The sequence below is a fragment of the Miscanthus floridulus genome, chromosome 6 (assembly GCF_019320115.1).
Source record: "Miscanthus floridulus cultivar M001 chromosome 6, ASM1932011v1, whole genome shotgun sequence".
Classification (NCBI taxonomy): Eukaryota; Viridiplantae; Streptophyta; class Magnoliopsida; order Poales; family Poaceae; genus Miscanthus; species Miscanthus floridulus.
Genome location: NC_089585.1, coordinates 128,333,636 through 128,405,724, shown reverse-complemented (window position 1 = coordinate 128,405,724; position 72,089 = coordinate 128,333,636). Strand labels below are relative to the sequence as shown.

The 72,089-nt window shown below is 46.9% G+C and overlaps 1 protein-coding gene, 1 long non-coding RNA gene and 1 pseudogene across 2 annotated transcripts; 2 read left to right on the top strand and 1 right to left on the bottom strand.

Moving 5' to 3' along the window:
* Positions 1-41,555: 41,555 nt before the first annotated feature.
* On the top strand, positions 41,556-44,230 carry LOC136459563 (uncharacterized). Its single transcript, XR_010760226.1, has 3 exons — positions 41,556-42,080; positions 42,172-42,275; positions 43,286-44,230. It is a non-coding gene; the product is annotated as an uncharacterized lncRNA (long non-coding RNA).
* Positions 44,231-45,621: 1,391 nt separating this feature from the next.
* Positions 45,622-48,963, bottom strand: LOC136459562 (zinc finger BED domain-containing protein RICESLEEPER 2-like). The gene is made up of 2 exons (XM_066459402.1): positions 48,274-48,963; positions 45,622-48,124 (listed from the first exon to the last, which is right to left on the bottom strand). The coding sequence occupies exon 2, from the start codon at positions 48,045-48,047 to the stop codon at positions 45,837-45,839; it is 2,211 nt and encodes a 736-aa protein (XP_066315499.1). The 5' UTR covers positions 48,048-48,124; positions 48,274-48,963; the 3' UTR covers positions 45,622-45,836.
* A 632-nt stretch (positions 48,964-49,595) lies between these two features.
* Positions 49,596-54,590, top strand: LOC136461208 (uncharacterized; annotated as a pseudogene).
* Positions 54,591-72,089: the final 17,499 nt, after the last annotated feature.

Below are 72,089 nucleotides of genomic sequence, written 5' to 3'. Positions count from 1 at the left end.
TCATCCTTCGATGAAAAGAAGGAATCATAGTAGAATCCAGTACATTCCTAATTACAACCAAGGCATGGTCAGAAACTATCTCTTCGTCATCTTAACTAGCTATCCGCAAGCTCGTACTTCATAGTAGGGCATCCTGAACTCCATTCTTCTATATTTATATATTGGTTAAATGGGGACCAAACCTTAATGAGAAAAGAGCCTATACCGACAAGAGGAATAAACCCCCTTTTCCCTCGGTAGACTTTTGTGTGAATAAAGTAGGATTCCCCCGGATGTTCAACAAAAGTAGCTTGATCGATAGGTGCGCCAACTCCCATCCTTTTTCTGTTCCAGCAAGGAAAAGCAAATGGACGAGGATTGTTCCTTCTTTCCAAAACCTGCATCATGTTTGCTTTATCTCATTGCTTCTTCTGCTAATCCTTACTTTCCTACTATCTAATCTGATTGAACTGAATCTGAATCCTAAAAGGCAAGACCCAAACCACCGGTCGATCAATAGTTCTTCTTTCACTTCCTTCTCTTGATACATGTTTTCTTGCTTTTCTTACCACTGTTTTAGTGAACCGCATCTCTAAGCACTAGGAGTCGTGAACCGCGCACAAGGTCCTTCTTAAACTAGAAATAAATGAAATAATTGTTAAGGGTCACCTTGGCAATGTTATTACTAGTAGCTGAGATGGTGAGTTAGAAGCTAAAGGCAGTAGAGCTTATTCGTATTATCAGCTAGAAACTTGTTATCAGATCTATACGGGACACAATCCTATGGTGAAAGCCGCCATCAACATTCACGTAGGGAGTCCCAAAAAGGGAGGGGAAAATGAGATGATTGCTTCACCCAGTAAACTATGCTTGCTCTGATGACCTGGCCTTTCTCCCATTAAAAGGTGGGTACCTTTACCTAAATCCTTCTCCCGTGCATGCTATTCTCCTGTTCCCCGAAGGGTGGTATCAATACGGCAACCCAAAAGCTTGTTATCAAAGTGGTCTCTTCTCAAAAGCTTATCTGCCAGATGAAAACAAGTTCGTAGTTACAGGGGGCAGTAGGTTGGATAAGGGTGCCGGTGAAGAAATCAAGAGAATATGCTTTGGAGTATTCATTAAAAGAAGTCTTCCTATAAGATAATCATTTTTCCTTTGTTTTGACATTCTTGATGTATTTTCCACTATATGGACATCATTCTATCTTTGTATCGGTAGCCTCTTCAAAGTATTGCTTTAAAGTTCCTCGTGAAGACAGAGAACCAACTGACTACTATAACTCCCCATCTCATCCCTGCTACTGATCCGTGGTACCATTTCTCTATGGAGAAGTGTTGATTGATTGATGATCTGAAATAAAAAAGAATGCAGAGAATAGGATCCACGGCTATGAGAGAAAGCAAACTATACTAGCTTCCTGTTGCCGATTAGTTGAAGAGAAAGTAATAAATAGTCTTAGGAATTATAGAGCAGTAGACAACATTCTAGACCTCCACGATAGAGGAGTAGCCAGACATATATATATAGACATCAAGGATAGAGCTAGAGACTCAGATCTAGATCCGGGATAAGAGAAGTAGGTCAAAGAAGAGTGATGGGACTCACCCGAAAGGTTATGCAGCTGGCGTAGGAGGCCAAGCATTCAGCCAGACGTCCTAGGAGCCCTGTTTGCCTTTACTAGAGTCTTGAGTTTATCTTTCTAGCTAAGTTTCAAAAGAAAAGGTGTACAACCCCTGCACTAAAGGGCATTTGTCATCATTGGTCTTCGTTTGGGCAAGTCTAATCACACAAGATCAAAAGAAGTGATTCGGGAGTATCAACTAAGTTCATTTAAATGGCTAGGAAAGAAATCAACTAATTGGTAGCCCGCTTGGTACTAAGAGGTTCCTTGCCCTTCTTCCATTTGGGAAAGTGATATTTTTTTTATTTGCTGGTAGGGAAGTATGTTTGTAGGTAAAAGTTGGAATTAGAATCGGGGAACTCGGTAAAGTAGCTTTCATAGCTTTCACATATTTGTGAGCCCTATGGGTAGATATAAGAAGGTACCCGACATCATCCACCTTACGTTGAGATAGAAGAGAAAGAATCCCTCGCTAGCAAGCTTCTTCTACTACCTAATGATTGATTTGGATTTCCTTCCCCACAGAATCCAAGATGGTTGACTACTAGGCTCACAACTCTATGCAAAGGTAGGCTCGACGAAGAAAGCGCAGGGTTACTTTCTTGCCTAAGGAAGTAGTTAGAAGTACTTTCTTATTAATCTGCTTGATGTACATAAATCAATGGTTAAGGCGCGCAGTGGTAAGGTTCCCATTGAATCAAGAATTCGGCAATTGAGGAGCTCGATTAGTCATACTCACCACCACCAGCTCTTGGCCTATCGCCCGATCTCAGAACAAGTCAGCAGGGAGAGGGAGTTTATCTAAGCGAGAATGGGGTCGGGGCCAATGCTTCGTTTTGGCTTGATCTATTTCACAACAAGTGAAGTGGGAGATTGACGTTTACAGACTACTATCGGCTCGGGAAAAAAGGAAAGAAGTATCTAACTAGAGTTCGCTCCTTTAGTAAGGAATAGGGAAATTACCACTAGATGGCAGATAGAGAAAGCATAATCATATTGTAGACAAAGCATAGTCATGTGATATTATAGACTTTCTAGTCAATCTTACGCAAGAATCGAATCCATTTCTTTCGTATATGAACTACAATTTGCCTAGGAAGCTGACCTAAAGGTCTCTTTCTCGGAACCAGCTCTTAGGTCTTCTTCGCCTTATTGATTAGAGCGAGGCTTAGGGCGAAGGGCTAATGGAAGACCGACCCTTACATTCCAATCTTGAAATGAAAATCAAAGAATTTCATGTGTGTGCGCGTGAGAGCCTTTTGTTTCAACTTTATTTCATGTGAGTGGAGACAATGGCTCTTCTTTGCTTTGGTTACGTGATTAGGAAAAGTGATCCACTTAGAGATGAATGTGATGTTCTTTCACTTGGCCCAAGAGCAGGCACCCCACATATATGCTAATCCTTGGTATCTGTAGTATTCTGAGTTGAATTCAATATTCAAGTCGTTTTCATTGTTTGTTTTTAGTTTTGTCGTGGTGAAAGAGGGCTACTTAGGAAGCAAGGTAACTCTATCACCTTCTGTCTGTCTTTTCTTGAACATTTGACTTTGAATCCTAGCTTTTATAAGGCTCATGATTCGGTCCCGCTACCGCTCTACCACTGTGCTAGACTCCCATCCATACCGCCTGGTCTTAATTTTGAAGATTGGATTTCCAATCAACGAGTAAGTAGCTCCATTTGGGCTAGGTCAGACCTGGCTGAAACATATATGTCTAGTTCTTTTTCCTAAAGATAACCTATTACACAATGATGGATCTTCTCGAACTAGACTGACTCATCACTCATCTATCCAAAGCTTGAAATAGTGCCGCTTACCTGTTTCAGCTAGCATAGGACCAAGTAATCCCCATACCTAGACCCCTCTTCTCCTTTACATTTAATTAGTCTATAAGTGCATTATTTGTGCCCGAGAGAACTACTGGTAACTACTTGAACTATGGAGCCAGCGTATGGTCTGAATCAATGAGAGTGTGATACTTAAAATAAAATCATAATTATAGGGAGGCTGCTATATCTTTAATCTATACAAGGTCTTTTCTTTTAGATGAATAAGTTACTTTACTCCTCGAAGAACATTACTTTGCTGGATGCTAAATAAAGAGATTGAAATAACCTTACTAAGCTTTAAGTAAGCACCCTTACCCGCACAGGATTCATATGGAAGATCATATAAAAGAAGTATAACGTTGCTGTAGGAATTCTAAAAAAGAAAGAAAGATGAATTTGGATCCTTTGAGTCTTACTGTATATCCCCCGATTTAGAACTTCCTATCAAAAGATATGACTAAATAGTTGAAAAAGCTTATTGAATCTTCCTAAAATGCTCAATCCAAAAGGACTATTTTGTTGTTTGTGCCACTCTTTAAAGCTAGTGAAATCGGCTCATAAGCGCCCGGTGAAGTGTCCAAGAAAGGCATGCATGGCTCTTCCTATTCTTCACAGGCGGTGGGATATCTCGCAACCCAACTACCTTGGCAACTAGCTCTATTCGCTTTCCTCAGGTGATCGAATTCTATTCAATAATTTGAATTCTAAAGAAGCTGTCAAGTATGGCTAAATCCTCATCTCCATAGTTGAATAATAAACCTAGCCCAACCCTTATCTTGGGCTTGACACGTAGACTATAAAGAGATTCAGTACAGCAAACCTGACACCCATTGTTGGGTTCATAAACCCAAGATCCCTCATGAACCGGCTTCCCAACAAAGGCTCGGCCCAGCAGACAACGTTGCGAACGACGAACAACTCATGGGCCAGCCCAAATACCTAAACGACAGGCTAGAAGGGCGATCCAATCTTTGACCGGAAGGCCTAGCCAAGGAGGAACGGCGCCCGCTTCCGACTTCGGTCCGCCTCTCCGACCGGAAGGCCTCGCTAAGGAGGAACAGCGCTCGCTTTTGACCCTAGCCCGCCTCCGGATGGCCTCTCCGACCGGAAGGCCTGGCCAAACACCACTTCTGACTCCAACCCACGTCTCCAACCGGGGATGCGTCGAACCCCTGCTTACAGCTCCTCTCCGACTAGCGCAATCAAAGCTGACTGGGACCAACCGATCGGGGACGCCCGCTCGGTGAGGACCAGGAAACGTACGAAGCAAGTAAGATAGGGCACTCAAGTCAACCACAAGATTGAGGATCATACCCTGTACACCTATAGGACAGTACCGATAGGACATGTTAGAAGAGTGCCCTACAACCTTCCAAGCATGTTAGAACAGTGTTGTGGGCGCCGACATTTGTCCTACAGTGTTGTGGGCACCCGCAACAATTGCCATACCGGACGAGCACAGTAAAACCCCTTGCATGCCTCTAGGCATCAACAGTATGGCAGGCACCGATGTCTGCCATACTAGAAGAAGACGACGCGACCTCCCACATGCATATGACATTAACAGTGTTATGGGCGTCTACAATCATCTTATACCCAATGACCTAGGCAACAAGACTTAACGTATGTACACTCTCTCCCTCTCACTTGTAAGGCCATCCCCTTCATCTATAAAAGGGGATGCGCTCTCTCCAACAGATAGATCAATCGGTTCACAATAACTCGAACAACACACACAATAGGAGAACCACTAGGTTCAAACCTCGAGCACACGCTCAAACACTTAGCACATAGTGGAGCTCCCGTCACTCTTGACCCTTCAGACCGGAGTCCGACTAGACCTCTTGTACCTCCAATCTTTCTCCCTTCCATTTGTAACCCTACAGCAAACTTCGAGCACCTAGGCTCAGGAATAAAGTTACCAACCAACTCAAACTAGACGTAGGGCACATTGCCTGAACCAGTATAAACCCTGTGTCATTGAGTGCTTGGCCACCTTCGATTACAACGTACAGCAAAACTATAAATATTTACGTGTTGGTCACTTTCTGCACTGACAGTTGGCGCCGTCTATGGGGAAGACGTTGTACGTTCACACTTTTGGTCATCGGATGGCCCACTTTTCCACCACCTTCGCCATGGCGGGCTCAAGCGATATGACTTGCTTCAGCACACTAGAGTTTCCCGCACTCCCACCTGTTGGGATGTGGGTTCCACCTGTCGTCAAGCCATCCTAGGCCTTCCTCTTCGAAAGCCTGGACTTCATCGCCGACCGGCTCGGCGTACTACACCTCCATGAGGAGGCACTTGTTCTGGTGCCCGTTGGAGGGGCGCCCTCCATCGGCTTCGAGACACATGATGACTTCAATGACGAGGTGCCTATGCTTCAATCCAAGCAAACGCTCTGCTCAAACCCCGTTGTGTGTAATATATATGCTGTTATTTACTCGCTATTTATTATCTTCCGCCGATTATTCGGAGGGACCGTATTGTCCACACCGCAAACACCATACAACCGGTTCCCCTGCGGCCTCACATCCCTCGTGGACACGTACGCTTGGGGGCTCCAAAGGACACTGGCGCCGCCCCCTCACATCTAAATTCTTGGGAATGGTGAGCTATGCTCCCACCACTTTCCATGAACTCCTAGATGATGAGGTTGAGAGCGATGGCTCCAGCATCGGCGATGTGGCACCCAGCCACCGTCCGTCCTAAGAGTGAGCTATGGTGGATGCTCTAGGATAGATGCCGATGGTAGCAGAGTCTTTGTAGACTCACACCCCTCTAGACCCATGTGCGGGGGCCCTCGCGCTCACACAAGAGCACACCGAGGGGCTATGACAACGGTGGCAGAACCAGCCACCGCCTGCACCAGCGTGCTTGGTGCAGCACGTTGCACCCCATGCGTGTGACCTGGTGAGCAGCGCCCGGGGTCACGCCCACCAGGTCTAGTGCGACATCATGAACGAGGGGAACAACCCCCTATAGTTCGCTTGGGCTAGCCGAAACATCACCGCTGCGGCATTGCTTCTGTGCGGCGTTCCTCAGCCCATCGACCCCTAGGAGCACATTGTCTACCAAAATCTCCGGGCCCTGGTGGAAGCCGCCACCGTTCAACAAGCAGAAAGCTCTGCATCGTGACTCCGACTCGTGCCCTCTCTCCCCACTAGGGGAGTGGGGACGCACCAGATGGATCACTCCATCCGCTCACCTGCTCCACACCAACCACTAGTACACGAATGGCTCGGTCCGCACCAAGATGCTCATAGTGTCATCAGCAACCGACATCAGACCCAGTATGATGATGACGTCCTTCGCGCAGCAGCGAGGGCAAGTGACATGGGCCTCAGCTAGACCATCGAGAGGAGCGGTGAAACGCACCCCAGGCATGGTCGCCGGCCAAACGACCGAAGTCCCAGCCTAGATGGCCCAAGACCACGGGCCTTTGGCCGGTGTATCCAAAGAGCGTCATTCCCACAGCGCTTCCGACCGCCCACCAACATCGCCAAGTACACCAGGGAGATGAACCCCGGTATTTGGCTTGAAGATTTCTAGCTTGCCTACCGAGCCAGAGGGGTGGATGATGACCATTTCACGATTTAGTATCTCCCCATCTGTGTGGGGGGACATGTTTGAATGTGGCTTGAATTCCTCCCACATGATAACATCCACGACTGGGCGGACCTCAAGAGGGTTTTCATCAGAAATTTCCAGGGGACATATGTCTGCCCAGGTAACTCCTAGGACCTCAAGAGCTGCCAACAGGAGCCCAGCGAGTCCCTACAGGATTACATCCATAGGTTCTCCCAACGATGCAACTCCCTTCCTAATGTCGTCAACATGGATGTCATCAGCGCATTCCTCTCTGGGACAACCTACGAGTCCCTGGTCCACAAGCTTGGCTGCCTGAAGCCCTGTACTACCCATGACCTGCTCGACGTCGCCACTAACCATGCCTCTAGTGAGGAGGTGGTTGGAGCAGTCTTCAACGGAGGCTAGGACAAAGGCAAGGTCAAGCGCAAGAACCAAGACAAGGGCCCTCCACGTAGAGGGGCAAGAATAACAAAAAGGATCGACACCGATAGGCCGACACCATGTTGATCGCCGCAGCTAATCATGCGGGCAAGCAGACCTAGCAGGGCCTACCTGACCACTTCAACAAACTCATGGATAGCTTGTGCACCAACCATGCCTACCCCGTCAAGCACCTCTACAAGGACTGTGAGCTCCTCAAACGTTTCCTGCGATAGGCCAGCAGGCTGAAAGAAGGAGACGACAAAGAGGCGGTAGCCAAGAAAGGAGGCGCGGTGGGCAAAGATGGGGATGACTTCCTCGACCCTGAGGAATGCATCATGATCTTCGATGGATCCGACGCCATCTGCTCCAAGCGCCAGCACAAGGTACGCTATAGGGAGGCATGCACCGCCGAGACGGCCATCCCCTCGTTCCTTAGCTAGTCGGAATCTCCGATCACCTTCAATTAGAGGGACCATCCCTCCCACGTCACAAGATCAGGATGCTACCCGCTTGTCATCGACCCCATCATCCACAAGAAGCGCCTCACCAAGGTGCTGATGGACGGAGGCAGTGGCCTCAACATCCTCTATGTCGACACCCTCGACGCCATGTGCATCCCTCGGTTGGAACTCTGCCCAGCGGGCTCTCTCTTCCATGGGGTGATCCTAGGAGCGCAGGCATACCCGCTCAGGCAGATCAACCTACCCATCACATTTGGCAACTGAGCCAACTTCCGCTTGGAGGTCCTCACCTTCGAAGTGGTGGACTTCCCAGGGTCCTACCATGCCATCTTGGGGTGGCCATTTTACGTCAAATTCATGGCAATCCCCAACTACACCTACCTCAAGCTGAAGATGCCAGGACTGAATGACATCATCACCATGGGTAGCGCCTTCTCGCACGCCTTCATGTGCGACCACAAGCATTTTGAGCTCGCCACCGCGCTCATCAACTCGTCTGAGCTCCTGCAGCTCGGGGAGTCATCGACCCAAGCAGTCCTGGACTACAATAAACCAACCTCCTCGACGGCCTTCTGCCCACTTGAGGAAACCAAGGCAGTAGGGATCCACCCCACTGACCCAACCAAGATGGTGTGGATCAGGACATAGCTCCTAGCCAAATAGGAATGTGAGCTCGTCGACTTCCTGCGCGCTAATCACGATGTCTTCGCATGGAAGCCATCTGACAAGCTAGGCATACCGTGGGACGTCTCCAAGCATGCATTGCGCCTCATCCTGGGCTCAAAGCCTGCTAAGCAACACCTGCGTCGCTTCGATGATGAGAGGCACAGGGCCATAGGCGAAGAGATCGCCAAACTCCTAGCAGCTAGATTTATCAGAGAGGTATTCCACTTCGACTAGCTTGCCAATCCTGTTCTTGTTAAAAAGAAGATCAAGAAATGGAGAATGTGCGTTGATTATACTGGCCTCAATAAAGCATGTCCAAAGGATCACTTTCCTTTGTCGCACATAGACCAGATAGTTGACTCCACCTCGGGTTGTGAGATCCTCTTCTTTCTAGATGCCTACTCGGGCTATCACCAGATCACGATAAAAGAGTCCGATTAGCTCGCAACCTCGTTCATCACCTCGTATGGTTTATACTGCTATGTAACCATGCCTTTTGGCCTGAAGAACGCTGGTACCACCTACCAAAGGTGCATGTAGCAATGCTTCGCCAACCAAATCGACCCGCTTGATCAGCCTAATCAAGCCAAGCGGCTGAAACCAACAATCGCTGTCTATGTTGATGACATAGTGGTCAAAACAGCTCAAGCTTGTGACCTGATCGCAAACTTAGCCGCAATGTTCGTGAACCTTCAAAGGTTCAAAATCAGATTGAATCTCGAGAAATGTGTTTTTGTTCTTCCTAAGGGGAAGCTGCTTGGATACATCGTGTCCGAGCGCAGCATCGAGGCCAACCCTGAAAAGATCATGGTCATCTCCAACATGGGCCCTATATGCAACGTCAAGGGCATACAAAGGCTCACCAGCTGTCTAGCTGCCCTGAGCCGATTCATCTCCCGGCTCAGCGAACGGGGGATGCCACTCTACAAGCTCCTCAAAAAGACGGACGCCTTTGTCTAGACCAAGGAAGCTCAGCAGGCTCTAGAGAGCCTCAAAGCATCACTGACGTCGGCCCCAATCCTCATCGCTCCCAAACAGGGAGAACCCCTCCTCCTCTATATCGCGGCAAGCAACCATGTGGTGAGCGTTGCCCTGGTCATCGAAAGGGAGGAGTCAGGACACCACCTTAAGGTCCAGCTGCCCATACACTTCATCTAGGAGGTACTCACTGACCCTATGGTCTGGTACCCCTAGGTGCAGAAACTCCTATACGCCATGCTGATGGAGACCCAGAAGCCCCTGCACTACTTCATCGATTATGAAGTCATGGTCATCACTTCATACCCACTCGGGGACATCATCCGCAACCACAAAGCCACGGGACGGATCTCCAAGTGGGCACACAAACTCTTAGGCCACGACATCAGGTATATCCCTCGTACCACTATTAAATCTTAGGCTCTCGTGGATTTTGTCGCCGAATGGACGGAGGTGCAGCTACCGACCCCGGACATCATCCACGATTACTGGACAATGTACTTCGATGGGTCTATAATGGCTCCCCGCTCGGGGGCTGGAGTGGTTTTGATCTCCCTGGATGGGAGTAGGCTCCTCTACGCCATCCGCCTCCATTTCTCAGCCTCAAATAATGTCATGAAATACGAGGCCCTCATCAACGGGTTGCGTATCGCCATCGAGCTTGGCGCTACGTGACTCTACGTCCGCGGTGACTCAGAGTTGGTCGTTGACCAAGTCATGAAGGAGTCCTACAAAAGCCCCCTCATGGTAGCATACTGCCAGGAGGTGCACAAGCTCAAGGACAAATTCTAGAGGATCGAGCTGCATCACATCCCCCGAAAGGACAACAATGCCACCGATTTTCTTGCAAAATTGGCCGCCAGGCGGGATCCATCTCCGAGTGAGATCTTCATCAACGATCTCCACGAGTCGTTCGCCCACATCTAGGATGGTTCGATCCAGACACACCATGACACCAAGCCAGCGCCCGAGGGCTTCGACCCCGACGCCAAGCCGGTGCTCAGGGGCTCTGACCCTAGTGCCTCCATGACGACGTCACCCGCTAACGTCGCCGTATTGGTGCTCGATCAAATCGACTGGCGAGCGCCGCTACTTGCCTACCTCCTAAAGGAGGTTCTCTCGCCCAAAAGGACTAAAGCCCGATGGATCGCTCGATGCACCAAGACCTTTGCCGCACTTAGTGATGACCTCTACAAACAGAGTCCATCGGGGGTGCTCATGAAGTGCATCCCTACCAACTAGGGGAAGCAGCTCCTCCTCGAGGTCCATGCCAGGATCTGTGGACATCACGCGGCCCTAAGGTCGCTGGTCAGAAAAGCCTTTCACCAAGGTTTTTACTAGCCCTCCGCACTACGAGATGAAGAGGAGGTCGTCCGCAAGTGTGAGGGATGCCAATTCTATGCTCGGCAAACTCATTTGTCGGCACATGAGCTTCAAACCATTCCCATCACCAAGCCATTCATGGTCTGGGGCCTCGACATGGTAGGACCCCACAAAAAGGGCCTGGGTGGCTTCATTCACCTACTCATAGCGGTTGACAAGTTCACAAAATGGATAGAGGCCAAGCCCATCACCAACATCCGCTCAGAAGAGGCGGTCAAATTCTTTGTCGACATCATCTACCGGTTCAGTGTTCGTAACTACATCATCACTGACCATGGGACTAACTTCACCGAGAAGAAGTTCCTAGACTTCAGTGATGGATACGGCATCAGGATCGACTGGGCCTCGGTCGGACATCCACGTACTAACGGTCAGGTCAAATGTGCCAATGGCAAGGTCCTCCAAGGACTTCAGCCATGCATCTTTGACTGACTCAACAAGTACGCCGTGCGATGGGTTGCAGAGGTCCCAACGATCCTCTAGAGCCTAAGAACTACCCCGAACTGATCCATAGGGTTCACACCCTTCTTCCTAGCCTACAGAGCTGAAGCAGTGCTGCCCTCTGACCTCGACCATGGCACCCCAAGAGTGAAGGCTTTCAACCACGACCGAGCCACGGAGGCTCAGCAAGATGTAGTTGACCTACTCGAGGAGGCCCACGAGACGACCATCATCCGCTCCACTCGCTACCAGCAAACTCTCCGTAGGTACCACAAAAGGAAGATCAGGGGGAGGATCATCGAAGTCGGTGATCTCATACTCTAGAGGACCCAATCAATGAAGGAGAAACACAAACTCCCTCCACCATGGGAAGGACCCTATACGGTGACCGAGGTGATCCGATCGGGCGCCTACCGACTGAAGGACGACAACGACAACGTTCTTACCAACACTTGGAACATTGAACAACTATGTCATTTTTCCCCTAAATTCGATCTTACCGCTTTTATTCAACACTTGCTCCTGTAAAGCACCCCAGCCTGAACACTTTTAGCACGGGTCGCTCGGGGGCTCCATGAGGGTATAATACTAAATACTACCTCTCTTTTTACTATCACATGGTAAAAACTTTTTGCCCGAACAAAAGTGCATTCCATTCCTTTGATTACCCTATGTGACTTTGTTTTTTACTCCTGACCGAGCGCACCCCACCACGACCTACGGTTACGAGCAGCCGAGCCTCGCGGGCCATGCCCAGGTTCATAAAAGTTGCAGCCTACGGAATGAACGGGCAGGTGTGAAAAAAGAAAGGATAAAAACAAAGCTATGCTAGGATAAAAAAACAAGGAATGGATAATGATTCTAGCATAAAACAGAACTGATGTATTTATTGATACAAAAATTGTTCACACTGGGGCTCCCTCATAAACTTAATGATTACATTTGCTGACTACTTCTACTCCAAATACTATTGTGGCCGCTCGGTGGCATCGGCTGATGACAAAGGAGAGGCCATGACACATGCCGCCAGACATAACCACCACCGCAAGGGCCCAACCCGGTTTCGCTCCCTCGACTTCGACGAGCGCAATGGGTACCTCAAGGGCCCCTCCCGGTTCCGCTCCCTCGACTTCGACGAGCACAATAGGTACCTCAAGGGCATCGCACCCATAGATGCTCAGTAGAAGAGCATGAAGCTCTTAACCTTCTCATGTAGTTGAGGTAGCTCCTGGGTAGGGACACTGCCCGCCGAGGTATGGCCGTCGTAGGTGGAAGATGTCTCATCAAACTTTATGAACTGGACAACCTGAGCAGCTGCAAGGGCAAAACCTTGCACCGGTGCAGTCCTGAGCATCTTCCTCTTTGACAAGGCTCACCCAGAGAAGACTCACTGGAAAGAGTCCATGTGCATCTCCATCCCGACAAAAGCCTCGCAGACGGTGATGAAGCCAGCGACGTGCAGTACCCTCCAGTGCACCACCTCCTTCGATGAAAGCAGCCCCTTCTTAGCAAAGGCGGCCAGCACCACCTCATCTATGCTGGATGGCCTCTAGCTCGTCAGAAATCATGAACAGGTCTATGAGTTCTCCTTTCCCTCTCCCTTCCCCTATTTAAGAAGGAGATGTAATAGTTGAAGAAGGGCAAAGGATTGGTGCAAAAAACCCTCTCCCTTCCCCCATTCAATGCGGATGGCAAACGACGGGACGTGCCCAGATCGATGAGATGCACCCTGACCGATGGGACGCACCCTGCCCGATGGAACAACGCCTGGTTAGACGGGACGTGGCCTAGGTATGGCCCACCACTACCACACGACCAGGCATGAGAAACAAAGCACCACCACACGTAGGTAGCCCTCCGCCTTCCCTGGCGGGACTTGGAAAGGCCCAACTATGGGATCTCCGCCCAGGAAAGACCATCGAGCTTCCTGAGTCAATCAGATAGCTCAAGAAAATGCCGAGAGATAGGTAAGGAGCAAAGGGACGCCCCATGTGGGCCATGCCAACTTCGTCACGAACGACGATCGTGAATCCCGGTCGGACATTTCCGATTGGAGCTCCTCAAACCCCATCACTCGAGTCATCAAAGTAACATTACCAACCCCCACTATTTCTTTATATAATCATTCATTCATCTATACACGCATTCATTCATTGCATACATCCGAGGCATTGCATATGCTGTTAAAATGCATCACAATGCTCCGTGTTGCATTACAAAGCGGCAGTTGCCTTATTCAACATGAGCAACGACCGATCAGGGTTTGAAGGCCGGCCCACGAAGGGCTCAAGGACGCCTCGCATCAAATAGATCCAGGGGAGAAAATGCAGATGAGCCTCGAGTGGCCCTCGCCCAGTCTGCCCCGAAGCAGACAAGGTCATCTCAACCTTCTCGTTCGATTCTAACCTCTGCCAAACCCACAGAATCTCCATCGAGGGGAGGCCAATGGGCCACCTAAATCGGTCTTCGGAACGACCCAGGCATCTGCCGGGTTGTAGGTTAAGGAGCAGTGGAATGTCACATGAGGGCTATGACGACCCCATCATGAATGATGGACACAGATTTCACTTGATCATACCCGTTAGCGAGCTCACCGAGCACGTCACTCGAGCCATCGAGGCAAGCAATGTTAGCTTAGCCCCTCCAGTTGTGAGAAACCATGGACAGGGTAACGCACAAAACTCAACCAACCCCTACCAAAGCCCAACAGGGCTCAGGGGCTCAAGACACCTAAAACTGCCTTGGCTACGCACGATGGGACCATGAGTCCGCCTCGCCTGATCCATCATTTGTGCCCAACGTTAGGATCCACGAGCTCCATCTCGCCCAATCCCTAAAGTGCCTCGGCTGCGCATGATGGGTCTGCGAGTCTATCTTGCCCGATCCCTCAGCTACATCGGACGTTAGGATCTGCGAGCTTCATCTCGCCCGATCCCTAAACTGCTTTGGCTATGCACAACGAGTCCGCGAGTCCGCCTCGCCTGATCCATCGGTTGCGCCCGACGTCAGGATCCATGAGCTCTGTCTCGCTTGATCCCTAAACTGCCTCGGCTGTGCACGATGGGTCCATGAGTCTGTCTCGTCTGATCCCTTGGCTACGTCCGACGCCAGGATCCGTGAGCTCTATCTCGCCTGATACCCAAACTGCCTCGGCTACGCACGATAGGTCCATGAGTCTGCCTCGACCGATCCCTCGGCTGCGCCCAACGCTAGGATCCGCGAGCTTCATCTCACCCGATCCCTAAACAACTGCCTCAGCTACGCAAGATGGGTCCACGAGTCTACCTCACCTGATCCATCGGTTGTGCCCAACGTCAGGATCTGTGAGCTCTGTCTCGCCTGATCCCTCTATTGCGCCCGACATAAGGATCCGCAAGCTCTGTCTCGCTCGATCCCTAAAACTGCATCGGCTATGCACGACGGGTTCACGAGTCCGCCTCGCCCGATCCCTCGGCTGTGCCTGACACAAGGATCCGCGAGCTCCGTCTCACCCGATCCCTTAAAAAACCACGTTGGCTGCGCATGACACCTTGGTTAACGACTCTGTCTCGACTAAAATACATGCACACACGCATGCTGACAAAAACCCCTCAGGCGATCCTGCTCGAATCGCCTGGGGGCTCAGGGGCTACACCCACAGTTGCACTCACGCGCATCCGCTGATGAAACAAAACTTCCCCTGCTAGCAACACGAAAAATCCCCCAGACGATTCTACCCAAATCGTCTAGGGGCTCAGGGGCTACACCCGCGGGTGCGCTCGTGCGCACCCGCCGTTAAGACAAAATCCTCCAGACGATTCTACCTGAATCACCCAGGGGCTCAGGGGCTCCTGTCGGGTTCATAAACCCAGGGTCCCTCATGAACCAGCTTCCCAACAAAGGCTCGGCCCAGCAGACGATGTTGCGAACGACGCGCAACTCATGGGCCGGCCCAAATATCTAAATGATAGGCCAGAAGGGCGATCCAATCTCCAACCGAAAGGCCTGGCCAAGGAGGAACGACGCCCACTTCCAACTCCAGCCCGCCTCTCCGATCGGAAGGCCTTGCTAAGGAGGAACAGCGCTCGCTTCCAACCCCGGCCCACCTCCGGACGGCCTCTCTGACCAGAAGGCCTGGCCAAACACCACTTCTGACTCCAACCCGCGTCTTCGATCGGGGATGCGTCGAACCCCTGCTTATAGCTCCTCTCCGACTGGCGCAATCAGAGCTGATTGGGACCAACTGACCCAGGACGCCCGCTCAGTGAGGACCAGGAAACGTACGAAGCAAGTAAGGTAGGGCACTCAAGTCAACCGCAAGACTGAGGACCATACCCTATACACCTACAGGACAGTATCGATAGGACATGTCAGAAGAGTGCCCTGCAACCTTCCGGGCATGTCAGAACAGTGTTGTGGGCGCCAATATTTGCCTACAGTGTTGTGGGCGCCCACAACAACTGCCATACCGGACGAGCACGGTAAAACCCCTTGCATGCCTCTAGACATCAACAGTATGGCAGACACCGATGTCTGCCATACCAGAAGAAAACGACATGACCTCCCACATGCATCTGACATTAACAGTGTTATGGGCACCTACAATCATCTTATACCCGACGGCGCGGGCAACGAGACTTAGCATACGTACACTCTCTCCGTATCACTTGTAAGGCCATCCCCTTCATCTATAAAAGGGGATGCGCTCTCTCCCAATAGATAGATCAATCGGTTTACAACAACTCAAACAACACACACAACAGGAGAACCACTAGGTTCAAACCTCGAGCACAAGCTCAAACACTTAGCACATAGCAGAGCTCCCGTCACTCTCGACCCTTCAGTCCGGAGTCCAACCGGACCTCTTGTACCCTCCATCTTTCTCCCTTCTGTTTGTAACCCCACAACAAACTTTGAGCACCTAGGCTCAGGAATAAAGTCACCGACCGACTCAAACTGGACGTAGGGCATGTTGCCTGAACCAGTATAAACCCTATGTCATTGAGTGCTAGGCCACCTCCGATCACAACGTACAGCAAAACTACAAATATTTACGTGTTGGTCACTTTCTGCACCGACACTCATATTTATTAATATAATGGGGACCCATTAATAAGAGAAAGATAATAGAGAGTCATCTGCCAATAGGCAGAATAGATTCCACACTCACTTCAAATTCTGGGTGGGTAAAGGGAAACGTGATCTCTATTCTGAGAGGGAGCGCCGTCGAGCATAGACTCGGCAACAACCAATACATCCAATACCACAGTAGGCCCACGCACTAAAGCTTAAATGTACTGTATGTGCCATCATAAACCATTTCAGTCGTAGTACCTAACCTACCAGGCACTTGTTTGCCACCAAGATAACCTAATTAACGTGAAACCAACTGTATTTTCGCTGTAGTACCTACCAGGCTTGTAACCAAGCTAAGTGAAATTGAAACACATTTTCGCTGTACTACCGCTCGTGTAACCGACGTAATTGGTCTTAAACACCTATAAGGAACTCGTGTACAACCATAACATTTATATATTTCACGGGTGTACCACTGTAACCAATTTCACTCGTGTACTACCGTAAAGCAACACGCTATTATACTAATACCATTCTATTTTGAATCCCTTCTATTATACAATAAAAGTCAAGTCTTACCTATGGTGGTATAGTTCTTCCCTGTTGTGGTAAATTATAGTGTGGTTCTATGAAATGCTAGTGTTTTAGCTTCTAGGTTTCATACTTGAACTTATGTTTATACTATCTGGTTGATAAGAGCTTTTCTTGTGTCGTTTAGCAAAACAAGAATGGAACCTCATCCAGATAAATTAACCCTTTAGTAATGGGTGAAAAGTAGAGGGAAAAATGATCTACCTCAGGTAATACTATCTGTGGAAACCGGTTGTGATTGAGGTAGTGTAGTCATTGTTTGGTGGCAATCGCCTACTGGAGAAGTCATTCGAAATGAGAGTTGTAGCAGCGGTGCGATTGGGCTCGGTGTCACTGATACCCTATGGGATGCATGCATATATTATCCTTAATTTTGTTACTAATGAGCTAGTTTGTCAAGATAGAGGACAAAGAAGTAGCTCTTTTGAAGGAAGCTGGCAACCCACAGGTAAATGCTTTTCATTTTAGTCATATCCCATAGCAAATCAAGGTTCGGAGTCAAGGTTCGGAGTCAGATGATTGTGAGAGAATGAATGCCTATGCGTCCGGTGCCATGGAATCTGCTGCAAAGTCAGTCTGACTAGGATAGGATTTGTTGACCTGAGACTGGCCTTTTTTTCTAGGGATTACACAAAGTCAGAAAAGGGATTGTGCTTTCACAATGCATCAATAAGAAGGAATAGCTGGTTCATGGTAAAGAACTCAGGCTATTGGGATCGACCCTAAACCAAACGAATTTGAAGCATTTCTTTGAACAACACCAAATCATTTAACCTATGATGAAGAGTAGTTTCAAATAGAAGTCAAGTAAACAGATTCAAGTTAGCCCAGTGTAGATCCTTGGAAACTAGTTCAAATCGAACTCAAAAGCAAAACTAAGCAATCCAACTTCCATTGATGCAGCTTCCCTGAAACTAGCTACCATTGTATCGATTCTAGCTACCATTGTTGCGGTTGGTGCTATTTCTTCTCTTGGAGGATGTGCTATTAAGATTAGGGTGTCAGCGAAGGAACTGTTGGGCTGCGAGTGAGAGCTACTTCAATAGGTCGAGGGGTCGGTAGGTAGTCATTTTTCCTGTAGTACCTGTACCCTTTTTAAGCCAGACATCTTCCCGCATCTGAACCAGTAGCATAAGCCCTAGCATGATAAGATCTTATTAGAGCTACTATGATATTCTCATATCAAATTATCATTATAGAAAGTGCTTTCTAATTGACCGTTATTAGAAGCACATGTGCTAGAATAGCAATTTACAGTAGCTAGTCTAGTAAACTCATAGTACGCGGAACAACTTTCTTATCAAACTTCCCCCTAAATCGTTAGCTATAGGCGAAAGAGTCTGTTGTCTGAGCTAAAGGCAATCAAGGAAGCCGAGTAGGGAAGAGCTGAGGAAACAGAGATAATCAAGTAATTAAGATTGTACTTTCTTTCGCCTCTAATCTGATTTTGAATAGTAGATTCCAGTATCCGACCAGCTATTCTGAATGAATCAGATCTGTTTCTTTCTGATGACGTTGTTGAACAAATTGTGGATCAGGTACTGCGCATCTAGATGAAATGTTACTTTCTATTTATTTCCTTCAGCTTATTTGGTCCACATATGCCTAGATTGTAATGCGGTGTGTGCCACATTTGTTTGCACTTACACGCCTTCACATCTAACTTGTGTCTGGGACACCAAAAGTGCCTAGCAGCTTTCAGTTCATTTCCTTCACAAAAAGTTGTCGCAAGTTTCATGTCGAAATCACTTCTTGTGGCGCAAGAATCGTTCACACTATAATTAACCTCTTTCTTAGGGAAGTAATTCAGATGGCATGGAATAAGCTCTTTGATCTTGATGCAAGTGAAGAAGAATGCTTGAGATTCCAAGTAAGGGCATTCTCTCCATTATAGAGCTAGGCTAGATAGGACTCAGTTTAGATTGACATAATAAGGGTTTGAGATTGACTTAGTCAATTTAGTGAAATGAATAGGCGGATCGAACTCAAAGCAAGGTGTAAAGCGGTAAGGCATTATGCTGTGGTTAATCTTCAGATATAGAGTAGGTACCGAACCGGAGTCGGAGTGAACTGTGGTATTCCATTCAGTCAGCTTGGCTTCGAAGATGTTAACCTTGAGGAAGTACAGGAATGCAAGCAAGCAAGGCAAGGAACTCGGTTACGCCTGGAAATTCTCTTTACTTTCCACGAAAAGATCCACTTCAAAAGTTTATGGAGTAGAAGAACTCACCTCATATCGGTACACCTGAATAACCATATCTGTGAAACCCGGTCCATCTGTATACATCGATATTTTCACTGTATACTCATTTCCTTTATGTTTCATTTTCCTCTCTAAAATAGCTTCAGATTGCACTAGTTATTCTCCATCTTTCCCCACAATCGGCATGTCAGATAGGACTTGTACACCTTCCCCCACCCTTTTCTTCAATTGCGAAACATTAAAGACTAGGTGTACCAGCTTTTAAGCTATCTTACTAATCCTTTATGATGACCTCCTCAATCTTACTTACTTCTAAACTAGTGTGCAACTCGTGGACGAAAGAAATAGTTTTTCACATATAATAAATTATTTGAGCTAATTCCTGAAACCGGAGCCACGTGCAGAGAGTCGGAGAGAGAGACGGAGACGTCGCAGCCGCACGCGCCCGAGGCCGTAGCCGTTGCGAGGCGAGGAACGCGCCAGGATCTGGCGCTGGGTGTCAGGGCGTACGCGCGTTCACGGGGCGGGGCCTCGGCGTACTCGCCGCGGTTTTGCTTCCTGCGGCACAGAGCGCCTGAGCTCAAGGCTAACCGTTTAAGCTTGGTTGCGAAAACTGCGTCAGTTTCCGCCAAATCGGATGATTTTAGCAGCGGCTGTTATAAAAGCAGAGAAAAACTGAGCTCCCGCGACCGCGAGAAGCGCAAAAGGGCGCAAGTTTGTTACGGAAAGGGCTGAGATTTTCTGTTCCGGTCGGGTCTTTTTCCTAGTGACGTGATGCCCTCTCCTTCCTGCCTCCTCGCGCTCATCACGAGAGGACAATTCCAAGTGACGTTCGCCAAGCCGATTCAAAACACACCACGGAAAGAAACGGCGCCCGGCTGTCAAGGCTGGATTCACGGGGAGGGAGGGAGCCAACGGGCCCTGCGCTTTTCACATGACCATGATGATGAACGGGAGCGCAAAGGCAAGACTTTCCCCGGCGCCAAAGCCATGCCAACACATTGATTGGGCGCTCGATCGATCGAGTTAGGCCGCCAGGGCCGGCTAGTGTACATACCTAGCTCGCTCGCGCAAGTTCGCCATGGGGTGGGAACGGCCGGAGCGGAAGGTGGCCTGGGTATTGTTACATCCAGACCATCAGAGCACGAGTGCAGCACTGGGTCAGTGCTAACGACAATGACGAGGAGCAGTATTGGACAGTGACGCATATAGGTTGCCTGTGTATCATTGACATGCATCATTGCACCAAATGCACGGGGCTTTTGCTAATGCTCGACTGGCAAATAGTATATCCTCATGCGTGCCTCTAGCCCGGGGGGGGGGGGGGGGGGGGGGGGGGGGGGGGGGGGAGAGAGAGAGAGGACAAGAGTGTTCTAGTTACTGTGCGGTGTGCGCCACATTGTAGGTGGCGGTTGGCACAGCGCTTTATTAACGCTCTGAGCTGAGACGGGTGGTTGCGGGAGCTTACATAACGGAAAAGCGACGGAGCTGAAAGAAAGTGAGCGAGCGATGGCAGGACTTCATGGAGCATGTAGTAGCTAGCTAGTATAGCCACTAGCGTCTTTCTTATCACAACCATTATTTTATAACCGATCCAACCACAACTCAAAGGATGGATATCATGGCAGATTAAAAAGGGCTTCTTCCAGTTAGAGCAAGGCTAATAATACAGCCGGCTTGCTGGCCGAAAGGTTTCTTGCAGCCTTCTCTCAGCCCACTCATATAGTAGTTAGCTCTTTACAGTTAATACATGACCCACTTGTTTCTCTCACAGACTTTCTTGGTTCCTGTGTCCAAGCCGGCTGTAAGCTTACAGCCCGCTTCTTCTCTCTCTCCTCCTCTCTCTCCTCCACCTCAGCATTTAGTCGGCTTACAGCCTGCTATTATACTTGCTCTTACCAACTCCGAGCTTTCGGCTCGGGCTCAGATAGTTACCGCAAGGGGAACGAGCCGTAGCTCGGTCGGTCGGTCTTCCAGCTGCGGAAGCCACCGGTCATGCGTTCGAGCGCTGCTCGGCGCATGATTTTCATCGGGGTTTTTCTCCAATTTCTTCAGGTGCCTCTCTCGTAGATATGTTACAATGGTCAAGTGACGTGCCCGCCACGCTCGAAGTCTGCTGATCTTCGAGTATCTCTCAGCTGCGTTCGTTGTCTAGTATAACTGTAGGTCTATTTGTATACCGTGTGTGTGTGAGGTGTGCTTATGTGTGGTGATGTGTGTCTGTATCCGAACAGATACTACCGTCCTACTTAGATAAGAGGAAAAAAAATAGTTACCGCAAGAAACATTTGATAAGTGATAACCATCCAGTACAGCTCCAGTTCCACGCCATTCATCATATGCTGATGCTGTGATGCATGCATCCCGCGGGATCTTTTTTGCCTGGCTGGCGATCGATGCAGTACTACTGCTTGTTTACTCCTGCTAAATTTTAGGTTCACACGCATCCCCATTTGGGCCTCGTTCGCTTTGCAAAAAAAGTGAACCTGATAAATAGTACCACTTTCATTTTATTTGGCAAATATTGTCCAATCATGGACCAACTAGGCTCAAAAGATTCATCTCGTGATTTTCAACTAAACTGTGTAATTAGTTATTTTTTTACCTACATTTAATATTCTATACAAACGACTAAAAATTGATGTGATGAAGAAAGAGTAAAAAAACTTAAAATTTAGATGGCATCTAAACACGGCCTTCTGCTCGTGCTCACCGACCATCGTGCCTCTTACGACAACCCGTGTAGGACTAGCAGTGGTACTAGCGTGTACTGGCTCACAGCATCTCTGGTCTTGTTTAGTTTCACCCTAATTTTTAAAAAGTTGCTACAGTACCTATCACATCGAATGTTTGCGGGTCGTGTATGGAGCATTAAATGTAGATGAAAAGAAAAACTAATTGCACAGTTCGGTGGGAAATTGCGAGACGAACGTTTTGAGCCTAATTAATCCATGTTTAAACACTATTTGCCAAATAAAAACGAACGTGCTACAATAGCTCCAAAATCCAAAATCCTCCAACTAAACAAGGCCTCTCCCTTCGTTTTTCTCTGCCGCTGCCCCACATGGGAGCGAAGAACCCTGTTCTTCTCCCACTAGGCACTGGCAGATGGCTGGCCGCCACCACCACCGTCTTCCATCTCGTGGCTCCTGAGGGCTGAGGGGCGGGGGCCTCGGTCATTCTTGGCATCTCACAGGTTGCCCACTCCCGGCCTTGTTTAGATCGGGATTAGGAATCAGTATTTTGCACTATAGTATTTTTATTTGTATTTGATAATTATTGTCTAATTATGACCTAACTAGACTCAAAAGATTCGTCTCGTAATTTACAATCAAACTATATAATTAATTATTTTTTTATCTACATTTAATACTTTATATATGTGTTCAAAGATTTGATGTGATGGAGAGAGAATGAAAAAACTTCGCGATCTACACAAGGCCCCGTTTCTTTAATGGCGCGCCACGAGTTAAGCGTCTCTCTGACTCGCCGCAAGTGCGACGGCTGGTAACTCGCTGCCCCCACGTCGCACTTGGACCTCATTTACGCCCGTGCCGCCGCTGGTAGTTGGCTGTCTGCCCACGCCGGAGGCCGGACTCGCAGCCATCCCACGCTGAAATTTTAATGTGCTCACCGTGCTCCCGCGCGCCTCGCTCTCATCCCACCACCGCAATGCGATGACCGAGCACAGGAATACGTACAGGATACGCTCGCGTCCTCCTCTGTCTCGCGGTCGCTACACGAGAACGACGCCGCATCTTTCCAGGATACGATCGGGCTTGGATGAGCTCACGTAGCGAGAGGACGAGGTGGATGTGAAAGAGAAACCAAATTTGGGCGCCCGCGGAAGAGAAACAAGGGCGTGACGCGGACACCGTCACACCGGCGCTCGACGAATACGAACAAAGCGCGGCGGACGGCAGCGCCGCAGCGGTGGAGGAGCCGGGGCGGGCCTCATGAGACAAAGGCACCCCGGTCCTCTCCCCCGCAGGGATAGGGGAGGAGGAGCCAGTCACAGCTCACCGGACCAGACCGACACATGGAAGCGTGTGGCCACCCCCGGGCAGTGAAAACAATGGATCTCTTGAAAGCGAAGTGGTGCGATGCTGTCCTTGTCGAGTCTTTTGGTCCAACCCAGATTTCATCCGGGCTGGTGAGAAGTTCTTCATGTGATGCGCATGTTACCCCCCTCTTTTTCTTTATTGTGTGTATTTCATTATGTATTCCATTCGTCAGATGTACTGTACCTTTACAGGGTATAGCTACTGCTACCAGTTCCGTACAGGTATGCAGGTACAGTCGATGCAAGTGACAAAGAATACACCAGCAGGTTTTAAGATTATTTGTTTTCAAGAACATGCGCCGGGGCACAAGCTTTTCATTAAGAGGACATTAGTGAGGTACGCTATCTGTTCCAAATTATAATTCGTTTTGACATCCATTTTATCATGTACCTAGATCTAGATATAATAGTATGTCTAAATATATAGCAAAATTGATGAACCAAAATAATAAAAGTGACTTATAATTTAAAACGGAGGAAGTATATGTTTTATTTGAAGGAGTACGGTTCCTTTACTGTGCCAAAGAAGACTTTAAATGGTTTTGGCTTATATTACTACAATTTTATGACAAGCCGAACCCAGTGAAGCAAAAATAAATAAAAAAAGGTAGCTCCACCGGTTTCTGTAATCCATTTGAGGGGGAGAAATAAAATGAGTTTACATGAACAATGCTATGAATAATAATGTCCTAGGTACGTGAAGCTGAGACTGCCTTGCCGTGCCTAAGAGAATCTTATCAAGACGTGACAAATGGTACCACCGTGTGCCCGGTTTTGCTTATCCCCTTTGGCCATGCACGTGGGGATGTAGCCCATTGCCATCACCTTGTTGGCCTTTTACCATTTTGAAATGGATAGATTGCTTCACGCTAAGAGTTTTCCTTCCATGCCAAAATGTTGAAAATGTTGAAAATAACATCAAGGAAACCCATCTCATCCTTTTTGGTGAGAACAAAAATACTTCATTTTAATTCGGTCAAAATTGAGGAGTATTTCTTGGTGATCGTAGCAAACACTATTGCATGATTACCGAGTTATTTTTAGTACATATTACAAGTATTTACATTAGAACTATGTCTTTGATCTTTTTCCCCCCTTTTTAGTCGACGAAAATCTTTCTACTTAGTATAGAAATTCAATGTCCTGCGTTTCTAGGAATGTGCGCGAAATTATCAGTTATTTTCAGAAAGATTATGACTCTTTTTCAAACAATGAAAGATGATGACTTCAGCACGGAAGAATCAAATATATATATAGGAACATGAAAAATAATCAAACTTATAGCATGGTTACAATGTCTTTTCAGAATCCCTATCACACTTTGTAGTAGGAGTAATAGTGTAATCCAAACGTGATACTTCACCAGGAGGACCATCAATTTTGTAGTCTAACAAACTTTTTGTCGTAACAAAGGCATGTATAACGTCAAGTTACACGATTTTAGGTTTACGGATTAACTTTTTTTCTTTCATTCAGTTCAAAATATAAAGGATGTCTCATATATGTGAACATCTTATCACTCTATGAAGACATTGACAAATGAAGACCACATCTGCTCGGCTTTGCTTATTTTATTTGTCCATAATGTAGTAGCTATCAGCGTGTTTGCGGTTGCCATATTGAACGGATTGCGTCCTGCAGCAGGAGATTGCCTTAAAGTGCCAAAATGATGAACAAAATCCAAATAATGTATCCTTTCTTTTTGAGGGGACAAGGTAACCGAATTATTGATTGGACCAAAGTAGTCGAGGAGTATTTGAAGTGCTTCCTTTTTTTAGCTTTCTTTATTATTCAAAAGAAAAAAAATTATATGAGCATCTCCAAGAGTCTTTCTAAAATTTACTCTCTAAAGCATCGTTTGAAGAATCATTTGAGTAAAAATCGCTTTTTATATCTTTTTACACTCCAACAACTTTTCTATATCTTGTGAGCATTCTGGAGAATCATCCTCGCTCTCTATATTTGGCTAGCGAGAAATCATAATAGAGGTTGTCTATATATGGAGATCCGATTAAAGAGGCTGTTGGAGAGTACTTTTTCATCAAAATCTCTATTCCTAAGAATATAAAGAGTCTCTTAGAGTTGCTCTAAGCTCAAGCAATAATTTGCTCGACAGATGCTGGAAAACTAAAACGTCGGACAGAAGAATATTTAGATCTTTTCTCTAGCTGTGCAAGCTCATGTGCCACACTATTACACTCGCTTTGTGTGGATGTCTTTCGACTTAGGAAGACGAGTCCCCTCCTTAGTTCTCTCGTCCGAGCTTTCCTGGTCAGTATCGAGCTAGTGCAAAAATGACTGCAAACATTCTATTGTAAGACACTAGAACTGTAGCTCATCCGACAATGGTCAGTGTTCACTCATGGCGTCACGAACCAACCAAGCACGAGGGCAGCTAACAAGCGTATACATAGGGGCATGGCCAACGCAGGCGTATAGTAGTAGTGGTTTCGTTCAAAAGTAAGTAGGTTCAAATAGTAATTGAAAACTTTAAGCTACTATCCATCCAATCCAAGCATATTTTTATTGTCGCTGCAATTCTCTCTCCTCAATCTCTCACCCCATTTTTTCGAGCGCTTCCTGGTTCTAGTAATGACCAATATCAAACCTTTTTGCACGCTAATAAAATATTCTTCAGTCCACATGTTTCTCAACTACAAACATTTCTGCTTATTGATACTGCCTTTATATAATACTCCATCCATTTATTATTATAAGATGTATTAGTATATAGTAAAGTCTTTGGAAGCATAACTTGACCATCAATTATTGCTGCAACATATAATCATTTGCTACAAAATCAATTGGCATATAAGAGATATTCTCTGCGGCCTCCGTTCACACACACAGGCCGGTTCTTATTACTTTTTTTTATTAATTAATAAGCATGTACGGAGTACATATAGTTTGAATAACTGATAACCAAAATTTATGAAGCTCGAATATTAACACCCCCTATATTTTGAAACGCAAGGGGTAGTCATCCTTCTATCCTAGTTGTGTTTGAAGTGGCATTTTCTTCTCTTTTTGAGATGACTGTTGACTGGCATCTCAAGTACTGAAATTCAGTGCCCAAGGATGATTAAAGACGCGTACGAAATGTTCTTTTTTCGCAAAGGTGGCTTTGCACAAAATGTTATGTTCTGTTATTATTCTTTCTTTTGGCGCATTGTATGGCTTCAAAATAGAACGATCGAATATATAGCACTGTTTTCGACATCTCTTCAGACCCCCACCACACTGTAGTTGCACAATTCTGATACTCCACCCAGTAGCTCCAACGTGCAGCTTTGTGTTATCATCTAAGAATGCTTTGCAATATTATTTGTCTCCTATTTTTCTATAGAGAAATATCACCCCGGAACAAAAACACGAATAAAATTGTGCTAGTCTATTCATTCAGACTATCAGAGAATATGGCGACGATTTTCATGTCATACTGACGCTGACTGATATCTATCATCGGCCCCTAATAAAAGTGAAGAAAATGCTGTTTTTTTAGGATTATCATCTCTGCCCCAACTGCCACCAAACTGAATTAAATTCAACCGCAGTTTATGATCTGTCGGTCAGCTTTCTTCGTTTCCGGCAGCATGCGTGATGTAGGAATCTAAGATGGTTTGTTGAACTGTCAGACTTCTGAAAGCAAGAGATCTACGACCGCCAGGGCCAAAATGGCTCTCAAATATGACATTTTTTTCCTGGCGAGTTTCTGCCAAACTGAAACAACCAGCCACACACCTCGAACGCTTCACCAAACGTTCATAGCTATAAACCCGGTGACGCACTGTGAGGGAAATCGAACGCCTGCCGAGGGCTTTTATTTCCCACTGATATGTAGAGCGTACGCCGTTTGGTGCTGAGTCGATGTGCACGAAATGGCAAAAAATTCAATCCGTTTTGGCTTGGCGTCGCTGTATCATGGCTATATCATGCGCTAGCGGCCAAGCCTGTCCAGCCGGCAAACAGGAGCTTAGCTAGGGACGAAATTCATCTGTGATCTGCCGATATCATGCGGATTGCGGTGTTGCATTGTTTGGATGCATTTTTTCCACTTCTAAACTCTATCCATGCTAGCATAGCTGATAGCTCGCTGTTAATGTGTGGCTAGTACCAAGCTACGGAATTGGAACGTAGCACAGCTGGGGTCTGGGGAATTGAATGAAGGCCATGCGAGGAGGGAGCCATGCAAGACAAGGCAGACAGGGCCGTGTGTCCTGCCTGAAAGCAAAGCCGCAACAAACTCGATTCCTCCACGCCGAATAATAATCGTTGCGCGTCGCCATTGACGATATGGAACCTTCTGTGCTCCGTTGCACCATCCGATCAGAACTTTATCTTCTCTTTTTATTTTTATTGTTTTTTCATTCAGGGTCGGCGCCATAAGCATGCGGCCGTACGTGCTGATTTCAGCATGGACGAAAGCGATCTGCCCTAGAGGGAGACGAGACGATGGCGACAGCTGCGAGTATCACATCGGTACGTTATGTTTGATAGTAATAATAAAATAAATTATATAAGTCCTCAGTAATCCGTGAGACGAATTTATTCAGCCTAATTAATCCGTCATCAGCACATGTTTACTAGAGTACCACATTGTCAAATCATAAACTAATTAGGCTTAAAAATTTTATCTCGCAAATTAGTCGTAATCTATACAATTAGTTATTTTTTAAAGTCTATATTAAATATTCTATGCATATGTCCAAACATCCGATGTGATAGAAAATAAACCTCAGGGAGGAACTAAACGGCCTCAATTGGAGAACAAGATCCAACAGATCTATCTATTATTATACAGTAATATATGCAATTGTCATGTTCGTTTAGCTGATAAGCCTATAGCTGAAAGTATTGTTGACTGATTTACTGTGAAAAGAAAATATATTATTTATTAACTAAAAAAATACGGCTTATAAGTCAAACGAACGAGGGCGATGCATCATGTGGCAGTTTTTTTCGACCCGCGTCGTTCACCAACCCTGGTGATCTACTAGTAATATGCCACTTAGCGTATTAGTTTATTTTTCCTTAGACAAATATTAGCGGATAGCGGTACTGGCAGTAGACGTTCACGTCACATTTGGCACTCTGATTGGCTGCTTATCGTCGGAAGCTAGCCGGCCTAAAGTTTGGCCGTCCTTCAAGTACGACACTGGACCAGCTAACCTGGAATATATCTTGTTTTGGAGTGGGGAGACTTGTTTGGGGCCAGTTTGGATGTCAACATTTTTGGCAAAACGCTACTGTAGCGTTTTCGTTGTTATTTGACAATTAGTGTCTAATCATAGTCTAATTAGGCTTAAAAGATTCGTCTCGTGGATTTCGTCTAAACTGTGTAATTAGTTTTATTTTTTATTTATATTTAATGATTCATGCATGTGTCTAAAGATTCGATGTGACGGGGAATCTTGAAAAATTTGACGTTTTGGGTGCAGCTAAACAGGCCCTTGGTCATTGGTGTATAACCTTTGATTAATCCGCCGCTGATGTGGCATGCATGCATTATGCCGTCGTGAGGCGAGATCACCATAGCAAGAGACACGATCGAGCACGTTTGGCAGCCACTGGACTACATCTATCTACAGGTGGACAATGGGATCACTTCCGTTAGGAATGTGCTTATACTTTGTTGATATGCGTCAGTGCATATGGATCGATATCATCCATGCCCCCCCCCCCCCCCCCCCCCCCCCCCCCCCCACCCCCCCCACCCACCCACCCACCCACACACACACACACACACCCTAAATCCTAAATCCCGTTCAAATTAAATGCACCAATTAATCATCGAGAGTTTGGGAACATGTCATGAGCATATGGCGGCAGCTTGTGTTGTACAACTGGTTTGCTATGAACGAAGCAGGGGTCAACTGGCACCAAACAATAGAAGCTGAAACAGTAGGTGCATTGACTTGGACGAAATGTGTCAAACACGTGTCTGTTTTGCTGAATGCATGATAAAGCGGTTGGTTTGGTGGGCAATTTGACTTGATGTATTTTCGTGGGTGTCAGGTCAGGCAAAACTGTGACTACTTAACGAACACAAACACACACAACGCAGTGATGGAATGAATTAGGCGCGTATATGTGTTGATGAAAGGCTTTGAAGTCTAAATTGTGTCTACTCCAATTAGGCCGCGTTAGGCCGGAACTAACCCGGACAGCAAGGCGAAGAGAAAATATGTGGCGACGCGAGTTGACTGATGACCGTACCCCCTGCATACTGCATACATATCACAATTCACACGTTACTGATCCATGGCGTTAGCGTGCGTAGTCACCAACCAAGAGTACTTGTTTTCGAAGACCTCAGAGGAGGCTCCTGAGTCCTGATGTGTTTCGTTTACCCAAAACAAGAACAGGAGATCGACGCGTGCAGGAGAGTTTTGAAGATGCGAAAGAGACGTGTCAGGCCACATTGCCAGGGAATCGATCGATCGGTGACAAAATTCTTGGCCTAATTTGGCCTCGCTCTGTCGTCGTCGTCGACTCGTCGTTGTCTAGTCGTCACTAATTGTGAAGTGGGGTTACGTTGCGCTCATCCGGAGACGGCAGACGGGGGCAAGACGAGCCCCACGGGCCATGGGGCACGGCTCCATCCAAATCGCTGGCCCTGTAGGCGTGTAGCCATTGCCACGTTCTTCTCTGGATGCCTATCCATTCTGACTCTGGCTAGCTAGTGTGAAGTGTGTGGTCCGTTGGCGTCGGGTTAAAACTCGTTTTCGAGGTGGCGTGCACCGACGTAGGTGCTCCAGCTTGCAGTCCCCACTGGATCACACCGGGGACCCGGCTAGCAGTAGCAGGTGACCCACACGGCTATAAGCAGGAGAAGAACGTGACGTGACCATACACATACATACCCCTTACCGTGGCCCCTCCTGGGCAATCAGGGACATATCTGTGTCCAGTTTTGGCTGATAAACCATGGCAGAAAGAACTCTTACCTAATTTGTTATAAAAAAATATTATTTGTTAGGTGATAAAGTATGGCTTATAAATCGAGTAAACCGTATCTAGCATCCCGTAGGCCTGGCCTGGCCACCGACGCACGGAGCTCTCCAGTCCCAGCCCCCGCGCAACCCGCATCCGGGTCGAGGTGGAATCAGCCAGTACGGTACGGAGCCGACGACGTCAACGCAATTCAAAATATTCCCCGGCTCCCGTGTGCGGTCTGCCGCCGGCTGGCCGCCCGCCCGCCGCCCGGAGGTTCCGCTTGCTTCCGCTGCCCGCCGCCGTCTGGGCGTGCCAGGCTGCCAGCGCCCCGCGCGGACGGACCCGGACCCATGCCGCGCACGGAGATCTGCGGGGGAAGCGCGCCCCAAACGACGCGCTCCCCGTGCGTCCGCGTGCCTTCGCGGAAGGGCTGCTGGTGCTGGAGTGAGCCGCACGGGGCCGCGAAACGCGATTCACACTGACACATGGAGTCCGCCGGTCCCGACCCGAGAGTCTTAGCACGCAAGCAAGTTGGTAAACACTACAGGTGGTGCCGTGCCGTCACATGGTGTCGGAGTCACGCACCGGTGGCGCTGTCACCAGGAGTCCGCGCCAGCAGTCAAGACTACCGGCAGGGGTCAGGGGAGAAGGCTTAGGGCCTTCTTAGATTCCAAAAAATTTTACGCAGTATCCGTCACATCGAATCTTGTGGTACATGCATGGAGTACTAAATGTAGACGAAAAAAACTAATTACACAGTTGGGTAAGAAATCGCGAGACGAAACTTTTGAACCTAATTAGTCCATAATTAGACACTAATTACCAAATACAAACGAAAGTGCTACAGTAGCCAAAATCCAAAAAAAAATGGATCTAAACGGGGCCTTACACGGCTTCTGCAGAATTTTGCCAGGATTCTTCTTTCTCAAAAAACGCAGGAGATCTCCATCTCATTGCATTAAGAAGAGAATTTTGCCAGGATCATGCATGGACCGGGAGAAGGAATTTGCAAGGCCTTGTTCGCTGTCTGAATTTTGGCTGAAACTGGTTGAAAAATAGTATTCTGGCTGAATTGTTGTGAGAAAAAAATATTATTCTGGTTGAAAAAATAAGTCGAACAAACCGAATATGAGGTAAGCCGAACGAGACCAATTCTCTCAATCGTACCGCCATTCATGCTAGACGAAAATGAGCTTAGAAGTAAGCCAGGCAGGCAGAACCACGGATGGTATCAATTGGCCTCTTTACTTGGTCCACCGTACACACATGTTCCTCCGTATATATAGGAGTCGCTCTCTTTTCCACGGATCGGAGATAGCCGAACCACGTGGGCTCCCCATTTCCAGTTGCATGCGAATCTACGGTTTATTGCATAAGCCGAAAAATGAAATCATATTAAACCACTTCGCTAGCGCTAGCTATATGCCATTGAGTAAAGACGATAAGGAAGTTTATTGATTGCGGCAGCGACAAAGCACAATTTGGTGCCGCACATCGCAGTTACGTTGGTTCTTAAATCTTAATGCTGCTGTGTAGTGTGAGCCAGGGTGGTGACAAATCACTTTCCGTGCTTCCCCATCAGACTCTGCACGTGTTGCGGAGCAAAGAATGCGATTAATTCAATTCAGTCGATGCCAGCGGAGGCGTGTTGTGCTGCGATGCTCCTCCTCCACTCTTCGATCGGCTGTCACATGCATTCACGCGAGGAATCCAATCCAGTTCCATGATGGATGCCTGCCCATCCAGTCCACGGCAGGGGAAAAAAATTGCTCGCTCTCAGCTCGTCGTCATGGCTGGGGACGACCAGCACAACAAATCGGCCGTGAAGAAATTATTTATTCTTCGCCAAAATCATAGGCTTGTATCTACTCCATGCTGCCGTTTGATTTTGTTTCCATGCATTGTTTGATTGCGTCCACAGTATAGACCATCACCACCTGCAGTCTTCAGCAGAAGAACCCGAAGTAATAGTTCTGAAGAAATGATTCCGTCATGGAGCTCAGCTAGCTCCACGCGCTGGCTGCATAACAGCCCAGCCCACCCTTGATATCCCCGGCAAGGACGCGAGGTGGACGTGACCATTAGCCGATTTCGGACAATTTACACGTAGGGGGAAACGATGAACAGTCCAGCAGGTCTGTTGGCAAGCGAGGTCCATTTGTCTGGAGTTGCTTGGTGTTGCATTGGTGGTCCAGACGACGTACTAGCTAGTAATGTCCGCCAGATTTGGATCATGTTTGCTTCTGTTCCTCGCGCTGAGATCCTAACCGTTTGACGCTCGTAATAACAACTGTGCTAGGAGTAGGTCGGTTCTCCGGGTGCAGAGGCAGAGCCACAAATCAACACGCTCTGCAATGATTTTGGAAATCCGGACGCCCAGGCAGGAAATCCCCATCCACCCCCACCACCACCCGAGGCTCTGTCCGGTGGCATCTGTATCCTGCCGGTCGACCCTGTCGTATTGCCAGATGGATCACGAGAGCTGATAGCGCATTGCGCCGATCGTATCTCCCCGTCTGAGCCGGATTTCATCATATTAAACGCTGGCCTCATCGTGTTTTACTTAATTTCCTTCGCTCACTAAACTAAACAAGGGGCGCAGAGCAGATAAACAAAGCCATCCATGCGATCTGAGCCCGCGCCACGTCCAGATTCCATCTGTTGCGCGCGCACCGAGCTCGAGCGGAGCGGCTAGCAGTAGTAGCACTAGCAGCGACATGATCGAGCCACAGCCCACAGCCACGAGATGCCAAGCTGTGCGATGTGATCTGCATTGCGCTTGCGCGTCAGTACACGAGTACGACCGACCGGCATGCATGTACTAGTATGGCCCCTGGGTCACAGAGCTGGCTACTGGGCAAACAAGCTGTAACACCCCTGGTGTTATGAACTTGTTTAGCACCACGATTTAGGCCTAAGAAAAATTTCCGAATCAAGTTTTATCGGGTTTTTAATTTAAAACGTGCTTAATGCGATAAGTGAATCCTATGTGACTTAGTTTCGTGGACTCAAATAAACGTTCAAGATAAATTACGCAGTGCGTAGAAATATTCAGGAATATCCGACGACGATTATAGAGAACGTTTTGTTCGGTTAGATTAAGCATGAAAATCAACTTTTATAAATAAAATAAAATCCATTAATAAATAGAACGATACATATATATAAACTCACGGATTTATTTTGTTAAGCACGAACTGACGAGAAAGAGAGCGCAGCAGCTTCGTTTATTTTTTCGGCGTGCACCATACGCGCCTGGAATCCAACATGGTTCACTGCGTCCGGCACCGTCTTGCACGTCGAGCACTGTAGCAGCAGTAGTTTCAACATGTCAGAACGGCAACAGAGCAGATTTTCAACACGACAGAGCTGCATCAGCGTAGATTTTCCAGCTGCAGCACTGTAGCAGTGCAGAAATCACTGTTCACGCGTGGAAAACACTGTTCACGCGTGGAAAACACTGTAGCTCCGCAGAAAACACTGTTCATACCGCAAACCTGTCGCTCCCGTGGCGCTTTATTACCTTTAAGCAAGCTAGTTTAGCCACTAACCTTATGACGCGTCGCTGTCGCGTCTTTGCTTCTCCATTCCTGCGTCTCCTGTCTTTAAAAGGTTACGCCGAGCCGTTCCGCTCCACTGCTCACTTGCTTCTCTCAAATCAAGTTTCTCTGTTCTTGTCCGTGAATGTTGCGTCTATCGATTTCTCCCGAGCTGCAATAATCAGCTGAGGTAGCTAATCTGCAATTGATCTTCTCATTCTCTAATGTTTTCCTTGACCTGTGGTCTCCTTCTCCATTAATTCCTTGACCTGCATGAATGAATCAGCACCCCACCACCAAGCACGTTTAGCCCAAAGCACACTCTAGTCCTGATGTGCTCGTCAAGTCCAAAGACCACTCAAAGTCTATCATTTGAATTAATGCACTCATGACCAAAGACCCACTCCAAGTTCATCACGTGAAATCCAATTCACATGACTAGCTAGCCAAATGCCAGCTCCACCTCCAACCCCGCATCTCCTGCCTATAAAGGACACGCTAAGCCTGCTGAGCCATCCCACTCCACCGCTCACCATCTTACTCTCTAAATCGAGTTTCTCTGTTCTTGCCTGGGAAGGCTACTGCTCTGTTGATCTCCTTCCTCAAGCTGTAATTAGACCATGGTAGATAGTCCCCATACATCCCCTACCTCCCTTCTACCTTCCCATGCCCTTAGATTTGGAAGTCATGGCCAGAATCGCCATCAGGCGAAAGTCCAGCAGCTGTCCATGGTGGACGAGCTGAGGAGCACAAACGCTCGGTGCTCTCTGTGTCTCTCTCGAAGAATCCTAGCCGTATACCCACTCTGCTCTTTGTTTAAGTCCACAGCAGCAGCTTGTCCTATGCCATGTGCTAGTAGCAAAGCCGAGAACCAACTCAGCTCCTATACACATAAAGTCAAGAGTCATGAGCCATTAATCCACTCCACCAATTTCTTTATTCCTTTTCCCTTTCTAATAACCAGCGGCAGCTCGTGGCCACTAATCACGTTTCATTTTCTCTCCTCGTGATTAATTAGCGGCCACCTTGCACAATTAATATCTCCACTATGCTAACTCCGATTCCATCACTTCTTCTTCCTAAATTCATCTAAAATCGAACCCCACCTATCCATAAAGTTTCATAATTTTTGGAACGCAGTTGAATTTATGTGAATATTTAATTGTGTCTGTTTGCCGAGTACTGTGAGTTCGACGCCGACGGAGGGACGTCGATGGATTGTGGTGTCATCGGGAGTTGCTGGAGAAATGGTACTTTTGGAAGCGTGATTGGATTTCTAAGAATTTCGGCTGATCGTTGATTATTTACATATATGCATTTGCATCAATACATATCATAATAGGAACGACGGTGGATCGATGATATCAACTGGAGTAGCTGAAAGATGATGCTATGGTGATCATATCACGAAGATGGAATGCTAACTTTTGGTTATATTTTACCCAGGCAAGCCCCGGTGCATAACCCCTACTTTCTACAGTTTAAATTATATTTGTGCATTAAGTTTCAAGGAGTTGAATGAAACCACTTGCATATATATCTTTATCCTATAGAGTCTTACTAGTATGACAGGATCGTGTAGATTGCTATGCTACAGGACTCCGGTAGAAGTCGAGTGATTGCCTGTCACTCGCGAGATATAGGAAATATGTTACTATATGATTATCACTTGGAAAATATAAAATGGTGGAAAGGAAAATGGTGATCGGGCAGGGATATGGTTTGGATATTGGTGGGTGTAAGAAGTTGTGTCGCCGCGGAGGCGGGTCATAGCTTGGTTACACCAGTTTTCCCTGTCTGGTCGGTTAAGGACCGATCGTTGCATATGACTCTAGGCAGGTCACAGACTTATTATCCCGAGCACATACTTGTGTATGGGCGCTTGGAAGACTTGTTGCTCTCTTGTCGCGGATCCGGCTCTTTCCGGACCGACTGTTAGGGTTTGTTTTGGTGGAGGAGGTCCTTGCACCGCACTGAGTCCGGGACTCAGGGGCGGGGGCTTGGAGTCCCAGTTTGGACGGGGACCTGGACACCCGGGACAGGAGAGTGATGGGTTGGTCCTGCTTGTGCCTAGGGTACAAGCAGGGCGTGTGTTTTCGGGGTACCCAGCTGGGGGCATTGATTCGCGAATCGCCGGGCTATCCGGTACGGCTTGTCTGCGGTTTAGCATCGTAGTAAGAACTGAAGATGAAAGATGAAAGATGGAAAAGGAAATCTGATTGCTTACCACCTGCTTGAAAGTAGCACAGGTGCTTACATAGAATGATTAGTTAATGAACCAATGCGGCTATTAATAAAAATCAAATATAAGGACGCACGCTTAGTAATGCTTCCTGCAAATGCAACCCACAAGCCAGATAGCCTTGCATATCCTTGGAGTCTTTTCTTTCCTCCTGTCGGGTAAGTCTTGCTGAGTACAATTGAGTACTCAGGGTTTTATTTCCCCTGTTGCAGGTGACAGGTTGATGCTAGAGCTGACCTTTGTGTGTGGATTCCTCCTGGTGGGCTCAGCGAGGATTCCTTTACGTCGCGATCGTAGTTTTTATTTATAACTCTCACCAAATGTTTTTATAAATGAAAGTTTCATAATCTGTTGTAGTAGTTTATATATCAATACTTCATCATATCATTAATAGATGTTTATTTCCGCTATAATTCTGATCACATGTTTAAATTCCGCTGTACATTAATTTATTTATAACTCTGATAATATGATTACATTCCGCTGTTATACCATAACTTTTATACTCTGATGTTGTACTAAAAGGGATGTATGAAATGGTTAAGAATGATGTAAGCTTTGTTCTCTCATTTGTGATCCTGATGGCAAAAATGTGGATTTTCGGGTTCTCCCCTGGGGTGTGCCCGACGGAACCGAGTAATTTAGTGTTCTCCCTTGAGTGCTTAGTGTCTAATGGAAGACAAGCACTCCTGTGAGGCATTAGATTAGGCGGTTCTGCCACAGGTGGTATCAGAGCATAAATGAGGAAATAAAGCTTTCAAATCCTTTTCTAAGCTAAAATTTGACAACCTGTTTTGCAAAAAGTTAGGACGTTTACATGCGAAGTTATATAAGTAGCCCTATTACTATGGTTATGTATCCAGGATAGATGGCACTCTGCTGACTTAGATAGGCTTAATCAAGTTTTCTGCAGGTACACTGACTCGAGCATAGTTCGATAGTATCGACTAGCTACAGGGAGAGAACGTTGTGCCAAAAATATGAGAACGGTTGCCCTATATGCTGGCAACAGTGAAAGAACGTATAGGACGTGCATTCATACATACCCTGTTTGTGCATTGTAGCGCTCGTATTGCTTGTAGATACACCCTCCATAGGTGTCACGACTGAATCGTTCCTGTTCCATAGTTAGGTCTGCACTGTGGCTTTGTGTTCTATGTTCGCTCGTGGTTTCACGCCTGTCGTGACCCATGTCTCCCCATACCCCTTTTCTGCGCTCTTGTCGGACCCTTGCCCTGTAGTCGTACTAGTCAGTAATGGCCTCGGACAGTCGCTCACCTCGAACGCGTAGAATTTGGTCGATTCGTCGTAGTGATCTCGCGCGGGAACCCTGGTGAACTGTGCCAGGACCACTGAGCGCTCCGCCTTTATAAGCAGAGCCTGACTTAGCTATTAGTATCACCACTCGACGCACTTTAGCTCGCTTAGCTTTTCCTTTGAGCTAGCCTTTCTTTTGCTCATCCTTCCTCACCACCACCGCTAGAAATGGCAGGAGCCTGGGTTAGTAGTTACTGCTTGAACGTTGAGGGTTTTCCCAAAATCCTGCATACCACCCTACAAAAGCTCGGAGTCAAAGATCAGTCCCGAGTATGAGGGCCGTGAGTATGAGGAGCATGGCACCGAGCGGTGTGAGGTTACCGTCTACATCGGGAAGAGTGAGGAGTTCCCCGACCTCACTGAAGCCTGGAGTGTGACCGCAACCGGGTTTCGCTTCAGTCGACACCTACCAGGTTGTGGCCCGCAAAGCCTTGCGGTACCTCTGCCAGATCTATGAGGAGCCCATTGCCCGTACCCCCATGCGGTTCTTTCCACCTTTGGACAGGAATCGGCAGGCATGGAGGGCTCGCATGGAGGCCTTGCAAGGGCGGGATGCGCAGGAGGACAGTCCAACCGTGGTGCACTTGACCACGTACCTGCTTGCTCTAGATGAGCAGTATGATCGGCAAGCCTTGGAACTGAGGATCTGCCTCCGTCGAGCCGAGGAAGCTGAGATCTTCACCCGAATGCTCGAGGTGCAGCTCGCTGAAGTGCATGCTAGTGCTGCAGCTGCTGAGAGCCGGGAGACTATCATGTCAGAAGCTCTGAAGGAGGCTGAAGACCGACATGTCCATCAGCTGCGTGAGGCCTATCTTGTCACTAGGGCCAAGCGGAGGACGCTGGCTACTGAAAGGCAGGATGCCCCGATCTTGGAAGGAATCCCTATCCACTCGCCAGAAGGAAGGAGAACCAGTGTGGCAGTGCCGCCAGCACCTCCACCCTCGGAAGTGTCAGAAGTCGAACCCTTGGTTCCTCTCACTCAACCGTTGCCACGAGAAGATGTAGACTAGTTGCCTTGGGATGTTGTACCCGTAGTAGTAGTGTTTTTTTTTGTTGCTGTCCCCGTATTGTACTCTTGCCGTTGTTGTCGTCCGTAGTTGTTGAGATCGTCCGACCGTAGGTGAATGCTATGCCGTGAATGTGAGCCTGAATGCCTAGTACGTTGTACCCGTATAAGGTCGTTGGAACATGCATTTTAATTATTTCGCTGTGTTTATTACGTTCATTTACTTTAAAGTCTCAGTTAGACGTGCTCCAAGTTTTCAAGGGCTGATGTTAAGTGAGTTACAAGAGAAGTTGTCACTCAGATACCAGTAGATCAGCCGTGATTGGATAATATAGGACACTGTATCGGCTAATTGTGGATGTCCCAATAGAACACTTGAATCTTAAAAAAAAACAAATCCGTCGTTGGATTTGAATTCCTTGTCCCTTGTTGTGGAGGGAAACCTTTGTTGTTGAATTTTTCCCTTGCGATACCCCCTTACTCTGTGGTCTATGACCCCACCGCCTTCATGGTGTGTAAGTTGGTAATAGTTGCCTGGTTAAAAGCTTATGGTGCCACGACGAAACCGAGGGCTCCCTGTGGAACAGCTGCCACATGTGACGCTGCTCGGCACGCGCTGGTATCGAGGTTTTTGGCCAAGTACCTTTGCCAAGTTACACCGCCGTACCATTTTGTTTTAAAAATTTTTCTCCTTGTAAATGTTCAGGTGTTTAAACAGGAAATCCACAACGGGTCGATGAATTAGTGTTCTCTCAAAGTAAGCAAGAGGAGGTGGTTTTGGAGGAAGAAAGTATGGCATGGTATTAGTCTACATGAAAGATGGACGTGGTCGAGTAAAGGAAAGAAAAGAAGAGTAGGAAGGAAGGATAGTCTCGAGTAGTAGGGAGTGCTTGTAAAAGCCTGAGTGGATGTCATGTCCCAAGCCCTGTGTTTAGTTGACAACGCTATGTATGCCGGGTTATTTCGTTGCATGCCCTGTAAACGTCGTCTATGTCAGGCCCTTTAGCTTCCTTTTCTCGCGTGGCCGCAGCATTGTGCCGCACTCGCCGTCCTTGTGCACTGTGCACTTTTCCTTTTCCTGGCGTTCGGTCGGCTCTCTACCCCGCACCGTCGTTCCCTGTACCGGACCCCCCCCCTCATTTCCCTTTCCCTCTCCTTTCTCTCTTCTTTTGGTGACACGACCGCCCGCACGCCTGCCTCGTCGAGCGGACCCGTCCCCCTCTCCTCTCCTTTATTTCCCCCTCTGCCGCTCATGTAGGAAGCGCACCATGTCCGACCTTATCTCCACAGCATGAAGCGTCTGTGTATCCCATCCACTCCATCTCCACTTCCGGTGTGTTGCTCCCCACCGTTCGCCACTATAAAATCCCCTTGGTTCTTGCTCTTCTTCTTCATCCCCATTCCCCCGTATTCGGAGCATAGTTACGAGATCTAGTCATCCCTCGTGGAATTAGGTTCATTAGTCCGAGGTGATGGTGTAATCTGAGGAGAAGAAGGGATCCGGTTCGTCGAAAAAGTTCAAGTTCCCTTGGGGTAGGCAACCTTAGGGTTCACAATGTTTTACTTCTCCGTCGACTGTTTTTGGATCTGTTGGTGCTACGCTATGTTTTGGATAATCATTATCTTGTTGTTTCTCCATTGCCCTCGTCTATCTCGACTTTGGATTAAGTCTTGGTTGTACCAGGTTGCTCTTAACCATGTATCCCTAGATCCTCGTGTGGTTTAGTATTCGAAGTCATGTAATCCCTGATCTACGAAATGTGATCGCGTTTTCCCCTCTTCTTGTTCTTGCTTCGAATCTCGGGACGAGATTCTTTTTAAGGGGGGTTGGTTGTAACACCCCTGGTGTTATGAACTTGTTTAGCACCACGATTTAGGCCTAAGAAAAATTTCCGAATCAAGTTTTATCGGGTTTTTAATTAAACGTGCTTAATGCGATAAGTGAATCCTATGTGACTTAGTTTCGTGGACTCAAATAAACGTTCAAGATAAATTACGCAGTGCGTAGAAATATTCAGGAATATCCGACGACGATTATAGAGAACGTTTTGTTCGGTTAGATTAAGCATGAAAATCAACTTTTATAAATAAAATAAAATCCATTAATAAATAGAACGATACATATATATAAACTCACGGATTTATTTTGTTAAGCACGAACTGACGAGAAAGAGAGCGCAGCAGCTTCGTTTATTTTTTCGGCGTGCACCATACGCGCCTGGAATCCAACATGGTTCACTGCGTCCGGCACCGTCTTGCACGTCGAGCACTGTAGCAGCAGGAGTTTCAACATGTCAGAACGACAACAGAGCAGATTTTCAACACGACAAGAGCTGCATCAGGGCAGATTTTCCAGCGCAGCACTGTAGCAGTGCAGAAATCACTGTTCACGCGTGGAAAACACTGTTCACGCGTGGAAAACACTGTAGCTCCGCAGAAAACACTGTTCATCCGAAACGACCTGTCGTTCCCGTGTCGCTTTATTACCTTTAAGCAAGCTAGTTTAGCCACTAACCTTATGACGCGTCGCTGTCGCGTCTTTGCTTCTCCATTCCTGCGTCTCCTGTCTTTAAAAGGTTACGCCGAGCCGTTCCGCTCCACTGCTCACTTGCTTCTCTCAAATCAAGTTTCTCTGTTCTTGTTCGTGAATGTTGCGTCTATCGATTTCTCCCGAGCTGCAATAATCAGCTGAGGTAGCTAATCTGCAATTGATCTTCTCATTCTCTAATGTTTTCTTGACCTGTGGTCTCCTTCCCCATTAATTCCTTGACCTGCATGCATGAATCAGCACCCCACCACCAAGCACGTTTAGCCCAAAGCACACTCTAGTCCTGACGTGCTCGTCAAGTCCAAAGACCACTCAAAGTCTATCATTTGAATTAATGTACTCATGACCAAAGACCCACTCCAAGTTCATCACGTGAAATCCAATTCACATGACTAGCTAGCCAAATGCCAGCTCCACCTCCAACCCCGCATCTCCTGCCTATAAAGGACACGCTAAGCCTGCTGAGCCATCCCACTCCATCGCTCACCATCTTACTCTCTAAATCGAGTTTCTCTGTTCTTGCCTGGGAGGGCTACGCTCTGTTGATCTCCTTCCTCAAGCTGTAATTGACCATGGTAGATAGTCCCCATACATCCCCTACCTCCCTTCTACCTTCCCATGCCCTTAGATTTGGAAGTCATGGCCAGGAATCGCCATCAGGCGAAAGTCCTAGCAGGCTGTCCATGGTGGACGAGCTGAGGAGCACAAACGCTCGGTGCTCTCTGTGTCTCTCTCGAAGAATCCTTGCCGTATACCCACTCTGCTCTTTGTTTAAGTCCACAGCAGCAGCTTGTCCTATGCCATGTGCTAGTAGCAAAGCCGTGAACCAACTCAGCTCCTATACACATAAAGTCAAGAGTCATGAGCCATTAATCCACGCCACCAATTTCTTTATTCCTTTTCCCTTTCTAATAACCAGCGGCAGCTACGTGGCCACTAATCACGTTTCATTTTCTCTCCTCATGATTAATTAGCGGCCACCTTGCACAATTAATATCTCCACTATGCTAACTCCGATTCCATCACTTCTTCTTCCTAAATTCATCTAAAATCGAACCCCACCTATCCATAAAGTTTCATAATTTTTGGAACGCAGTTGAATTTATGTGAATATTTAATGGTGTCTGTTTGCCGAGTACTGTGAGTTCAACGCCGACGGAGGGACGTCGATGGATTGTGGTGTCATCGGGAGTTGCTGGAGAAATGGTACTTTTGGAAGCGTGATTGGATTTCTAAGAATTTCGGCTATCGTTGATTATTTACATCTATGCATTTGCATCAATACATATCATAATAGGAACGACGGTGGATCGATGATATCAACTGGAGTAGCTGAAAGATGATGCTATGGTGGTCATATCACGAAGATGGAATGCTAACTTTTGGTTATATTTTACCCAGGCAAGCCCCGGTGCATAACCCCTACTTTCTACAGTTTAAATTATATTTGTGCATTAAGTTTCAAGGAGTTGAATGAAACCACTCGCATATATATCTTTATTCCTAAGAGTCTTACTAGTATGACAGGATCGTGTAGAATGCTATGCTACAGGACTCCGGTAGAAGTCGAGTGATTGCCTGTCACTCGCGAGAGATAGAAAATATATTATTGGATTACTATCACTTGGAAAATATCAAAATGGTGGAAAGGAAAATGGTGACCGGGCAGGGATATGGTTTGGGTATTGGTGAGTGTAAGGAGTTGTGTCGCCGTGGACACGGGGCATAGCTTGGTTACACTAGTTATTCCCTGTCTGGTCGGTTAAGGACCGATCGTTGCATATGACTCTAGGCAGGTCACAGACTTATTATCCCGAGCACATACTTGTGTATGGGCGCTTGGAAGACTTGTTGCTCTCTTGTCGCGGATCCGGCTCTTTCCGGACCGACTGTTAGGGTTTGTTTTGGTGGAGGAGGTCCTTGCACCGCACTGAGTCCGGGACTCAGGGGCGGGGGCTTGGAGTCCCAGTTTGGACGGGGACCTGGACACCCGGGACAGGAGAGTGATGGGTTGGTCCTGCTTGTGCCCGGGGTACAAGCAGGGCGTGTGTTTTCGGGGTACCCAGCTGGGGGCATTGATTCGCGAATCGCCGGGCTATCCGGTACGGCTTGTCTGCGGTTTAGCATCGTAGTAAGAACTGAAGATGAAAGATGAAAGATGGAAAAGGAAATCTGATTGCTTACCACCTGCTTGAAAGTAGCACAGGTGCTTACATAGAATGGTTAGTTAATGAACCAATGCGGCTATTAATAAAAATCGAATATAAGGACGCACGCTTAGTAATGCTTCCTGCAAATGCAACCCACAAGCCAAATAGCCTTGCATATCCTTGGAGTCTTTTCTTTCCTCCTGTCGGGTAAGTCTTGCTGAGTACAATTGAGTACTCAGGGTTTTATTCCCCCTGTTGCAGGTGACAGGTTGATGCTAGAGCTGACCCTTGTGTGTGGATTCCTCCTAGTGGGCTCAGCGAGGATTCCTTTACGTCGCGATCGTAGTTTTTATTTATAACTCTCTCCCAATGTTTTTATAAATGAAAGTTTCATAATCTGTTGTCGTAGTTATATATCAATACTTCATCATGTCATTAATAGATGTTTATTTCTGCTATAATTCTGTTCACATGTTTAAATTCCGCTGTACATTAAATTATTCATAACTCTGATAAGATGATTACATTCCGCTGTTATATTAATAAATATTATACTCTGATGTTGTATTAAAAGTGATGTAAGAAATGGTTACGAATGATGTAAGCTTTATTCTCTCATTTGTGATCCTGATGGCAAAAATGTGGATTTTCGGGTTCTCCCTTGGGGTGTGTCCGACGGAACCGAGTAATTTAGTGTTCTCCCTCGAGTGCTTAGTGTCTAATGGAAGACAAGCACTCCTGTGAGGCATTAGATTAGGCGGTTCTGCCACACAAGCCATCAGGATTCTTTGCAGAGAAACAAAAAACCAGTCCGGCCTTTGACCCCAGTGGCAGCGATCCCTTCCTTGTGTTAATCGCCTGCTGATCTGCCGGCGGCCGCGTGCGCGCATGTGCGAGATGGAAGCCACGCCGCGGCGGGGAGCCGGGCCCGCCAGGCCAGACGCGGCACGCAGCGCAGGACGTTCGCGTCCAGGCATGCACGGATGGGGACCCTGTGCGGCCGTGCCGTCAGTCCATATCAGGCCACCGCCTGCGACGACCCTCTCTAATCATGCAGGGCAGGCACCCTTTGGGAGATTTTGGGGTGGTTTGGTTTATGCTTTTGTTGGGTTTGAAATGAGTGCGCGAGCGCATGCATTTGTCATGGATCAAATCCAGCGCAGACTTACAAAATCTCTACAAGTGGCGCGTAGTTTACGGTTAAGGATCCAGTGCTACTCGTACTAGTAGATAGATACTGTTATTCCAATTGCAACCGTCAAAGTACAAACGTGCAGGTGCAGGGGACGGACTGCTGGTCAGCGTAGTATTTCCTATGTTAATGGAGTTTAGTTTTAGAGTGCGTGTGGTTTACTCGTGCCTTCTTCACACGTAATAGGGAGGAGACCAAACTTTCGGAGCTTCGCTTAAGTTACGGAAAAGAAAACAACAGGTCAATGCCAAATCCTGGATGCGTTCTTATTTTTCCTCGTGTGCACATATACTTAAGACCAGCCTAACGTGCAGGGTGGAACAAACCTATACGTATATTAGTAACAACAACGAACTAGACTTCCAGCCTGTTCGCTTGTTGGTTTCAGCCAGCCCAAACCAGCCAGCCAACAGTGTTTTCCTCTCACAATAAACCAGCACCAGCCAGCCCAAACCAGCCCAGAAACCAACCAGCGAACAGGCCGTTCGATCAGACTGACCCAAGCGTCAGGACAAAAGTTAGCTGCTAGTTTAGGTACTAGCTAGTGTCATCGAGGAAACCTAACGTAACGGAAAACAACAACCGCGTTCAAAGTTCAAACTCTCTTCCAGGCTCCCGGCCAAATTGGGTTCAGGATCGATGCCTGCTGGCTGGGCCAACGGGGCAAGTAGTCAAATGGTAATCATGATCGTCACCGAAACTTAAGACTGCCAAAATGACGCATCTGATCTTCTTCACCTAAAAGCCGCTAATGGACGGGCGACTGGAGGTTCCCGTTAGCTTATCTAATGTAGCTGCCACTCACTCATGCCAGGCTAAACCCCTTCGGCTTTCTGATGAGAAGTATGCGCAAAAGGCCTCGTCTTTCTGGGTGAGGTAACCTACTAGTACTCCAGATCGAGATCGTGCAGAAAGGAGGCGGCCTTTGCTGTGACTGGGCACACAGGCCCGTTATCTAATGTAGCTGCCACTCACTCATGTTTAAAGTTGAGCAACGGGCCGGCCCGGCACGGCCCGGCCCGGGCCCGGGCTAGGCACGGCCCGTAAGGGCACGGGCCTGATTGGCACGGCGTGCCGCCGGGCCGTGCCCCAATGGGACACCGTGTTTGCTTGCAGGCCCAGGCACGGTCCGTGGGCCGATTTACAGGCCGTGCCAGCCCGTTCAGCACGGGGCCCATTAAGACATCAGGCCAGCCCGTGGCCCGCTGTTTAAAAAACACCTTTTTCAAATTCATTTCAACAGATCTACAGTTCAGGACATGTATCAAATTCATTTTCACAATTGACAAGTTCACAAATCACAAAAACATTTCAGAATTCACATTTCATACTTGATATCATAGCTATAGCTCACAAGTCACAAGTTCACATAATCACATTTCATCAGTTCACAATAGAGCAAATGGAAGCCAAATATGTTTAAACTTGAGCTGTTCGTGCAATGCCGCCTCATTAAAAACCTTTGTAGGTAAAACTCACACCTCGTGAGATAAAACCCTACAAAGGAAAAGAGTACGGCCAGCTCATTATTGAATGGTTCAATTGTTCAAAGTTATTACAAACCAAGTGTCTCAAATGTCTTCTCTCACTCAGACTCAATGCCTCACTCTCACTAACTGCCTAAGTGGTTATTCCACTAGCACCAGAGTCATGATCTAGAAACTGATTCTTGAAGTAGTCTTCATACTCCTCATCCTCCACTGTATGCTGTCCCTTCTCTTCACCAAGCTCCCAGTCCTTCACGCAGATCAACATCTCCACAGTGTCTGGTCCCAATCGACGTCGGCGCTCCTCAATGATCCTGCCAGTAAGACTAAAGCAAGACTCCGAAGAAGTTGTTGAAACAGGGACAGACATAATATCTTTAGCCATTGTACAGAGAACTGGGAAGGTTAGTTTATGCTCATGCCACCAATTCAGGACATCAAAATCATCATCATAGGCCACAACATTGTCACTGTCAAGGTAAACAGTGAGCTCAGAGAGACCAGGAGGCACAGCAGATGATCCAGCAGTACTTGAAGGACCAGAAGAAACTGATCCTCCAAATATTTTGCCCCATGCCTGCTTCCTCTTACCTGTCAATCCAGATGGATGGGTGGTCCTAGCTGGCCTAGCTGCACCAAACTTAGATTCATACTTGTCATACAGTTTATGCAACTCAAATTTGACCTCAGCAAGATAATCAATGTAACTCATATTGTTACTCTGAGCAAGCAAGTCAAGCACATTCTGCAAACCTCTCATCTTAGCCCTTGGGTCCAGAACAAAAGCAAATGCATATAACAGTGGCACATGTTTCCAGTATTTAAGAAATTTAGCCTTCATTGGAGCAACAACATTACATAGATTAGAATCATGTTCATAGTCATGCAGGTGGCTAGCAATCTCAAGTATGTGATGCAGTACCAAAGGACTAGTAGGGTAATAAACACCAGACAGAGCAACAGTTGAATCATAGAACAATTCAAGAAACTGCAACACCTTTTCAGCAATGTACCAGTGCTGTTCAACCAACAGAGGATAGCCAAACTGAAGATTAATGAACACAGAAAATACAGTTCTATATGGCATTAAATGTTTAAGCATAAGATAGGTTGAGTTCCATCTAACATCCATATCCAAACAAAACTTACGAGGACGCATCCCCTTAGCTTGGCAGTATTCCTTGAATTGAGCAATGCGCTGATTAGATGAATTTAGGAAGTTAATTGCAGTTCTAAAAATCTCTATGCAAGGTTTAAGCCTTTTCAAACCAGATTTAACAATCAAGTTAATTATATGGCAAGCACATCGCTGATGCACAACATGATACACCTTTTTAGTATGATCAGAAGGATCAACATCATAGCCCAGGTAACCATCAAGCAAAGGGGTCAAAGCAAGCATAGCAGTTGTATTAGAAGATGCATTATCAAGACTAACAGAGAAAACTTTGTCAAGCAGGCCCCAATCTCTAAGCACACCAGAGATACATTCAGCAATGTTAATGCCATTATGACTCACTTCAATCAGTTTAAAACCAATAACAGATTTCTTAAGTTCCCAATCAGAAGTAATGTAGTGAGCAACAACAGCAATATAATCTTCCTTAGCATTACCAGACCAGATATCAGATGTCAAACAAACAGAAGACACACCAGGCATAACAGCAGCTTTAAGGTGCAACATTTTTTCATTGTATAGCTTAGACAGATCTCTAGCTGTGCTAAATCTAGTGACCCTCTTATATCTAGGATTGTGAGCACGCTGAATGTAATCATCCCAAGCATCATTATCAGCAATAGACAAAGGCAGATCCAATCTAGCAATCAAACGAATCAGCTCATGCCTAGCAACATCAGGCTTATACTCCCAGTTTCTATAAGATCCATCAGGGTTTAAAGCAAGCCTACTTTGAACAGCATTAGCCCTATCAACTTTCTTTTTACAGGATATTAGATGTCTTTTTAAGTGACCAGTGCCATTAGCAGATTTACCAGACAAACGATGACGACAAAGCTTGCAAATAGCAGAAACAACCTGCTCACCATCCACTACCTCTTTGACTTCCTCGAAGTCAGCCCACACAGGGGAGCGCCGCTTACCAGTACCAGTGGTGGACGAAGCGAGTGAAGCTGCATCACTAGGGGCCGCCGCCGACGCACCAGCAGCAGCACTAGCCGCCGGCGCACCACCATCAGCACCATCATCTCGGTTGGTCGGAGGAGCACTCCTACCGAACAAGAGATGAGCAGCATCGCCCATGTCGTCTTCGTCGTCGGGGATCTGGCCCAACGACCTGAGCTCGTCATTGATGGTTGGACCATCGTCGTCACCAGAGCCGGCCATGGCTACCGCACAGCCTCTTCTTCAGCTCTCGGCACCGTTCCTCAACGGATCTAGCGGCACCAGCTAACGCCGGTGACCTGCAATGCAAAAAGAAAACAGAGAGTCAGAGAGAGAGAGAGAGAGAGAGAGAGAGCAGAGAGGTTAGAATAGATCAAGATTCAAGGCTACGGGCTAGATCTAGGGTTAGAGTGGAGGTGGAGGGCTGGAGGCGTGGAGATCAGCTTACCTGCATGGAGCCGGAGCCCGGCGCCGGAGAGACGGAGAAGAAGACGAGCGGCAGCGGCACCACTCCCCGACAGACGGTGACAAACAAGTTGCACGGTGGTGAAGACCTTGCCGGTCAGAGAGAGAGAGGGAGGGAGAAGGAAGAAGACAGTACGAGAGCTCAGGATACGGCCGGAGACTAGGAAGATGACGAGAAAGGAGAGCAAGATCCGGCGGTGGAGACGGCTCAGAAGGGAGAGCTCCAAGATCTCCAAGATCCGGCGGTGGAGACCTTGTCGGAGTGCAGGACGAGCGGCGAGCGGTGGATCTTGGAGTCCTTGCCGGCGTCGAGCGGCGAGCGGTGGGCGGCGGCGCAAGGCGGGACGAGCAGGCGAGGTGGGGTGGGATCTAGGGTTTCGCGGTGGGGAACGGTTGCGGCGGCCGGGGGAGGGAAATGAGGCGCGGCAGCGCGGGGGGACGGCCGGCTGGCTTATATAGCCCCCCGGCTTACCGGGCCCTACCGGGCCAACCCTAGAAAAACGGGCCGGGCCGTGCCGCACGGCGTGCCTTGTTGACAGCCCAAGCACGGCCTGCAGCGGGCACCGGGCCGGCACGAGGCACGGTCGCGTACGGGCCGGGCCGTTTTCGGACCGGGCCATGCAACCGTGCTTCGGACCGGGCCGAAAGCACGCGGGCTGCATGCTAATCTTTACTCATGTTCCGCCAAAGAAAGGAGGTGCCCCCATTAAAGAACCGTCGTTTCAGTAACTCCGGTTCAGCACAGCACAGCGTTCGCCCATCACAAATAAATAAGGCAACCTGTTGCAGTCCCCATGGATGCATGTACGTGTACCTACTACCACTCGACACGACGACACGCATGGCAGCACAACGGAGTTTTAAATACTGTGTACTCTTCTCTGCGTGGCGATAAAGCTTCTTCAAATGGCAACAGTACAGGACCCTATACGGGGGGAGCAGGGCTGCAGGACGAAGATAGCATGGGCCGAACGGGCCCCGTTTGATAGTGTGCCTTCTGTTTCTGGGCCTACTGTTATCGGACCAGACAATCCGTCGACGACGGGCTCCTACGTGACGGTGTCCTACGCAAGAAAATAAGGTACCAGTGCAGCCTGTGTGCCGATGATGTCATTCTATTCATCAGGCCAACTGTGCAAGAAGACGAAGCTACATTGTAGCTTGTGGGTGCACATGCACCCACCAAAATTTGAAAAACCAATACTAAAATCAAAATTTCACCATAGTTTTAGCTTATATTTTTATACCTATAAGACAAATGCAACACCCTCTAATTTGCTCTAGCTTCGCCACTGGCAAGAAGCGATGGCCGTAAAGGAGATACTGAGAGGTTTTCGGCAGGTGTCTGGGCTCAAAACGAACCTGGCCAAATGCTCAGTGGCTCCTATCTTTGGCGGGGAGGAAGCTATTGACGAGATCGTGGCTATTCTTGGATGCCAAGTGCAGGAATTCCCTACCAAGTACCTCGGTCTACCACTCAGGACCAGAGCTATACCCAAGCAGCACTACCAATCTATGGTTGAAGTGGTCGCTAGGAAACTGCCACCATGCCACGGCTCTCTTATGGCACGCAGTGGAAGGCTTGTATGGATTAAATCAGTTCTGCGATCAGTACCGATCTATGTGATGGCTGAGAACCTGCCAGGCTGGGCAAGAAAGGAAATCGACTCCATCTGCCGGAAATTCTTCTGGGTGGGATCAGAGGCTTCAGTACAGGGCAAGTGCATGGTTGCTTGGCCCACAGTGTGCAAGCCGACGCAGCTAGGCGGATTGGGGATCAACGATCTCAAGCTGCAAGGATTCGCATTACAAACAAGATGGCTGTGGCTGAAAAAAACAGACCAAGATAGAGCTCGGAGCCAATTGCCGATAAAAACGGCCCCAGAAGTTCAGGCTTTTTTCTAGCCTGTCCATTTGAACTTATGGCTTATCGGCTAGAATCTACACGCAAATTTTATATCCGCAGCAGCTTCATTCACGGCGTGGTTTTCCGAAGTTTCAAACCCTTTCCGTGACAGGTCTATCGACAGGAAAACATGTACAGTTGCCGGATGATACATGTGACAGAACGGCTTGCTTGGCGGAGTAGAGTGCTACGGCTCCTATGCCACCTTCACTCGCGTCAGTTGCCGGATGTCACCTAGGCCCTGTTTAGATCCAATTTTTTTTTTGAATTTTGGCTACTGTAGCACTTTCTTTGTGTTTGACAATTAGTGTCTAATTATGGACTAATTAGGTTCAAAAATTTCATCTCGCGATTTCTCACCCAACTGTGCAATTAGTTTTTTTTTTTTGTCTACATTTAATACTCTATGCATATGTTGTAAGATTCTATGTGACAGGTACTACGTAAAATTTTTTGGAATCTAAACAGGCCCCTAGTACGTTCTTTTCAAAGGCTGAACCATTACCATAGCACTACCCACCATCAGCCTGTTCGGGTAAACGATCGTGGATTATTTACTGCTGGCTGGTTTGGTGTGAGAGAAAAAATACTATTCCCGACTGGAAATTTACGATCGCTTACGAGGAAGCGAACAGGCTGCATGAGCCTGCTTCAGTGCTTCTGGTTTCTGGCCATCTGGGCGTGGCCCGTGGTACGGATCGGCGCTTGACAAGCCATCTGCGGTTGCTTTCGTTCCATCGCGGGGACCGCCTTGCCGGCAAAGGCGCGGACACGGCGAAGCGCGAGCGAGGCGAGGCTGCAAAAATCCCCCAGGGCCCGGCCCGGTCCGACACATCTTTTTCGAGCGCTGGCGACGACACCGACGATCGTCTCCCCAGCTCATCGTCGCCGTGTGGTAGTACGTACGGCTCCGCAACCACTTGGCAAAACAGCTCATGCCATCGATCCCACTTCGAAAAGCGGAGCGCGCGCGTTCTTCGTGGGTGGAGAAAAGGGTGCAGCGCGAAAGGAGAATGGCTTGAGCGTTGAGCGCGCTGCTGAACAACCCGGTCGCGCTGTTGTCTGTCGTTGATGTGATCTAATGAGCCAAGAAGGCATGGCCTGGCGTGTTCTTATCGAGGTTTGGCTTCTCTTCTCTTCTCGTCTCGTCGTCTTGGGTCCATTTGAAGCTAACGTCGTCTCTTCTCGTCTCGTAGTGTGTGCAAGCTGTTGAGTGTTGAGAGCAACAGTGCTGCTCAGAGCCTGAAACAGTGAAACGCGTGAGACTGGAGACAGTGGCCAGCGGGCCGCTCGAGATTCCAACCATGATTGGAACTACCGTTCCGAGGGCCTACACAAGGACAGAGATTGATAGGGTGGAAAGACTAGTTGGTGGGCTGAATTTACTCCGTGTACCACGGGATGTTCGATGGATTTTGTGGCGTGGCGGCCAGGGCGAAGCCCAGTAAGGCCTAGTGGGTGCAGATGAACCCCAAAAAAAAAAAAAAAAATCAGTGCTTACCGCCACGTCTTGGCCCTTTATGCAACCCCCCAGCAGGCAGCAGTCCAGACGTCCTGCGCGCGTCCAGGCCGCTACGCCAGCAGCACAGCACGACAACACCACGGACGCGCGTCGTTTCCTCTCCCCGACGATCTGACGATAGCCTGCCTCACGATCTGACTCCAGTGCCCTTTCCCCTCCCTCACGATCTGACAGAAGCCTACGCCGCCGCCCGCTAGCATTGGCAGACGATCCTCGCCTCGCCGCGCCGGGCGCCACCGCGTGACCGCGGTAAAAAACGGCCAACGTCCCAGACTCCTAGCGCCAGTGCGCGTGTCAGCGTGTGCCCACTCCCAGCCGTCCCCTTCTCTACAGGTCAGAACGAATATTTTTATTCTAAGCACCGATCAAGTGCTGTCCAGGTCTGATTGGTGATGCTTTACGAGCCACTGATTAGCAGAAGCAAGGTATTCACTTATTCTTTCTTAATTAATCTGATTTGTTATATATATAATCAGAAAGTTCTAATGATTGGGTATTCTTTTTCATACGATCATTTTAATGAAACGATTTTACTCCACAGGTCAATTAATGGAACGATTTTACAAAAGGAAAGCACTAGAGCCGGCAATAATGCTAGAAATTCACATTTGGATGATATCAACTGGGAGGAGGAGATTAAGTCTGATCAAGGACTAAGGAAACAAATTGATAATTATCATCCTAATGTTAGAGAGAGGGTGAGAAGAAAGTACTTGGAGAATGGCCCTTGCCAACCTCGCACAGTTCATTTTCCTGTGACAGATATTGGAGGAATTCCAAGAAGGTTTGTTCCAGAATGGTTCGATGAGTTTGGAGGTTGGCTTGAATATAGTGAGTCCAAAGATAGAGCATATTGCTTTTATAGTTTCTTGTTTAGAGAAAAGAAGGATGACGGATATGAAGCATTTGTTAAAAATGGTTGGAATGGCTATCATAGAAAGGAAAGGCTACAAAATCATGTTGGTAATGTCGGTGGCTCACACTATCTGGCAATGAAGAAATGTGATGATCTCTTACAAACAAAACAGCACATTGGTGTTGCTTTCCGTGATGTGAGTGAATTTGCTAAGGACTATTTTTACTCATTTGAATGGGTCTATTGATGTTGCTAGAATATTGATGAAGCAAGGATTGCCGTTTCGGGGCCACGACGAGTCGAAGAAGTCCTTAAATAAAAGGAACTTCAGGGAATTTCGTAATTTTGCAGAGGAGCAAAATCCGACCTTCAGAAAAGCATTAGATAAAAAATTCGGATAACAGCTTTTTGATTGCTCCTGAAATACAAAAGGATATTGTGCATTGTTTTGCAAAGAAAGTGCTACACTCTATTCTAAAAGAAATTGGGGATGATGGTTTTTGCTTGCTAGTTGATGAGTCGAGAGATGTTTCTTGGAAAGAACAAATGATAGTGGTCTTAAGATATGTGGATAAATGTGGAATTGTTAAAGAGAGATTTGTTGGTCTTGTTCATGTGAAAGAAACGAATTATGCAAGTATCAAGTCTGCTATTGATGCATTATTTGCTGATCTTAAGTTAAGCCAAAAGCAAGTTAGAGGCCAAGGATATGATGGTGCTAGCAATATGCGAGGTGAGTTCAACGGCTTGCAATCATTGATCATGAAAGAAAATAGTTCAGCTTATTATGTTCACTGTTTTGCTCACCAACTTCAATTAGTCCTTGTGGCCATTGTGAGAAAGCATAAAGGGGTTAGTGAATTTTTTACTATGATTTCTATGTTATTGAATGTGATGGGTGGATCATCTAAGAGAAGGGACATGATTAGAGATATTAATCTTGAAAAAATGAGTAAAGCATTAGGCTGCGGGCAACTTCAGGTTGGGACAGGGTTAAATCAAGAGCAAAGTCTTCAAAGACCTGGAGATACTCGTTGGAGTTCCCATTATAAATCTCTCAAAAGTTTGGTTGACATGTTTCCTACAATAGTCAAGGTAGTAGAAATTATGGAAAAAGATAAAAAGGATTGGAAAATTAGAGATCAAGCATCAAACCTTCTACGATACTTCCAGTCTTTTGACTTTGTCTTCTATTTGCATCTCATGTTGACTATATTAGGAATCACAAATACCTTGTCATTAGCATTGCAACGGAAGGATCAGGACATAGTGAATGCTATTAAATGTGTGAAAGCAACGAAGTGCCAATTGGATGAACTTAGAAAAGTGGGTGAAACTATTAGATGATGTGCATGGATTTTTTGACAAGAATGATATTTGCAAATTGGAAATGGAAGATGAATATATTGATCCAAAGAAGCGGAGGCATAAATCTGGAATTACAAACAAGCATTATTATCAAGTAGATTGTTTTAATGATATTATTGATTGGCTACTTCAAGAGCTTGACAGCCGCTTCAATGAGACAAGCTCTCAATTGCTTGTTTGCTCAACAGCTTGTAGTCCAAGAGACTCATTCCATGATTTTGGTATAGAAAATTTGATGAGCCTAGCGAAGCTTTATCCACATGATTTTGATTCTGGGAATTTGAGGGATCTTAACCACGAGCTTGGCCTCTACATATATGATGTGAGAGATGATGAATGGTTCTCCAACCTACAAACTGTTGCCGAGCTTTCTCAAACAATGGTGAAGACTAGAAAACACGAATGTTATCCAATGGTTTATCGACTTTTGAAGCTTGTGCTAGTGCTACCTGTTGCTACTGCTACAGTTGAGAGGTGTTTCTCAGCCATGAAAATTGTGAAAACAGAATTGCGCAATCGCATTGGTGATATATGAGCAATAGCCTTATTTGCTATGTGGAGAAAGAAGAGCTGTTGAAAGTCACCAATGAGGCCGTGGTTCGTCGTTTCTTGAAAATGCAAGGTCGTAGATTTGATGATGAAGGTTAAAGGTAATATTTGTATTTTTTTATTGGTTCATTTTTTTGTCTTAAAATATTGTTCGTGGAATTCTTCGGTTTGGTAATTATATTTTATCGTTTCTTTATCCTTACACCTCCCTCCATTTTGCTCTAGCTTCGCCACTAGTGGTGGGCCATTGCATTGTACAGCAGCCTGGGATGCCCCGGCATGACGATTAGCACGAGCACCGTCGCTGCTCTCTGAAGTGTCGCTGCTCTTGGTGTCTTCTTCCGCTGTAAGAGGGACGGAATGGAGAACATATCAGACGCATAAGAGGAGAGGGGGCAAATGGACTTTGTTTGTGACAGCATGGCCTCGTCAACGGGCGCCACTTGTCCAAGTTCATCAGTGAAAGCAGAGGGGGTGGGGGGGGGGGAGGGGGAGGTAAAGAGATTTGGGGCCTTGAGAGTAGCCAATGGATCAAGCCCAATACAAAACTCCAGTTTTCTTGGATCGGCTAATGGATGGAAAGCCCAATACAAAACTCCAGTCATGCTTTAGGCGAGGCCCAAGGAAGGAAGCGGCTCGGACCGTTATCAATTGTGTACTGGACCACAATCCAAATTCCAGGGTGAACAATTCCCAATAAAAAAGAAGTAAAAGAAAAAAGGCCCGACTCACTAGCTGTTTTAGATGGCCGTCACACCGGCCCAACGTGGTAAGGGGCCAAGAAAATTCGATTACACTCGTCTTTATCAGCCTGTTCGGTTGGCTGATTCGTATCGTTGCTGGTTCGTGAAGAAGTAGCTTCTGTTAACCAGCTCATCAAATTTCTTTGAAGATAAGTTAAAAAAAATCTTTTGAAGATCAACAGACACTCCAGCGCTCCAACCAAAGTCATATAGACATCTACTCCCTCTATTCCTAGATAAATCAATTTCTAGAGTCCGTGTCAATTTTTTTTTAAAATTTAACTAACTTTATACTCCCTCCGTTTTTTTAAGTGTCATATTTGGTTTTGAGGAAGAGTCGCCAATAGATGTCGTATTTTGGTCTGGTTGCTTCGCTGGTAGAGTCGCGAGTAACAAACGCCTCGTTCCTTCCTCCAGCGATTAAATGCATGCCAGCCATGCAGTAGCAAGTGCCGTGCGGGACGTTGGCGAGGGCTGCGGATAATCGCCTACCGCTGAGTACGAAGCAGCATTAACGGAGTTTAGCGCAGAAACGGGAAGCCTTATCTCAGATTTAATCTTCACCTTGGTCTGCGCACCAAACCCAAATACGACACTTCAAAAAACGGAGGGAGTAGAAAAGAGTAACAACATCTTTGATATAAAATGATCACATTATAAAAATATATTATATGATACATCTAATGATACTAGTCTGATATTATAAAACTTGATGTTTTTTTTTCTATAAATTGGATCAAAGTTTAAAAAGTTTCACTTAACACATAATCTAGCTATTCAGCGACGGATGGAGTAAAAACAAAACTCGACCTTCGTAAATCTTAACACTGGAGTATTCCTACGAAGGTGGCCCAATGGGCATATCGCACATTTGGTAACCCGTTTTTCTCAAGGTATGTTACATATAACTATAGCCATATTATATACCTATTTGAACTACAAAAAAGTATAACTTATACTACCTCCTCTATAAATCTTGTAATTTTAAATAGTGTTAAGTCAAACAATCTTAAATTTGATCGGATTTATTAAAATATATAATAATATTTATCATAGTAAACACATACTCCCGCCGTCCCAAAATAGAAGACGTTCTCGCTTCCCGAGAAGTTAACTTTTTTTTTTAACTTTGACCAATTACATATACGAATATTAATATTTATAATACATAATTAATATCATTAGATGTACTTTCATAATAAACTTATTTGAAGATATAAATGTTGCACGTATTTGTATAGACCTAGTTAAAGTTGAGAAAGTTTGACCTGCATACATCCCATAACGTCTTCTTTTCTAGGACGGAGGGAGTATGTATCATTAGATTGTGAAATATATTATCATAGTATATCTATTTAAAGTCATAAATTTGATATTATTTTTATAAATTGGGTTAAAATTAGTATAGTTTAATTTGAACTTAACCTAAAATTATATTCTTTATAGGACGGAGAGAGTATTATATTTGACATCTCCTATGCTTTTGTAACGGGTTCATGTCATTTGTTGGCTTTATAAGTTATTATATAGAAAAATATGTCTCGAAATGCATGTTATTGCTCATATCCTGTTGTGCTTGGCATTATAATGACATCTTATCAAAAGAAGATAAATGAAAGATTTACACCCTAAAGTTGCTTTGTGGTGAATATATCTGATGATTTGAGTTCTAGCATTAATCCTATAATGTGACAGAACCGTCCAAAATAACACATTTTTGGAGGCGTTTGTCTTCCACTAGACTCTAAACACCTCGAAAGTGAGCTACAGAGGACAGTTCCGTCGAGCACACCCCAAGGGAGAACTCGAAACAATCCACGTTTTACTTCCAGAATCCAATAATAAGTACGAGCTTACAATATTTAGTCCATTTCATATAATAAGAGTTCTTAGAAATTATTTATTACAATATCAGAGTTCAGAGTGCGATAATTAAACAACGAAATGAAAATAAACATCTAGCGAAAACGATACAAGGATCCGTCTGTGCCCATCATAAGAATCCTCCACACAAAAGCTACTCCTACAACAGAAGTAAAATAAACCCTGAGTATATAACGTACTCGCAAGATTTACCCAACTAGTGGGAATAGTTTCCGACTCTCAAGGATATGATATGCAATATGGGTTTGTTGTTTTCTTTTTATTTACGGAAAGCATTACTAATAGTTCATCCTTACAGTCAATTTTTTTAGCAGTTATGATTACTTCATTAGCTAACCTTGCTAGGTAAGCACCTGTTCTACTTTCAAGCAAGGGTTGAGCAATCATAACTATTTCACCATCTTTCATCTTCAGTTCTTACTACGGTGCTAGACCATAGCCAAGCCGTACCGTCTCACAAAAACGGTGATTCGTGAACTAATGTATCCCAGCTGGGTACCTCGAAACACAAGCCTCGCTTGTACCCCAGGCACAAATGAGACCAACTCATTCTACTGCTGTTGAGGGGTCTAGGTCCCCGTCTAAACTTGGACTCCAAGCCCCCACATTTGAGACCCGATCTTAGTATAGTGCTTAGACCTCCACCTTTCTCTGCCTTCAATCAGTGGGTCCGGAAAGAGCTGAAACCCACGATATGAGCGTAACAAACCTTCCCGCTCTCATAAACAAGTATGTGCTCAGGATAATAAGTCTGTGACCTGACTACCATCCACAACAATGGATGGTCCTTAACCAACACGAACAGGAAAAATAGTGTAAACAAGCTAAGCTCTGTTGGCTACGGGACACAACCTGTTACACCCACCAATACCCATACCTTATCCCTGTCTGGTCTCAATTTTCCTTTCATCCTTTTATTATGAGAGTAATAATAATCATCATCTATTATGAGCAACGACAGGTTACTCAGGCTATCGATGACCTAAGCATATCATCTACTCAAACCTGCACTAGTAAGACTCTTAGGACAGGTATATCTATGCATGCGGTTTCCATAAAATTCATGTAACGTAAAAGCACAACACACACACACATATATATGGTGAATTATAAAATAGAGGTTATGCACTAGGGCTTGCCTTAGGCAGGAGTGGTGTCATCTGAGTCAGTCAGTGGCAGATCTGGGACCTCCTCTTGCACAAGAATCTCCTCCTTGTACTCCTCAACGATCTCCTCAAACTCGTGATCGCTAGTGGTCACGATCTCCGCCAACTCGTTCTCTATATGCATGCGATGATGATGCAACACTTAGCATTTAGGCAACAACAACTCTTAAACTAAGAATACGCATACTAAGCTGCTAAGCTAGCTCTAATGACTAAGATACTAAGCTAACTATCATCTTTATCAAGCAAAGTGTTGGGTTCAACTAACAAACACCTAGCTTTACAAATGAACGATATATCTTTATGTCTACTGGTGATTTAATGTATATTGAAACAAAGAGTATTTAACTACCCTAATGTTTAGTCTATTCTAAAGCTACAAAAATTACAGTGAGAACATAATAATACAATGAAACTACTATAAAAATTTTAGGATCAAAACTATCATCAATTTATCACAAAAATTTCTACAATAATTAACTTAATATTATTAAGCATCCTTAATTGATTTAATAGCTACTAATGTCAACACTATAAATATGAACTAAATACACCCATAGATAGAGTACAATTTTAAGAATCAAATAAAATTTGTTTCATAATTTTTGGACACCTATCTAATTTTATATTAATTACCAAAGATCAGCTCGTAAATTAAATTAGAAAACTATTTCTAATTCCTTAGGAAAACGAAAAGCGAATATCCCACGCGGCCCACACGCGCGGCCCGCGTGACCCAGCGCGCGCGCGTAGCTACCCGCTAAAGCGACCCACGCGACACCGGCCCACGCGTGAGACGACCCACGGCGGGGGAATCACGCGTGCGCTGGCGCTTATGCAAAATAGACCCCATACTTCTCCTAAATTACAACTAAGTCCTAACGCTATTTCCCTTTCTCACAAGACTTCTCACTTAACCCCCTGGCTTTCCTGGAATTCCCCCGCGCGCACCCTCGGCTAACTCGTGCCTAGTGACGCGGCGAGCGGTGACATGGGGTGGCCACGTCGGCCACTAGAGACCCGCACTGGCTCATCGGTCAGGTTGACACTCAACTATGGTCCAACCGCCTACACCGAGCAGCAACGCAGAGCGGTAGGACGCACTGGAGTGAGCTGCGGTGGTCCATGACCATCTGCGACGGTGACGCGACTGCTCCAACAAACCAGGGCACCTAAGGACCTAACCATCTAGCGAATGAGTATTTGTAGACTACCATGGACCTAGCCAACATGATGATTGGAGAAGAGAGTGATGGAGAAGGGTTGGCTATGTGTGGCCGAGCCATGTGGTGGCGCACCGTGGCAGCACGGTCGCATCAACGACTATAGGGAGGCGATAGTAGTTTGGCTAAGGCATGTAGGGTGAAGAGGGAGTCAAGGCGATGCTAGTGGTGTAGGTGAATTGGTTCGAGATGGGCAGTAGGAGGGCTTCCCTCGAGCATGGTCGAACACGGCCTTAATGGCACGATGGCAGAAAAACTCCAAATTGGAGCTTGGCCTTGCAAGGTTCAAGGCTAGAAGGGGTTGGGTAGCGAGAGGACATGATGTTGAAACCATGGATGCACTGAATTGAATGGAGGTGATCGCTCACTGGGTAATTTGATGGCGCGGCTCGACGATGGCAGTAGAGGGAGAAAGGGGGAAAGAGATAGACAGGGGCACTATAGGTGGGCTTGACTCGGCCTCGCCTTGGTGTGATGCGGTCGGCGTGATCGTGGAGGCCCACGTGTAGGCATTGTGGACAAGCGTGTTGCTCGATGTTGATGGGTTCACAACCCTAGATCCTTCCCTGGGCTCCATACCTCACATGGTGAAGCACACACGAGGTAACCTAGATCTGATACCATTTGTAGGATCTTTAGCATGTCTAGAGGGGGGTGAATAGGCCTATAAAAATTTAACTCAAACCAAAGTCAAATTCACCTGTGGCACTGCCACTCTGTGAGCTCGGCACTACTGCACAGTGGCACTGCTGCACCACACAGCGGCACTGCTCTACCTGCAAGAGAGATTAATTCATAGTTCAAAATCTATGCAATAAAATTTTGAGTGGATAAATTTCTTAGCTTCCTGCAGTGTAGTAGATCACAAATCGACCGTTGGAACACCACACACAAGTAGATCAGCCTCATACTCTAGAAATCACCTCAACAACAAGAACACAAGTATAGCAACACAAGCACAAGATGACACAAGGATTTATCCCGTGGTTCTGCTCGCCACCAAGGCTTGCCTAAGTCTATATTGTTGAGGTATACCACTAAGGCTTTAGGGCTTTGTAGCCCTACCTCATTCTCACATCAAGAGAGTGAACTCTTGAGATGAGAGGTGATTTTACTCGCTGTAAGAGGTGGTTACAAGTATCCTGAGGCTACCACATAAGTAGGCAAGCTCCACGGGCGACACTCTAGCCGGCTAGGAGCCAAGCTCCAAAAGTAACAAACACAACCACTGGCTAAAATATGAACCAAGTGCTCTTTAGAGTTTGAGAATTAATGAAGCTGCTCTCAAATCAAGTTTTGGACCCTTTTTCCTCAAGGATTGATAGGGAAATCAATAGATTTGCTTGGGGGCTTGAGGTTAACAATAGAGTGAGAGAGAGAGCTCCTGCTTTATTTTTGGGCGTGCTGAAGTGAGGAAGAAGAGAGCAGGGTTACCATTGGGGAGGAAGGGGAAAGGTATATATACTCCCCAGCCCCCAACGGTCACTTAAATCATAGATAGCCATTAGGGAGGAAAGGAAAAGGTATATATACCCCCAGCCCTCAATGGACACCGCACCGAAGGGGTCAGGCGAGACGAAGCCCGTGGCCTTAAGGTTGGGCGAGATGAAGCCCTCGACCAAGGGGTCGGGCGAGATAGAGCCCGCACCCAAGGGTCAGGTGAGCCAGAGCCGTGACCAAGGGGTCGGGCGAGCCAGAGCCCGTACCCAAGGGTCAGGTGAGCCGGAGCCGCAACCAAGGGGTCGGGAGAGCCAAAGCCCATGACCAAGGGGTCAGGAGAGACTCTCTTCAAGTGCGTCAGTGCCGCACCACGTAAGACAGCAAGGGTAATAGTGAAGTGTAGACTATGTTGGATGTGAATCTGAGGATACATGTGGTTGTTTGAGCACTTGGTAGCACATATTGGCTTAAGCATTGTGCCCTCCTTTTTAGTATGACTTTTCCTATATTTAAATTCAATATATAAAAGAATTTAAACCTCCTTTGAGTTTGAAGCCACCTACATTTAATTAGGGGGTCCTCCGTTTTGTATAGCATCCTCGAATATAAATTCTCTGCTTGTTATCTCGATAAATCTCATTAGTTCCCTAATTACATTGTTATTATCACCAAAACCCACAATTAAGGCTAGATTGCACTTTTATAGGTGATGGTTGGGTGGAGGATGGTGGATGAGGTATGGCCATGTGGGGGCGAGCCATGCGATGGAGCACCGCGGTGGCACAGTCGCGTCAATGGTGATAGGGAGGCGGTAGCGGTTCCACTGACGTGCATAAGGTGGAGAGGAAAGCAAGGTGAAGCTAGTGGTACAGGTGAATTGGCTCGGGAGGGACGGTAGGAGGGCTGCCCTCATCCACGGTTGGACGTGGCCTTATTGGCACGGCAGCGGGAAAAACGCCAAATAGGAGCTTGGTAGTGCCTTTTTCATGGCTAGGTAGGGTCGGATAGTGAGAGAACTTGATGGTGAAGCCGCAAACGTGCTAAATTAAATGGAAATGATCCCTCAATGGCCAATTGGATGGCATGGCTCAACGACGACAACAGAGGGAGAGAGAGACGAGGTGGCAAGTGGGCTCATCTCAGTCTCGCCTTGGCGGCACATGGCCAGCGTGATCTAGGTGCGATGCACGCGTAAACACAACGGACAAGCATGTGCGTCCATGATCGGCATGGCCCGCGCGGCCATAGTGCCATAAATGACAAGGCGATGGCGAGCTCAACCACGTGTGCGTGACGGCGGTGGCATCGAACTGGGTCGGCAGCGGCGCAAAGGTGCATGCGTATAGCGAGCAGGCGTGGTGACATCGCGCCCTCGGGACGTGGTGACCGTGCTTACCCGGTGAACTAGCCTGAAATCACATCTTGCATGAATATTAAAGCACCTATAAAAACTAAACATTTGCCCTAGAACCTAAACCATCTTCACCATGCTCTAGAGGGGATATGAGGCTACCAATCCGAGTTAAAACACAACACCACCTCCTAACTCAATTTCACAAAATAAATCACCAAACATTGCATTGTCTAGCTGTCAACATACTTGCAAATATTCTAAATTTTTGAGCTAAACTTGATTCCAAATTGTATTTCTAGGCTATTAGAAATGTTGGCTAGCACTGTTATTTTTCCATGGCAAGTATTGTATTGTCATCCACAAATTTCATTTTCCAAATTTTATTTAGCGCCACATATATGTTTAATAACATTTTTGTTCAATAAAAATTAGTTTTAAACCCTACTTCATACATATGAGTTATGGAATAGCTTATCATTTAACATTTTTATTGATCATCTGAAGTTACAAAAATGTTATCTACACATCCCATCACATACATTATCACATAAACATGATGCTCATGATATGATTGAGTAGTTTGTTTAGGGCGTAACACCGAGGGTGTTACATATAATAACAATTGATGATTGAGTTCATACTTTAGATTTGGGAGAGGAGAATAAACACTAAATTGATCTTTAGATTAGCTCAAGATGTATCACAAGCCACTTTTAGCCGATCTTAAATCTTAGATGGCAAAAGGCTCGAATCAAAAGAGCATCTCCTCTCTCTCCCTCTTTCTAGCTCTAAGTAAAACTCTCAACCTCACAAATGAGAGCCTAATCCTCTTGGTTGTTACTCACAACCAACCATCTAGCATATGTATTGGCACTTGGTTATTTCCCAAGTTTCTTTTACACGAAGCACTCAACCCAAATACCATAAGGGTAAAATGGTCCAAGTTTCCCTTTGACAATCTAACGAATTGGTGCTTTCTTGACCTCGCTTTGCCTCAACACAAGATTCGATATGCCACCTCAAGTCTGCCGATCCGCCACTCCTCAATTTTGAGGGCCAAACCAATCAGAACCCAGCTGTCTTGTTCATAAACCCGGGGTCCCTCATGGACCGGCTTCCCAACAAAGGCTCGGCCCAACAGATAATGTTATAACATGCAACTCATGGGTTGACCCAAATACCTAGACAACAAGCCAGAAGGATGATCCAATCTCTGATCGGAAGGCCTAACCAAGGAGGAATGATGCCCATTTTCGACTCTGGCCCACCTCTCCGACTGAAGCGCTCGCTTTGGTCTCTAGCCTGCCTTCGGACGGTGTCTCCGATCAGAAGGCCTAGCCAAACACACTTCCAACCCGCTTCTTCGACCAGGGATGCACCGAACCCTTTCTTACAGAGTCCCTCTGACTAGAGTCCGACCGGACCTTTTGTACCCCCATCTTTCTCCTTCTCGTTTGTACCCACTGCAAACTTCGAGCACATGGGCTCAGGAATAAAGTCACCGATCGACTCAAACTGGACATAGGGCACATTGCCTGAACCAGTATAAACCCTGTGTCATTGAGTGTTAGGCCACCTCCGATCACAACATACGATAAAACTACAAATATTTATGTGATGGTCACTTTATGCACCGACAGTTGGCGTCGTCCGTGGGGAAGACACTATACGTTCAACACTTTTTGGTCATCGGATGGCCCACTTTTCTGCCACCTTCACCATGGCGGGCTCAAGCGATACGACTTGCTTCGGTTCACTAGAGTTTCCTACACTCCCACCTGTTGGGATGTGGGTTCCACCCATCTTTGAGCCATCCTAGGCCTTTCTCTTTGGAAGCCTAGACTTCATCGCAGACCAGCTCGGCGTACTACACCTCCGCGAGGAGGCACTCATTCCAATGCCCATCGGAGGGGCACCCTCCATCGGCTCTAGGACGCACGATGACTTCAACGATGAGGCATCTGCGCTTTATTCCAAGCAAACTCTCTGCTCAAACCCCGCTGTGAGTAACATACATACTATTATTTACTCTCTATTCACTATCTCTAGCGGATTGTCTGGAGGGACCATTTTTTCTACACCGCAAACACCGTACGACTGGTTCCCCTATGGCCTTGTGTCCCCTGCGGATGCGTGCGCTCAGGGGCTCCAAGGGACGCTGGTGTCGCCCCCTCTTAGATTCGAATTCGTAGGAATGATGAGCAATGCTCCCAACACTTTCCATGAATTCCTAGATGATGAAGCCGAGAGCGACAGCTCTAGCATCGGCGATGTGGCACCTAGCCATCGTTTGTCCCGAGAGTGCGGTATGGCGGATGCTCTGGGGCAGCAGCTAGTGGTTGAAGAGTCTACATAGAATCACACCCCTTTAGACCCACGTCTTGTGTTTGTGCAAGAGCACGTCGAGGAACTACGACAACGGTGGTAGAACCAGTCACCGCCTACGTGGGCACGCTCGGTGCAGCATGTTGCGCCCCATGCGCATGACCTAGCGGGTGGCACTCGAGGTTGCGCCCGCCAGGTCCAACATGACATCCTAAATGAGAGGAACGATCCCCCATAGTTCGCTCAGGCTAGCCAGAACATCGCTGCTGCGGTAATGCTTCTGCGTGGTGTTCCTGAGCCCGTCGACCCCTAGGAGTGGATGGTCTACTAGAACCTCTGGGCACTGGTAGAAGTCACTGCCGTTCAACAGGTGGAAAGCTCCACATCGTGACTCTGACATGCGCCCTCTCTCCCCACTAGGGGAGTGGGGACGCACCAGATGGATTGCTCCCTCCGCTCGCTGCTACAACCGCCAAACATGGCTTGGGAGGTAGCGGTCGTGCCATGGTCCGACCTGGCACCTGCTCTACACCAATCGCTGGTACATGAATGGCTCGGTGTGCACCAAGACGCTCGTAGCATCATCAGCAACTGGCATCAGGCCTGGCATGATGACAACATCCACCGGGTAGCGATGAGGGTAGGCAACACATGTCCTAGCCGAACCATCAAGGGGAGCGGTGAAACGCGCCCTAGGCATGGTCACTGGCCAGATGACCAGAGTCCTAGCCCTAAGGGCCCGGCACCACGGGCCTTTGACTGGCGTATCCAGAGAGCGCCGTTCCCACAGTGCTTCCGATCGCCCACCAACATCACCAAGTACACCGAGGAGACAAACCCTGGTATTTGGCTCAAAGATTTTTGGCTCGCCTGTCGAGCCGGAGGGGTGGATGATGACTATTTCATCATTAGTATCTCCCCATCTGCGTGGGGGAACATGTTTGGGCATGGCTTGAATTCCTCCTGCACGACAACATTCATGACTAGGCGTACCTCAAGAGGGTTTTCATCAAAAATTTCTAGGGGATGTATGTCCGCCCTAGTAACTCCTAGGACCTCAAGAGCTACTAGCAGGAGCCCAGCGAGTCCTTGTGGAATTACATCCATAGGTTCTTCCAACGATGCAACTCCCTCCCTGATGTCATCGACGCGGACATCATTAGGGCATTCCTCTCTGAGATGACCTGCGAGTCCCTGAGCCACAAGCTTGGCTACCTGAAGCCTCATACCACCCGTGACCTACTCAACGTCGCCACTAACCACGCCTCTAGCGAGGAGGCGGTCGGAGTGGTCTTCAATGGAGGCCAAACACAAAGGCAAGCCCAAGCGCATGGACCAAGATGAGAGCCCCTCCACACAGAGGGGCAAGAAGAACAAAAAGGATGGCACCGATTGGACAACACCCTGTTGGTCGCTGCAGCTGATCGCACGGGCAAGCAGGCCCAACAGGGACTTCCTGACCACTTCAATAAGCTCATGGATAGCCTATGTAGCAACCACGCCTACCCCATCAAACACCTCTACAAGGACTGCGAGCTCCTCAAATATTTCCTACGATAGGTCGGTGGGCCAAAAGGAGACGGCAAAGAGGCGGCAGCCAAGAAAGGAGGCGCAACGGGCAAGGATAGAGACGGCTTCCCCGACCCTGTGGAATGCATCATGACCTTCGGTGGATCCAATTCCATATAGTCCAAGCGCCAGCACAAGGTGCGCTATACGGAGGCATGCACCGCCGAGATGGCCATCCCCTCCTTCCTCAGCTGGTCGGAATCTTCAATCACCTTCGATCAGAGGGACCATCCCTCCCACATCATGAGATCAAGATGTTACCTGCTCGTCATCGACCCCATCATTCGCGAGAAGCACCTCACCAAGGTGCTGATGGACGGAGGCAATGGCCTCAACATCCTCTACATCGACACCCTTGACGCCATGCGCACCCCCCTGGTCGAAACTCTGCCTAGCGGGCTCTCTCTTCCATGGGGTGATCCTAGGAGCGTAGGCATACCCGCTCGGGTAGGTCGACCTACCCATCACATTTGGCAACCGAGCCAACTTCTGCTTGGAGGTCCTCACCTTCGAAGTGGTGGACTTTCTGGGGTCCTACCACGCCATCTTGGGGTGGCCATGTGTTGATGCAAAAGTGGATCTGCAAACACAAAGGGCTAATACCCGAATCGATATCCAAAGCGTGCCAGTCGATTTGACCTGTTAATCGACAAGGATGAAGATACGAGCACTTTGGTCCTGACAACAGCGATACGCCCGGAAGTCACGGCCAAGAGGTACTCACGCGAAACTCGAGAATCGCCGAAGGTCGCACTGAAGCGATGCAACTCGCCGAATCAATGAGAACTCGTAAAAAGGAAAAATATGCAAATTGACGAAGTCACCGAAAAGTAAGTAGATGCAAATAGGAGTAAAAATTGGTTTTGATATTGATTGATATATTTATTACATTGCCCCTCAATCTATATTTATACCCTGATCTAAAGAGACATAACCAAATACGACTAGGACACCAAGTCCATATCTAAGGAAACACGTGACTCTTACATGAATCATACTCTAAATATAGAGAAGGAAATCAACTCCTATCTATTTCCCTGTCCACCTCAATTACGATGGAATTCTCACCGACCTCCTTTCCATCGGCATACTTCCTGTTTCATCGGCAGTAGTCTTCAAGCCTTCCTTCATCGGCATCGACAATAATATCTCCAACTTTATCGGCAACGCCCAAGTCTAAATCAACCTTTCCATCGATCACCACCATTCATCGGCAACCATCTTTACAAGCTGATTTTCATCGGCTGTCAGCGTATACAGTAATTTTCCTCCTGCCGATTAGCCCACTCTGATCATTTTGACACGTGCAAAAAACGGTGTCAACACATGCCCCCTAATTTCGGAGTATAAAACCATTAATGCTCCGAAATTTACTCCAGATAACGTTTGCCTTCGTCCAATTACCGTAACTCATCCTCCAAGCCAAAACTTGATCTGTTATCAAATCTAGTCCTAATTCACGCACCTCAGTAAATATCGCACAATTTCCAACCACTCTTGCCCTGATTATGGTTAAGATACCAAAACAATAATCCATCGGCAAGATCCTAACATAATAATGCCGCCATTTTCAGAATTAAAATATCCTGTACCAAGATCTCTTCCAAGTCATGATTACTTGCCATCAAATCATCTGTACAATCCCTTGATTATCGTGCGAACAGTTACCATATCCACCTGAACCACCTCGACCCACATGCACGCGGCATAGAGATAAGTCCAAAATACCCCTACTCCGAGCGGCTTATAAATAGATTTCTCCGGAACGCTCGTCTTCTACCCTCAGATTCCAATCTTTGGGATTCTCTCTTTCCGGCAGCGACTCCGACGAACAACTGCGCGATCTCAACCAACAAGACCTTTTCTCCAGCGTCAACCATGAGTCTCTGGCTCGTGCCCCCATCTACCTTAAGATAATGGCAATCAACTTCGACGTCCCTACGGTTCGTTCCACTTCCATTACCTTTTACCTCGATTCCTCTGGTCTTTGCGAGTTCATTCAGTTGGTAATTTTTCCTCTTTTTCTTTGTTCTTCGAATCCTCTAAACTTAGGAACTTCACAACAAATTAGTTATTCCAACCGATCAGCCGCATGTCCAATGCCTAGGACCAATGGGCAACCCAGATCCAACTGATCTGATTAATGCAGAGGTTAACAAAATCCCTTTTAGAGCCCAAAATTTCTCTCTGAATTTATGGAAAGATACATTCCGATCTTGGCCCAAAACCACCAAAGGGTGGAAAGATTGGTACTTGAGGGTCAACAGGTCGATGCAAGTACATTGGGCAGAATGGAAGCTAGACCAATGCATTAGGCTATCCATTGCCGATATGCAAAAGAACGAGTCAATGATGATTGCAGCTGCTTACTTCTGGTCAGACACAACAAACACTTTTATGTTTGGACATGGCCCAGCTACTCCCACACTTGCCAATGTCTACATGCTCACTGGCTTGGACATTTCAACTGCCGATGAAGGCTCCATCTATGGCAGAAAATCTGAATATAGGGTGAATACCCGCAACATCGGCGGTTGGACGGGATACATTCAAGAATGCCAGAGGACCGGGACAGTTAACCAGAGGGAACATGTCGCATTCTTGAATATGTGGTTAGAAAAATTTATCTTCTGTGGTCGATCAGTAGGACCAACCAACGCCTTCCTCCCTACGGCTGAACTCTTGGCCAATGGTGTAAGGTTCCCTCTTGGCCGATACCTTCTGAGCTCCACTTATCATCTTCTTCATCAAGTGTCTCAGAAACTTTTGCTTGGCGAACCCATCGGCAACTTAGGAGGCCCGTGGTGGTTTATCAACATGTGGCTAAATGCCCATATGCACAAACGTTTGCAATGGGACTTCTTTGCCCAACAATTCCCATGAGAAATTGCTGAAGACCACGTGCTTGGGGATGAAGAATCGGCAACACGCTCACCCCTCAATTTTGGTGAAGCCATAATTGTCCTCCCTAGAACAGAGGCCAATGAAGACCAGATCGGCAGATTCTTCCAAAGCTTCTACAATGGTCTTTCTCATGATCATAGGGCCTGGGTACCTTATATTGACGAAGAAAACAGATTTCCCCTTCTTTTCAACTTTGCCGATGACACTCTGAATCAGGATAATGAACTCATGATGGCCATCATTACTCCCAGGGTAATCCCAGTAAACACATTCGGTAGCGGGAAAAAACACCAATATCACGTATGAATTTTACAATCCATCGACAGTATCCCGTTAATTGGCTTTTGGGCAACTACCAATCAAACTTTGTTTTGCCGATGTGACCAAACCCAGAGAAACAATCACCTGCGGAACAGATTGGAGCAAGGTAGTGCGACTTTCCCCCGATGCCGATACTACAGATGTCGATATATCCATTTGGACGCCAGTATCTTTCATCACCGAATCATATAAGCAATGGTGGCGAGAGTGGAAGGAACAATTGTTTGCAACATCTGCTCACACATATCGGCACATGATCGACCCTAAATACACCATCCCCGATGACGCAGTAAGTTTCTTTTAACTCCCTTTTGCTTTTTTCCTTTCATATATTGGTAACTTACTTTCTCGTGACAGGTTAACAACCCAGCACCATCTATGAGCAAAAGTGGGAAACCCTTCGATCTTCAGCCTGTTTCCCCGATATCACCGATCGGCTACAACGCCCCCCACCTTAGCTGCTTTGACTCACCAGAAGACCCGTGCCAAGACCATCACCTCCAAGTCCAAATTGGCTACAGCTAGGGCCACTCCATTGGCTGCTGCTACAACCCTGATCAAGGCATTCAAGGTAACAACCCTATTTATTTCTACTCATGCCGATCACAAACTGTATTAACATTAATCATTAGGGTGTAAGAGCCGCTGCTGGATCGTCATCGGCAATTCCTCCGACATCAAGCACCACTACCTCTGACAATCCTTCAGAGGTATTCCTTTGATTTTACATTTTATCTATTAAATATTATACCTTACACTTGTTTTGCAGCAACAAATGGGTACATCGGTAAGCGTACCAAATGTTCAAGCTCCACAACCAACAAGTGCTGATGCCCCCCAGCCAACCGTTGCTGAGGCCCAAGCAAAGCGCAAAGCCTTAATAGATGCCGAGGCATAGCCAAAACGACAGAAGTCCATACCGATCTCCACATCTGCCCCAATGTCTATAAGCTGGCCAGAATCAGTCGATGCAACTGAGCAAGCAGTTAATCCTCCTATACAGGACATACCATCGGTCATCATACCCCAAGGGCCAACCACTGATGAGGCCACAGAGGATATCCCATCGGCAAGCTCAGCCGATCCTCCACACGGTATACTCCAGGTTGCTTCCTCCAGCCAAGTACAGGAAATTGCCTTGAAACAGGTAAGCCGATTGACCTAGTCGATTTATAATATTCATACTTATCCTTAACTGACCGCTTTTTTTCTTTTTCTTAGGAACAAGACTCCCCAAACAGCCTATTTTCCTTTGCCATTGACGTTTCTAACGATGATGGAGAGGAAACAAGTTCTTCCCTTGTACTGGGAACAATATCGGCAGAAATTAAGTCCAAGTTGGAAGCTCTCCTGAACTTGTTATAGCAGGATACCGCCCAACTGGTAGATGACTCGGACCCCGCAAAGGCAATTTTCAAAACAATCCATGGCCAGGTCCCTACCGATGTTGAAGAAGCACTCTTCCCAGCAGCCCATTTAGAAAGCCACCAATTGCAATATCAACGGGCTGCTCAACGCATTACCGATAGAGCAGCTCAGGCTCAACTCAAAGAAGAGATGCTACAACTGAAATAGATTGCCGATGAGAAGCACAAGGGCATCGGCAACTTGTAGACTTCGGGCGCTGAACTTAAGCAGAAAATCTTAGATTTATCGGCAAAGAGGATGGCTCTATTGGCTGAATTGAAAGAAGTCAAGGCAGCCTTAACTCATGCCCAACAAGAAGAAAGCCAGCTACCCAATGCCATCAAGGCCCTTCGGCAAGAAAGAGACATCCAGGCTCGCAAAGCCTTGGCCATGAAGAAAAAACTCAAGCCTGTGGAGGGTGCTGCCGATGAAGACATCAAAGAAATGAGGGAAGCCGACCAGATTCGCCTGCGTGCGATATCGGCTATCCAATCCTTGTTAAACTTGTAAATCTTGTCTATTGCATCGGCACTTTATGAGACATTGACATCCTTGTATAATTTTAGCCGATAGGACTGTTATCGGCACTTATACTTTTATGCATCTATCCAGATACTAGGGTAATATTTCTTTAAATATTTTCCATTTAATGATCTGGGAAACACAACCCCTTCGAGGGTTTCTAGAATATATGCATTACCAGGAACAGACTGATTTATCCGATATGGACCTTCCCAATTAGGAGACCACTTTCCAAACTTTGAACTTTTAGTCCCAATCGGTAAAATAAATTTCCAGACCAGATCTCCATCGGCAAACTCCTTTACCTTCACCTTCCTGTCATACCATCGGGCTACTCTTTTCTTATTTTCTTCGATGCTAACTAAAGCCCTTAAACCGATGACCCGCCACATCTTCCAACTCATCCTTCATAAGAGTATCATAATCATCGGCTGTCAACTGATTTTGAGAACGTATTCGCCTAGAGCCAGTTTTAATTTCCCAAGGCAATACTGCGTCGTGTCCATATACTAACTGATAAGGCGTCACTTTGGTTGCACCATGACATGACATCCGATATGACCACAAGGCTTCATTCAATACCGTGTGCTACCTCTTAGGATTTTCTTTAATTTTGCGCTTAATGAGTTTGATGATCCCTTTGTTAGAAGCCTCAGCCTGACCATTAGCTTGAGCATAATATGGAGAAGAATTAAAACTTTAATTCCCATACCTACAGCAAACTCATCAAATTCTCCCGA

Coding starts and splice junctions, on each gene's coding strand:
- LOC136459562 (XM_066459402.1), bottom strand. CDS start 48,047: ATGGCCGGCTCTGGTGACGACGATGGTCCAACCATCAATGACGAGCTC.